Source organism: Esox lucius, chromosome 7, assembly GCF_011004845.1.
Source record: "Esox lucius isolate fEsoLuc1 chromosome 7, fEsoLuc1.pri, whole genome shotgun sequence".
NCBI lineage: Eukaryota > Metazoa > Chordata > Actinopteri > Esociformes > Esocidae > Esox > Esox lucius.
The window spans coordinates 48,611,443-48,683,531 of NC_047575.1; the positions used below are offsets into that span (position 1 = coordinate 48,611,443).

The following is a 72,089-nucleotide window of genomic DNA, read 5'->3' on the forward strand; positions in this document are numbered from 1 at the left end:
TCAGTTCATTTTTTTCTTTGTTGCCATGTTTTGTTTTGTGATTGTGCCACTCTGTACTGACCTACAGTTAAATATGAATCCCATAAGAAACATGTGATTACAAAAAGTACATATATTACCAAATCTCCAAGGGTATGCAAACTTTTGAGAACAACTGTATGTCCTTATGACATTGTAAGTGTAGGATTTCTAAAGTTGCTATCTGCAATGGTTTGCTCTTTATCTCTAAAGAAGGCAAAAAACTAACTGAATATTACGCCACCCATTTGGGCATATTTTGGCTTTCTGCCATACAAGAATATTGTAACGAAAAAATCTGAAACAAGAGAAAGTGAGTATGTTCTTTTTCCTCGCACAGAACATTGTTGGAAACAGTAACCTATTCCTTATCAGTTGACTTAATTAGGTTGTCTGCCATTTCTATTTCTATCTTTCTTTGTGAGTCACATTGCTATTCAGCTTGTGTTACCACTGGTCCAGGAGTGTTACCACTGGACCGGGAGTGTTACCACTGGACCGAGAGTGTTATCATTGGACCGGGAGTGTTAACACGGGACCGAGAGGGTTATCACTGGACCGGGAGTGTTACCACTGGACAAGGAGTGTTAGCACTGGACCGGGAATGTTAACACCGGACCGGTAGTGTTAAGACTGGAACGGGAATGTTACCACTGAAACTGGAGTGATATCACTGGACCGGGAGTGTTATCCACTGTCGTAATACTACTTAGGGACTCTCAATGAACAATGTAATACTTACTGTCTAGTGTTGTCTGAGCAATTGTTACATTGTTTGGAAAGCCAGCTGTAATCAGACGGAAGACAGTAAAATCAATCCAAAATATAAAGGACATTTTCTGAAATTCAGTATCTCACAAAAGTGAGTACACCCCTCACATTTATGTAAATATGTGAGTATATCTTTTCATCTGACAACACTAAAGAAATGACACATTGCTACAATGTAAATCAGTGAGTATACAGCTTGTATAACAGTGTAAATTTGCTGGCCCTTCAAAATAACACAACACACAGCCATAAATGTCTAAACCGCTGGCAACAAAAATTAGTACACCCCTAAGTGAAAATGTCCAAATTGGGCCCAAAGTGTCAATATTTTGTGTGGCCACCATCATTTTCCAACACTGCCTTAACTCTCTTGGGCATGGAGTTCACCAGAGCTGCACAGGTTTCCACTGAAGTCCTCTTCCACTCCTTCATGACAACATCATGGATCTGGTGGATGTTAGAGACCTTGCGCTCCTTTTGAGGATGACCCACAGATGCTCAATACAGTTCAGGTCTGGAGACATGCTTGGCCAGTCCATCACCTTTACCCTGAGCTTCTTTAGCAAGGCAGTGGTCGTCTTGGAGGTGTGTTTGGGGTCGTTATCATCTTGGAATACTGCCATGCGGCCCAGTCTCCAAAAGGGAGGGGATCATGCTCTGCTTCAGTATGTCACAGTACATGTTGGCATTCATGGTTCCCTCAATAAACTGTAGCCCCAGCGCCTGCAGCAGTCATGCAGCCCCAGACCAAGACACTCCCACCACCATGCTTGACTGTAGGCAAGACACACTTGTCTTTGTTCTCCTCACCTGGTTGCCGCCACACATGCTTGACACCATCTGAACCAAATAAGTGTATCTTGGTCTCATCAGACCACAGGACATTGTTCCAGTAATCCATGTCCTTAGTCTGCTAGCAATGCTGTCAGCACTCATACGTCTATTTCCCAAAGACAAACACTGAATATGATGCTGAGCATGTGTACTCAACTTTTTTGGTCGACCATGTCGATGCCTGTTCTGAGTGGAACCTGTCCTGTTAAACCAGTGTATGGTTTTGGCGACCTTGCTGCAGCTCAGTTTCAGGGCCTTGGCAATCTTCTTATAGCCTTGGCCATCTTTATGCAGAGCAACAATTCTTTTTTCAGATCCTCAGAGAGTTCTTTGCCATGAGGTGCCATGTTGAACTTTCAGTGACCAGTATGAGGGAGTGTGAGAGCGATGACACCAAATTTAACACACCTTCTCCCCATTCCTGAGACCTTCTAACACTAACGAGTCACATGACACCGGGGATGGAAAATGGCTAATTGGACCCAATTTGGACATTTTCAGTCAGGGGAGTACTCACTTTTGTTGCCAGCGGTTTAGACATTAATGGCTTTCTGTTGACAGCAAATGTACACTGTTATACAGGCTGTACACTCACTACTTGACACTATAGCAAAGTGTCATTTCTTTAGTGTTGTCACATGATCAGATTGAATCAAATGTTTGCAAAAATATCAGTGGTGTACTCACTTTTGTACATTTTTCTGCACTCTTCTATTTACACTTCTGGTTAGATGCTAACTGCATTTCGTTGTACTCTTCTGTTTAATATCAATAAAGTTGAATCCAATCTAATCTAAAACTATACTTCAAACAGACAGTATTAACTTAAAGGGTATAGCATAAAATAGACTCATACTATAGTAGATACATACACAGTATTAACTCACCACTGTAGCAGAAAAAGTTGTATGTGTTGTTGCAGTTGTTGATGTTGTATTGGTCAAAAAAGTAGACAAACGTTTGAGCTGTGACACAGGTCTGATTCAATCTATAAATATCTGCAGCTATATTGATATGTGTGGAGAAGCCATTGGAATTGCCCCCATCTGACCACAATCCATAGATGAACAGACCTATCCACACTCCCATGTCTGAGGAATCTTCACTCAGCGTTAGGTTCTGTATGGCCTGGTTCTCTGTCGGGTTCCTCACAGTGGCCAGGTCTGTGTAGAGATCTCTGCAGTAACTCTGAGCTTGAAATCACGTCATTAATTCTGTAACCAGCACGAAGGTCTGAGTGGCATTTTGTCTCCCTGAAAACAGTTAACATTGCTTCATTTTTTCTTGCTGATACTTGCCGTTCAGAATTTAAATATTTTCCCAATATTAATTCATTTCTAAATTGTCAAACTTTGACAAAAAGTCAAACTTTACAAATAAATTCTGAATAAATAGAACATGTCGCAGTCCCAGTCTCATGCAAATCTTTTCTAACCTTTTAATCATGTTTTTATTTTTCATTTAAATTGTACAGTATATCACTTCTTGAATTGATTTCATTTCAAATATAATCGCCCCCGACCCTGTTGTTATGTGTTATGATGTCATAAAAGTAAGTGTGCAATCTTTACTCACCATCATAACAAACAAAGTAGTTGAATGAGTCACAAGAACTTCCAAACCAAGATCCGACAGATGTGTCCAATTTCACACATTCCTGCTGTCCAGTACTGAACAGGCTGTCTCCAAACTGCAACAAAGGATATCCTCCAGGCCACCACATTATGATCTGATCTGTCTGACCTGTCTGGGTGTCTTCCAGAGACCATCTGAAGATATACTTCAGTCCTATCCAGGCCTCACCAGAAGAAAGACCTCTAGAGTTGAACAGACTAGTCAAACTGTCCTGGTCGTTTTGGTCAGATATGGTTGCCAGGTCAGTGTAGGTCTCTCTGCAGTAGTTCTGAGCTTCAGTCCAGGTCTTATTCGTGTTCACATAGTAATACTGATGAGAGAGACATGAGGAGAAGCTGCACAGTCCTGGAATAGACACATGGCACATTAACATAGTTAATTCTAAACACTACAAATAATATTGTATAAAATGAAGATATGTTAGTCTGGGTAACAGAATACCTTACAATGACACAATTACTTTACTGACCTGATAACAGAATCATCAGGAACACTGTTCTTTCCATGACTGCACTGTGTGTGTAGATAAAGGGAAATACACAAAATCAAATTCAACACTAATATAGACAACTATAATTAAATACCAAATAGCTGAATCATTAATGATCTTGATATATACTGTCAGGTCACATTCCACTTCAGTGTTGGTGAGGAAATCTTGTAATGATTTTTATCATGATTCCCTTATAAGGGCAAGTATTGTGGTGTAGCCAGGACCTTCAACTCCTAGGTTATAGGAAACCAGGTCAACCCTATACAATATGATTCTGGTACGCTCTTCACAACATTGTGGGCCCTTGAGGTGTGTAACAATTTATAATGTAATTACTACCGACTATGTAAAAACTGCAATATCTTTTGAATGTAATAAAAACAATAATGTAATAACCTGATAATAATATAATTACCGAAAACGGGACCCCCCTGACACTCTTTTGAAATTTGGTTTGAGTTTGAGTACCAAAGGATCACAGTTCTGAAAACACACAATAAATATTAGAATACAAAATATGTAATCTACACCTGTTTTCAAGATGCTCTGTTTAATTCAAAAGGAAGATCATCGTTCCCCCTCCAACCTGACAGAGCATGGCAGGATCAGCAGAGAAGAAAGGGAGAAACTCCCCAAATTACCGGTCTGTCAAGCCTGTAGTGTCACACCCAAAATTATGTAATATCCTTCAACATGCTGAGTAAAGAGCTCTGAATGCCCATGTACATAACACTGAAATTAGCTAAAAACAAAGTTATCAATTTCAGAAAAAGGCTGCAATACAACAAAAAGGTGGTAGAGGTGAAGGAGTTTGAATACATTCCCAACACACTGTAGACGATCAGAGTATGTATTACGTGCCCTTCGCGCAGGCATGCACATCATTCAAAAGTCTTCTAAACAAATACTCACATCTGCATCCGCTACAGGCCAGACCAACCAGTGTGCTGTGAACAAAGAAATCATAATCACACAAAGACTTGGGCCACAACACCCGGGGGATTTGTGACCCAAGACTGATAGTTAAAATGTTACCTGTAGGAGAGGAGCATTTAAAATGTCAGAAATGTGAGGGAAATAGACTTGTATGTGATGCTCTCTCTACTATAAATTCCCCAGACCGAGTCTCTACTGCACGGTGACTATGTCTCTGCCTACTTGGACCCCCCAAACATAATGAGTCCCTCTCAGGGGAACGGAGCCTTGGGGCACGATGGGGGAACCTGGTGCCTCTGATGATGGTAGACAACATGGCCAACTCCCAATGCTGGAATTCTGAGGAATTCACCTCATAGATCACACAAGGGAGAGCATGTAATGGCTGCATGAGCTCCCTCCCTGATAACCAGTTTATAGTTATAGTGGCGATATGGTCTATGTGAAGGATTTTCATTAAAAAAATCCTTGTAATATGAGAAAATGTCTATACTATACAGTATCTGTATCAAAATTGGAATTATAGCGTTTCACAACATTTATTCACTAGAAATGTTTGGTGCATACAAAAGCAAAGCCTGATATGTGGGAACTTGTATTGATCAACAGAAAACAGCAGAAGCTAATTGAGAAACAATATTCCCTCTTTTCCTCATTGCTATAAATCTACAGTTCGTCAGATAAGATGCTGTTCTTCTTTTCATGCTGCTCGCTCAACCAGGATGTCTAAACTGAATCCTAATCTCTGGACATCTACCTTGGTTAAAGGGTAAAATCACTTTAATAGGTACAAATAAAAGGTATACATGATAAAACATGTGTTTATCCATAGTCGACATCCGCGGAACCGCGGACAGTGCTCATTTGCATAAATATTTCGAAAAATGGATTCGCCATAATCGTCCGATTCCAATGGTATATTATTTGTAGCCACTTTCGTGAAGCGTTCCGTGTATAATTGGGGTTGTCCGTGTATAATATGGGTTGTATAGTTGTATAGTTTGGGTTGCTATGAGAACCTTTCACCAGGCAACGACATTGACCATGCATCTTAGAAAGGCTAATGTGTACACTAGAATAGATATTACAAGGGTGTACATCACTATATATGATGTTTTGAACCATAATACATCGTTTGTATTATATATAAGATATAAAAATAAATATTTAGTCAAAATAGTATGGGGATGTTCTTGAGTTTTTGGGAAGAAGTTGGTAATTTTTCTGAGTTTATAAAATATAGTCCAAAGTCCAAACGTAACTAGCGATCTAGTGCTGAAAGAACCATTGGATAGGGTTATGATCTTTCATTTTATAGTGTTTCATTTCTAGGTTGAAGAACCACATTTTTTAGGGGTGCCTATATTTTTTACCTTCTATTATATAATTATTTCATTATTTTCAACACAATTACAGTGTAATTTGTTAGTAAAGGCATGAAAGTATGAGGAAATACCATTGACACAAAATCTCATAATGCTTTAAAAAAAAAACTTGATGCTGAATGGCAGAAATGTTTTTTGCCTGGAAAACAATTTTTTTGCCTTTCAAACAGATGAGTTTTATAAATAGTGACCCAGAAGTCTGTTTTTATGTGTTTTTATTGTAGCCAGAGGGGTTGTTATTACCAGGATACATCATAATAGGTTGTATCTGTTACAGAAATGAATCTAGGACCCAAAATGTCCCAGTAGTGAAATCCGGCCGAAAGCCCCATAGGCTACCAAGGGTTAAAAACTCAGGGCTCCTAAGATGGAGGGAAGGGAAGAGAAAAGAACGAGACATGCTTGGTTAACTGCTAAATGCAAGTTTGAAGAGGTGGGTTTTGAGGTTCTGTTTGAAGAGGTGAGTTTTGAGGTTCTGTTTGAAGAGGTGGGTTTTGAGGTTCTGTTTGAAGAGGTGAGTTTTGAGGTTCTGTTTGAAGAGATGGGTTTTGAGGTTCTGTTTGAAGAGGTGGGTTTTGAGGTTCTGTTTGAAGAGGTGAGTTTTGAGGTTCTGTTTGAAGAGGTGGGTTTTGAGGTTCTGTTTGAAGAGGTGAGTTTTGAGGTTCTGTTTGAAGAGATGGGTTTTGAGGTTCTGTTTGAAGAGGTGGGTTTTGAGGTTCTGTTTGAAGAGGTGAGTTTTGAGGTTCTGTTTGAAGAGGTGGGTTTTGAGGTTCTGTTTGAAGAGGTGAGTTTTGAGGTTCTGTTTGAAGAGATGGGTTTTGAGGTTCTGTTTGAAGAGGTGGGTTTTGAGGTTCTGTTTGAAGAGGTGAGTTTTGAGGTTCTGTTTGAAGAGGTGGGTTTTGAGGTTCTGTTTGAAGTGAGTAGGATTTTAAAATGAATCCTATATTTAACTGGGAGCAAATGGAGGTTGTGGAGAACAGAGGTGATGTGATCTCGGTGCAGGCAACGTATTTCTGGCCATATTGACGTTCATTTAATTATATTGTTGGTTGAACCATAGAGGATGCTGTTGCAGTAATCATGTCTGGAAGTTATGGGGGCATGGATGAGTGTTTAGTCTGAAGGTTATGGGGGCATGGATGAGGGTTTTGTCTGGATGTTATGAAGGCATGGATGAGTGTTTAGTCTGGAATTTATGGGGGCATGGATGAATGTTTAGAGGTGATAGTTTTGAGTGTCATTAGGGTAGCTGTGAAACTGTAGGCCATGACGGCGGCGGATCTGTCCAAGAGGAATCAGGTAGAGGATTAAGAGGATGAAGAGGAGGGGACTGAGCACTGAGCCCTGGGGGACCCTGTGGGTAAATGGAAATGGTGGAGGATTTGCAGTTGTTTATGGAAATGTATTGATGTCTGTCAAAATGATAAGAGTTGAGCCAGGAGAGGGCAGTGCCAGTTATGCCATGGGAGTACTGATGGTATCAAAGGTGTGTGGAAGGTGGAGCGGTTGATGGTATCAAAGGTGTGTGGAAGGTGGAGCGGTTGATGGTATCAAAGGTGTGTGGAAGGTGGAGCGGTTGATGGTATCAAAGGTGTGTGGAAGGTGGAGCGGTTGATGGTGTCAAAGGTATGTGGAGGGTGGAGCGGTTGATGGTGTCAAAGGTGTGTGGGGAAGCCAGAGTCAGCAGAGTCAAAATGTCATTGGTCGATTTTCAGTAGTGCAGTTTCTGTGCTGTGTTTGAAGCCGAGGCCGGATTGGAAAGGTTTATAGAGGTTAAAGGTGGGATGTGAGATGAGCAGTGACAACTTGCTCCACTAACTATGTGATGTGATGAGCTGCCTAACTCAATGATGTGATGCACTGCCTAACTACGTTATGTGATGCACTGTCTAACTACATCATGTGATGCACTGCCTAACTGTGTGATGTGATGCACTGCCTAACTACGTTATGTGATGCACTGCCTAACTACGTGATGTGATGCACTGCCTAACTACATCATGTGATGCACTGCCTAACTACATCATGTGATGCACTGCCTAACTACATCATTTGATGCACTGCCCAACTACGTTATGTGATGCACTGCCTAACTACATTATGTGATGCACTGCACTGTTGTTATTGTGTCTTTTGTGTATACTGACTGTCTCCTGCTTTTAACATGTCAGCGCCCTTCCCCTCTCAAGTCATTTTACCAAGACCATGTCGTAAATCTGAGTTTGTTCATTGAATTTCATAGTTCAAACCAAAACACTTGTTAAATCATATTAAAAATGTGTCTTACCTTTTCACCGATATCTTAACCAGTATCTCTTCAGTTGTGTCACTCTTATATGATATTATTCACTTTTCTGAGCCTCCCCATCACTCCCTCTCTGCCTGTGTCTCTCTGTTCTTAAAGGACAGTCAGTTACCTCCTTAATAACAAAAATGCAGTTTGTTCACATACCATAACCTCCCATAATCTTTATGATGTTACTGGCCTCAGGCTTTGGGGTACCTGTCAGCGTTAGACGAAATGACTGAAGGTGTGAGACAAATCGATTTGTGTTGTCGTTCTGAAATTCCAGTTGATTCTGTTTCAATATTTTCTATTCCAATTAATTCAATAAACATGTAAACATTAAACACATATGTACAGCAGATTCTCCTTGACTACTTAGCTGTTTGATATACAAGCACAATACAACAGTTATCTGGTTTTAATTGTAATTATAATTGTAATTATTCTCTTGGTAAACTAACTGTGTGTTAACCTTGATAGAATACCATTTACACTTGAACAACACAACCACTCATCATGAATTGCTGTCCATACCTCACATTATCTGTTTCAGCACTGCCAACTGGGCTGGCACGACCCTATGGCCGACCCCAAACAAGTAGCCCTCTGACAGTCACTTGACCTGGCTTCATTCACTTTGGATAGACAGACTGACAACGTGTGACTGATAACATGTTAAGAGAGAGAGAAAAAAGAGAAAAGGAGAAGTGGAAAAGGGAAGGTAAAAAAAATAAGATTTGAAGCAAGATGTGACCAACTGTAATGTAATTTATCATTGAACTTTTTATTAGGGCTGTCAAAGTTAAAGCGTTAACGAATTTAAAATACTGAGACTAATGCCGGTAAAAAAAATATTGCAATATATTGCGTTAACGCCTCAGAGCCATTCATAGTTAATGCTTGACTTCACCATACTTTAGCAGGAGGTGTCAGGATTGCAGTAGGCTACTTCCTTGCATTTATTGTTTTTCCAGTAACTTTATTTGAGTTTGGCTTGTCCTCAGCGCTTCACAGTTATTTATTTTATCATTGGAGATTAGGCATTCATGTAATGAATCCTCAACTCTAGTGTTTGCCTGGCTCTAGTTTATGAATGCTGCCTAACAACATTTTAGTAAACTACACTTGCGTTGGTTCAGTTTGGCCAGCATTGGCAAACTTGTGGCAAGAGAAACAAATTTCTTTAAATTACATATCTAGTTGCACTTGAGTATTATCATTGAAGTGCCTTGAAATATTTTTATTGAGAATTGGAGTTACAGTTCTGGACATGATTGGCTGTAATTGACTGATTTTTTAGGTTATATATGACTTGTATATGAATGTTGAATGAGTAATAGGCCATTTAATATGACTGATATAAAATGTTGAATGAAAGTTGCACTTCTGATTATACTATTGGTTTAATTAAACGAAGAATTCACTTGTAACACACCGGTAACAAAATAAAGTATGTCAAAGTGGACTTACATTGTGGCCTTTATTTTGTCATTATTTGTGAGTGGTAGGCCTTGGTTTACATTTGGACTTGGTATGCGATCTTAGGCTTGAAAAAATGTAAAGCAAAGAAAACAAAACAACAACACATTGTTCTACAGTAAGTATTCCCAATCACACGCATGCAAATAACTGTCAAATGTATTACAAACAACACTATTATTAACAATAACAAATATTCTTAATGTGTAGAAACGCCACCTAATTAATCAATTACATAAACATATGTTGCCTGTGTTTAGAAAAGGTAAGACTCCCTCCCACATCTCTGGTGTTGAGAGATGTGTGAGGAACACTTTCATATGCATCTCTCAGGAGGATCATCATCACACAGGCCAACTTCCTGTACATACATATTTGAGACATTGGCCCTTTAGATGGTGAACAACATCTGTGCAGATTTCTTTGGTGACATTGAACCAGGGAAGATCTTCAGTTCCCCAATCCTTTCCAAACAAGAAAATGGTCACTTAAATCTTATCACAGTGTATTTAATGACACACACGACTACTTCTGATTTCTAGCAGGATGCATTTTAACTGTTACATATAGTGTTTAAATAATAGAGAACCCGTACAAATCAAGGGAGAAAATACATTCAGTATTTATTGAAATAATGCAGCAGAGTTGTCCTATTAAATGAAAAATCCAAAATGTTATAAAGAATCGCTGCTAGCAGTAATATAAATAAAAAATAAAACACAATAAAATAAAAAAGAATGATTTTATATCACTTCTTTTGTGGTGTAATGACGCTAGCACTAGATCGCTACTTAGGTTTGGACTTATATAATTTATAAACTCAGAAGAATTACCAACTTCTTCCCAAAAACTCAAGAACACCCCCATACTAATTTGACCATTTTTTTTTTATATATTATATTCATAATACAAATGATGTATTATGGTTCAAAACATCATATATAGTGATGTATACCCTTTTAATCCCTATTCTTGTCTACACATTAGCCTTTCTAAGATGGTCAATGTCGTTGCCTGGTGAAAAGTTCTCTTGTGGTTCCCATAGCAACTCAAACTCTACACAGACAACCCAAATTATACACGGAACGCTTTAAGAAAGTGGCTACACATAATATACCATTGGAATAATACGATTATGGCGATTCTATTTTCATAAATATTTATGCAAATGAGCACTGTCCGCGGATCCGCGGATGCCAACCTGGAAGCCTTTAAAGTATATTTTGCATTTCCTTTGGAAATCTAGGTCCCAGAGTCTGGAGGAAGAGAGGAGAGGCACAGAATCCACGTTGCTTGAAGTCCAGTGTAAAGTTTCCACAGTCAGTGATGGTTTGGGGTGCCATGTCATCTGCTGGTGTTGGTCCACTGTGTTTTCTGAGGTCCAAGGTCAACACAGCCGTCCACCAGGAGGTTTTACAGCACTTCATGCTTCCTGCTGCTGACTAACTTTATGGAGATGCAGATTTCATTTTCCAGTAGGACTTGACACCTGCACACAGTGCCAAAGCTAGCAGACCCTGGTTTAAGGACCATGGTATCCCTGTTCTTAATTGGCCAGCAAACTCGCCTGACCTTAACCCTATAGAAAATCTAAGGGGTATTGTGAAGAGGAAGATGCGATACACCAGACCCAACAATGCAGAAGAGCTGAAGGCCACTATCAGAGCAACCTGGGCTCTCATAACACCTGAGGAGTGCCACAGACCATGCATTGCTGCAGTAATTCAGGCAAAAGGAGCTCCAACTAAGTATTGAGTGCTGTACATGCTCAAACTTTTCATGTTCAAACTTTTCAGTTGGCCAACATTTCTAAAAATGCTTTTTTTGTATTGGTCTTAAGTAATATTCAAATTTTCTGAGATACTGAATTTGGGATTTTCATTAGTTGTTAGAATCATCAAAATTAAAAGAAATAAACACTTTAAATATATCAGACTGTGTGGAATGAATGTATACATTATACAAGTTTCACATTCTGAATGGAATTACTGAAATAAATAAACTTTTTGATAATATTCACATTTTATGACCAGCACCTGTATATTATGCAGCAAGAAGAACATTCTTTCCTCAAAGCAGGAAAAATGGGCAAGCGTAAGATTTGAGTGACTTTGACAAGGGCCAAAATGTGATGGCTAGATGACTGGGTAAGAGCATCTCCAAAACTGCAGCCCTTGTGGGGTGACCACAGTCTGCAGTGGTCAGTACCATTTAAAAGTGGTCCAAGGAAGGGAAAGTGGTGAACCAGCGACAGGGTCATGGGTGGCCAAGACTCATTGATGCACATGGGAAGCAAGGGCTGGCCTGTGTGGTCCAATCCAACAGATGAGCTACTGTAGCTCAAATTGCTGAAAACCTTAATGCTGGTATTGATAGAAAGCTTACCTGGAGAACACATGGCACCAGGATGCACTATGGGAAGAATTAAAGCCGGCGGAGGCAGTGTGATGCTTTGGGAAATGTTCTTGCCCAACCTTGGGTCCTTCAATTCAAGTAGACGTCACTTTGACACGTACCACCTACCTGAGGATTGTTGCAGACCATATGTTTTATGGCAACAATATTCCCAGGTGGCATTGGCCTCTTTCAGCAGTATAATGTGCCCTGCCACAAAGCAAATGTTTCAAGAATGGTTTGAGGAGCACAACAACGAATTCAAGGTGTAGTCGTGGTCTCCATATTCCCCAGATCTCAATCCAATTGAGCATCTGTGGGATGTGCTGGACAAACAGGTTCGATCCATGGAGGCCCCACCTCGCAATTTACATGACTTACAGACAGAGGCGTCCCCCCCCCCCACTCCAGGACAGAAAGTACAGGGTTTTGAATGTGCATGAGGAACATTTTTATGTACATGCTAACGGCCTACAAGTCTACATTGTCATAAGGCACAATCCGAATTATAGAGGACTAGATCAGGGGCTTTTTTGGGGGGGTCAGTTGGAGATCCGGGGCTCTTCATTAAAGAACCGGGGCTCTTCATTAAAGAACCAGGGCTATTCATTAAAGAACCGGGGCTATTCATTAAAGAACCGGGGCTATTCATTAAAGAACCGGGGCTATTCATTAAAGAACCGGGGCTATTCAATAAAGAACCGGGGCTATTCAATAAAAGAACCAGGGCTATTCAATAAAGAACCAGGGCTATTCATTAAAGAACCAGGGCTATTCATTAAAGAACCAGGGCTATTCATTAAAGAACCAGGGCTATTCAATAAAGAACCGGGGCTATTCAATAAAGAACCAGGGCTATTCATTAAAGAACCAGGGCTATTCATTAAAGAACCAGGGCTATTCAATAAAGAACCGGGGCTATTCATTAAAGAACCAGGGCTATAGCCCCACTAAATGTCTGTGTATCGCCAACCTTATACTGAATGAATATGTATGTTACCGGTTCACCTGTTGTAGTAGGGAGGCTTCCATTAAAAAAGGCACTGCATTTATGGGAGTGAGGCAGGCAGATGAGACATTCTAACGCCAAGGTTAAGAAATGGTCCACTTTAGGAGTGTCTGAAATCCTATTACAAGATTCTTCCAGGCATGAATGTGGTAAATATATCACAATATGTACGGTTAAGATAAGAAAGATTTATAAATGTAACCACACCACCTACCCCGACCTTGTTTTTGTCTCTTTTGGGGGGGCCCAAGTCTTAATTGGGCGTGGTCAAACCCCCCTCCAATCCCCCCTGTAATTCGGACCCTGTGTTTAAGCACGATTATGAAAACAGGGCTCAATATGTTAGAACACCACACACAATTCACTCAACCACATGTAGCAGAACACCTCAGATCTTTTGCGAAGTGAAACATTTCAAAACTACACAATTTATACAAACCCAATTTTGTCATTGTATGGCACACATGATTCATACGTTCTGATTTGGTTTGAACCAGTTACACATTGCTGTGCTCAAGCGGAAAAAACACATTTCTGGGTTTGATGTTTTCAGAGATCTTGTTAAAGTACATGAATATATTGACCAAACACAAGACTAGTACTGCACTACGGGAGGTGAAAAGTGACTTTAATAAGCTATATAAATGACCTAATGTGCATACCACCATGTATGCAACCGTGTATACACGTTCCTATACCCGTATACACGATGCGTCAGTATACACGTTCAGACGACTGTCATAGACGACCTACTCAGACGATTGAACGCAGGTGTATATGCGTGTAGATATTATTCTATACAGCAGAGGGTGCAGTAGCCTGGGGATCTCTAGTATGTACAACCAGGAAGTTGTTAAATACCTCAGACGAAGAGACGAAAAATGGGTTTGTCTTATTGATGATAAAAGATGATAAAGCACCCTTTATCAATGAAAGCGTGCAGTCGTCTGTAATAGTTGTCTATGAAGCCCTGAATTTTTGCAGGTGGTATATGTGCCCATTTGATGTGGCAAAATGCCTCCAGGTTCCGCAAATACTTTATTTATCTTGCACAAACCACATGTTTGAGATCTCCCCAGAGTGTCTCGATGATATTAAGGTCAGGAGACTGTGATGGCCACTCCAGAACCTTCATATTTTTCTGCTGTAACCACTGGAGGGTCAACTTGGCCTTGTGCTTAGGGTCATTGTTGTGCTGGAAAGTCCAAGAGCGTCCCATGCACAGCTTTCATGCAGAAGAATGCAAATTGTCTGCCAGTCTTCTCTGATAACATGCTGCATTCCTTTTGCCATTAATTTTCCCAAGATTCCCTGGGCCTTTAGAGCTCACACACCCTCAACCCTCAGTGAGCCACCAACATGTTTAACAGTCTAGAGTCTAGAGGACTGAGAAGCATGGTGGTGGCTCACTGGCTGTGACAAATATGAGGAAACATTTACTTTCCAACCTGTGGTGATCAGACTCTAGACCATTGTTATTCACAAATATGAAATGGCTACAAACCCCTCCCCTGCCCTGCTTTTGGAAAAGCTGACATACAGTGGGGAGAACAAGTATTTGATACACTGCCGATTTTGCAGGTTTTCCCACTTACAAAGCATGTAGAAGTCTGTAATTGTTATCATAGGTACACTTCAACTGTGAGAGACGGAATCTAAAACAAAAATCCAGAAAATCACTTGTATGATTTTTAAATAATTATTTTGCATTTTATTGCATTACATAGGTAATTGATCACCTACCAACCAGTAAGAATTCTGGCTCTCACTGACCTGTTCGTTTTTCTTTAAGAAGCCCTCCTGTTCTCCACTCATTACCTGTATTAACTGCACCTGTTATAAAAGACACCTGTCCACACACTAAATCAAACAGACTCCAACCTCTCCACAATGGCCAAGACCAGAGAGCTGTGTAAGGACATCAGGGATAAAATTGTAGACCTGCACAAGGCTGGGATGGGCTACAAGACAATAGGCAAGCAGCTTGGTGAGAAGGCAACAACTGTTGGAGCAATTGTTAGAAAATGGAAGTTCAAAATGACTGTCAATCTCTCTTGGTCTGGGGCTCCATGCAAGATCTCACCTCGTGGGGCATCAATGATCATGAGGAAGGTGAAGGATCAGCCCAGAACTACACGGCAGGACCTGGTCAATGATTTGAATAGAGCTGGGACCACAGTCTCAAAGAAACCCATTAGTAACACACTACGCCGTCATGGATTAAAATCCTGCAGCGCAAGCAAGGTCCCCCTGCTCAAGCCAGCGCATGTCCAGGCCCATCTGAAGTTTCCCAATAACCATCTGGATGATCCAGAGGAGGAATGGGAGAAGGTCATGTGGTCTGATGAGACAAAAATCAAGCTTTTTGGTCTAAACTCCATTCGCCGTGTTTAGAGGAAGAAGAAGGATGAGTACAACCCCAAGAACCCCAACCGTGAAGCATGGAGGTGGAAACATCATTCTTTGGGGATGCTTTTCTGCAAAGGGGACAGGACGACTGCACCCTATTGAGGGGAGGATGGATGGGGCCATGTATCGTAAGATACAACCTTCTTCCCTCAGTAAGAGCATTGAAAATGGGTCGTGGCTGGGTCTTCCAGCATGACAACGACCTGAAACACACAGCCAGGGCAACTAAGGAGTGGCTCCGTAAGAAGCATCTCAAGGTCCTGGAGTGGCCTTACCAGTCTCCAGACCTGAACCCAATAGAATATCTTTGGAGGGAGCTGAAAGTCTGTATTGACCAGCGACAGCCCCGAAACCTGAAGGATCTGGAGAAGGTCTGTATGGAGGAGTGGGCCAAAATCCCTGCTGCAGTGTGTGCAAACCTGGTCAAGAACTCTGTAATTGCAAACAATGGTTTCTGTACCAAATATTAAGTTCTGCTTTTCTGATGTATTATAAATACAAATTAGTTATTTAAAAATCATACAATGTGATTTTCTGGATTTTTGTTTTAGATTCCGTCACTCACAGTTGGAGAGTACCTATGATATAAATTACAGACCTCTACATGCTTTGTAAGTGGGAAAACCTGCAAAATCGGCAGTGTATCAAATATTTGTTCTCCCCACTGAAATGGTTCTCTGCAATTAGGCATTTTTCAACATCTCTAAAAACAGCTGCCATTAAGCCCCTATTAAAAAGAGAACACTAGATGCATCTATAATGAACAACTATCGACCTGTATCAAATCTCCCTTTCATAGCCAACATCTTTGCCACGGTTGTCTTCAATCAACTCAGCAATTTTGTGCCCTCAAGCGGTCTCTTAAACAAATTTCAGTCAAGCTTCAGTCCTCACAGTACTGAAACGGCCCTGATTAAAGTTTTAAATGATGTATCAAATACTTGTTCTCCCCACTGTATATCGATTTTGCTCTTTCCATCTTATAGACAATGCCTAAAACAGGAGAAACCGTTTTTTCAGGCAGTTTAACACTGGAATGAGGGATCCATTACAGGACTGCTTTGAAACAACAGACTGGCAGATGTTCTGTGATGCAGCCGATGGGAACATTGATTAATACAAAGACTCTGTCTCTGCATATATCTCCAAATGCATTGATGATGTTGTCTCGAGGGTCAATGTCAATTAAAAGCCCTGAGTTAATGGTAATTTCCATGCTAAGCTCCGAGCACAATCCTCTGCCTATAGTTCTGGGGACCTGGAGGCTCTGAGGAGGTCATTAGAGATGGAAAAAGAGACTTCAGGGATAAGTTTGGAGTCTAACTATCACTTCTTTCACCCAGACGTATGTGCGTTGTGACACATCACAAACTACAATGGGAGGAATGATGCTCGTCCCATCGCCTTGCTCTGTGACAAGCTCAACACCTTCTAAGCACGTTTTGTGGTGACCAACACAATTCCTTTAGTGAGGCTTGCTGAGAACCAGGACGACTCCACTCTAACCACAGCCGACATGAGAGAGCTCTTAAAAAAGTGAACCCTCGGATGTCACCAGGGCCAGATGGCATTCCAAGTCGTGCTCTCAAGAGGGGCACCAACCTACTCATTTATATCTACCATATTCAATACTTCTAGCCATGTAGTGCATTCTCCCAATCCTACTCCTAAATTGCTGCTAGTGTAATTTGATATGTATATAATATTATTGCCATTAATATCTATAATATTCAATACCACTGCCCATTTGCTGTTAATTTAGAGTGGGGATCTATGGGGAATGCATGGAAGTCAATGGGGAATGAAAATAGGTCAATAGGGAATGAATGGGAGTCAATGGGGAATGAATGGGAGTCAATGAGGAATGAATCGAGGTTGATGAGGAATTAATGGGAGTCAATGGTAATTTAATAAGGGTCTATGGGGAATGCATAGAAGTCAATGTGGAATGAATGGATATCAGTGGGGAATGAATGGAGGTCAATGATTGGGAATGATTGGGAGTCAATGGGGAATGAATGGGGGTCTATGGGGAATGTATGGAAGTCAATGGGGAATGAATGGGAGTCAATGGTGATTTAATGAATTAAATTCCTAGAAGGAAAGGACCCTGCCATTTCAGCTTGCGGATATATTACATATTTATATATTGCCATTTGTTTTGTTGCGGCCCCCGGGACTCACCTGAATGAGACTCAGGTCTCAATGTGTCCCCAATGTGTCCTCAATGTGTCCCCAATGTGTCCACAGTGTGTCCCCAATGTGTCCACAGTGTGTCCCCAATGTGTCCACAGTGTGTCCCCAATGTGTCCCCAATGTGTCCTCAATGTGTCCCCAATGTGTTCCCAATGTGCCCCCAGCTTAGGGCCAGTTGTAACACTCCCTTGTATTAGTCAGGTTTTAGAGTGGTTAGGTAGTGTAGCTATGAATAGGGCCACCAATCTGTCTAAGTTAGGGAAGCTTTCTTTTATTTAACACTAGAACCGCCAGGCCTTTCAGACCGCCAGTATCCTCCAGAGCGGAATGCCGTTTGGCGTCATTAGTATACGAATCGTCCCTATTAGCATGGACATTCTCCTCCACAGCATCACCATCCAGTCAGAGCATCAGTTCATCTTCTTTGTTGCTATCAAACTATATAGAATAGTCGAAAAAATTATGGATTACAGATTTTGTTTAAAATTGTTAATAAATTTGAAAATACAAGAATGTGTTTGTATTGAAGTTCTTCTCATCTCATCTCATCGTCATCCGCTTATCCGGTATCGGGTCGCGGGGGCAGCAGCTCCAGCAGGGGACCCCAAACTTCCCTTTCCCGAGCCACATTTGCCAGCTCTGACTGGGGGATCCCGAGGCGTTCCCAGGCCAGTGTCGAAATATAATCTCTCCACCTAGTCCTGGGCCTACCCCGAGGTTTCTTCCCAGCTGCCTGGAACACCTCCCTAGGGAGACGTCCTGGGGGCATCCTTGCCAGATGCCCGAACCACCTCAACTGGCTCCTTTCGACGCAAAGGAGCAGCGGCTCTACTCCGAGTTCCTCACGGATGGCTGAGCTTCTCACCCTATCCCTAAGGGAGAAGCCAGCCACCCTTCTGAGAAAACCCATTTCAGCCGCTTGTACTCGCGATCTTGTTCTTTCGGTCATTACCCAGCCTTCATGACCATATGTAAGGGTAGGAACGAAAATTGACCGGTATATCGAGAGCTTTGCCTTCCAGCTCAGCTCTCTTTTCGTCATAATGGTGCGGTAAAACGAATGCAATACCGCCCCCGCTGCTCCGATTCTCCAGCCACCCCCAGCTCCATTGTCCCCTCACTCGCGAACAAGACCCTGAGATACTTGAACTCCTTTACTTGGGGTAACGCCTCATTCCCTACCCGGAGGAGGCACTCTATCGGTTTCCTGCTGAGAACCATGGCCTCAGATTTAGAGGTGCTAATCCTCATCCCAACCGCTTCGCACTCGGCTGCCAGTCCAGTGAGTGCTGAAGGTCACATCCGCAAAAAGCAGCGATGAGATCCACAGCCCACCGAACTGCAACCCCTCCCCACCCCAACTACACCTCGATATCCTGTCCATAAAAGTTACAAACAGGATTGGTGACAAAGCGCAGACCTGGCGGAGGCCAACCCCCACCTGGAACGAGTCCGACTTACTACCGAGAACCCGAACACAGCTCTCATTTTGGACGTACAGGGATTGGATAGCCCTCAAAAGGGACCTCATCACCCCATACTCCTGCAGCACCTCCCACAGTATCTCCCGGGGGACCCGCTCATACGCCTTCTCCAGATCCACAAAACACATGTAGACTGGATTGGCATATTCCCAGGCCCCCTCCAGGATCCTTGCAAGAGTAAAGAGCTGGTCGGTTGTTCCGCGACCAGGACGGAATCCGCATTGTTCCTCTTCAATCTGAGGTTCGACTATCTGCCGAACCCTCCTTTCCAGTACCTTTGAGTGTGATACCCCTGTAATTGGCACACACCCTCTGGTCCCCCTTTTTGAACAGGGGAACCACCACCCTGGTCCACCACTCCTTAGGCACTTTCCCCGACTCCCACGCAACGTTGAAGAGGCGTGTCATCCAAGACATCCCCTCCACACCCAAAGCTTTCAACATTTCTGGACGGATCTCATCAATCCCCGGAGCTTTGCCACTGTGGAGTTGTCTGCCATGGAGATTGACGATGCTTCCCCATCAGCCTCCAGCTCTGCCTCCACTAAAGAGGGCGTGTTAGTGGGATTTAGGAGTTCCTCAAAGAGTTCCTTCCATCGCCCAATTACCTCCTCAGTTGAGGTCAACAGTGTTCCATCCTTACTGTACACAGCTTGGATAGTTCCCCGTTTTCCCCTCCTGAGGTGGCGGACGGTTTTCCAGAAACACCTTGGTGCCGACCGAAAGTCCTTCTCCATGGCTTCCCCAAACTCCTCCCACACCCGCTGTTTTGCTTCTTTCACAGCATCTGGTCGAGGGTATCCACACCCCCCTATTAAATAAAGAAAAGGCAAAGAAATAAGATTAAGATTACATAGAAAAATAACAAATTATAATGGCAATAATAAATTAATAGGATATAATTTGGTGTAAGGTAGATAAAGGCGCAAGCTAATTGGCAGACATTCCTTTGAGTGATTGTAGTGTCACAGTGTTTTCTTGGGTCGGCTGCTGATGGCTACGGTTGGATGCTTGGTGATGAGACGGTAAACACTTCTGTTCTTCTTACATCTGTACACTGTAAGCATAGCATTCAAATTCTCCATTACTGCTGTGGAGTAGAGCTGGGAGCTCAATGCTATAAATATGTTGAATAAAAATAGCACATTGTAAGCTAATAACAGAGAAAACTATCCTAATCTTATTGAAAAAGATTGCCTCGACACAAAAGTTCCATCAAAATAAGTGTATTTCATAGCTATGTGGAAGATAGGTTTGACTGTATGTGTGTAGTTAATACTATCTCTGTCACCATGTATTGAATGGGAAGCTTTGCTTCACTGTACAGAAGCAAAGGGAAATGTAACAAACATCAAAGATGGTCAATGTAGACCAGTTTAAACTGGTTCTGTTGCTTTAGGAAGACATACATTATTCTCAGAACTGACATTTCTAGGAAACCAGAAAGTATAGAATAAGTCTCCACCGGACTCACACTTTAACCTCAATGTTCATAAAGAAACTGGGTTCACAGAGAGATTCAATGCACAGCTACGTTCCACTATGAAGGTTAATGTTCTCTTTCACTCATGTGTAGCACAGACTTTAAGCAATGCATATGTTACGAAGTATACAGATTTCAAATATAAAACAGCATTAGAAAAACCCTTCACATGTATTAACACTGATCATGGTCAGATTAACAACATGGAATCTGTCTTTTGCTTTTAACAGAAGGGAGGCGGCCGGGTTAACCCTATTCAAACATCTCTGCGATGTAGAGTTATAGATCTTATCTGAATGTTTTGTTTCTGGGGAACTGCAGGCTGCCTACATTCTAGAAGGAATATTTGCCATTCCAGTCGCAGCCATGAAGGCAGCATAAAGCACCTGCATCCTACATATCAGACAGTCTAGACTCTGATTCTGCATCTGAGATCAAATCAGACCTGTTCTTTTTTGGCATACTGTATTCCTGCCCAGCATTTTGTTAAATAATGCTGCTTTGATTAGTTCTCCAGAGTTCCTGTTATTCTGTTTGCCTAATGTCTTCCACGGTCAATGTTTTCCTTCTCTGTATCCAGGCACATTGTAATGAAGTGTCAGCTGAGCAAGGCTCCTGGCCTCCATTTATGTGGGCCTAGCAGAAACCACTAGAAAAAGCCTCAGTAGCACTTTATTTAGCAGGAAGTAAATAAAAAGGGAATAACTGGATAATTAGCAGAAAACAACTGGGTAACAACACTAGACTGTGCGGAAATTAGTAGGTAACTGCTAGCAATGTTGTGGGGGGGAGAATATATATATATGTACTATATATGTAATATATAAATGTTAAATTCCAGTGTATTTACACTTCAAGAATGTGTAGTTCTGCTACAAAGCCATTTTTTTATTACTGTGAGATTCAGCATTAATCTCCATTTTCCAATGTTGCATTTCGAGCGTAACTAAAGGTTCCTTGGAGATTCATTGTTCTTTCCTCAAACATTCATATTGTTGCCGCTAGCAGTGGTCTGAATATTATGGTTATGCCTCTTTAACTATCCTCTTTACTTACCTGTTAACTCCATATTACGTTGTGTCACTGTAACTAGCCTCTTTACTTACCTGTTAACTCCATATTACGTTGTGTCACTGTAACTAGCCTCTTTACTTACCTGTTAACTCCATATTACGTTGTGTCACTGTAACTATCCTCTTTACTTACCTGTTAACTCCATATTACGTTGTGTCACTGTAACTATCCTCTTTACTTACCTGTTAACTCCATATTACGTTGTGTCACTGTAACTATCCTCTTTACTTACCTGTTAACTCCATATTACTTTGTGTCTCTGTAACTATCCTCTTTACTTACCTGTTAACTCCATATTACTTTGTGTCTCTTTAACTATCCTAGCTTTCTTCTTTCCACTTAGTTTCAAATTGAAATTCTGCATAATGGCAGTGTAACAGACAGCTATTGTCCCTGCTAACTAAAGCAAAAATCCTACCTCCTACTACCTTGCAGTTTACCAGCTGTTTCTTTATAATTTCCTCACGGTTCCATTTTACTAACGGCCAGGCATTGTCCAAACAAACTAAAGCAAAGATTTTGCCGACTTCCACCTGAGCAATTGCTTCTTCCCTCCTGACCATCCCTGAAGGTTAGTTTCTGCTCTCTCTTTCTGACAGTTGAGTCATGACATTCACTTTACATTCATTGTGACAAAAGAAGCCTTGATGTTACCCTGGGGTACTTGGAGACTTTTAAGAGCATCTTTTTGTCAGGTCTTGGGCTGAATTTGATATGTAATCTACATAGGCAATGTGGTGTCAGGGGACGATATGTCCTATGTAGATTACCTGTGGCCTGGAATTTCTTCTAGTTCTAAATGATCCATCAGACAGTAAAAAATGCCCTTTGAATGTATTGGAAAGTGCTTTAATCCCTCTCAGACTGATAAGCTAGCTACAGTGATACCGCAAAAATTGGGATCGATCCAATGCCAAGTAATACAGGGCCAGAATCGCCGATATCGATACCAATAACTATATTTTTTATAATTAAAAGTGGCTTATGTACTTTCATTCAAAGGAGAGCAGTGTTTCATGATTTATGAGGTGAATGCATCTTCAACAGGCTAAATCTGAATACATTTTTAGACCCATTTCATCAAAGAAGGATTAAGGTGTCATTTGTAATACAAATAAAACATATATATAATGTAATTCTACAAAATTGTAAGGTGGCCAATAATTGGGAATGGTGGCCGATAATAGGGGGTCGTATTTTTTTGGACAACACTGACCAACTACTGAAAATATGAATTTCCCATTAATGACATGCTAGCTGACATTTGTATGTCACTATAATCATCAGGAACACAGTAGCAAAACTGTGCTTGTTTCACAAATTCATGTTTGTTTGGGTTTGAAGTCAACGTATTGCAACGTATTCTGTTTGGAGGAAGGGAGGTCTAGTTGTTAAATGTTTCTTTTGTTAATTATTATCGTTTTTTAAATGACTTTATTCAGAGATTAATGGGCTAATGACTAAATCTGTTTTTGAAATGATTCAGAGAAATCTCGCTTAGAAACAGAATATACTGTAGGTAGATGTTCATTTACTATAAACTATGGTTGACAAAGGTATTTTGGATACATAGTACAGTGCTTCTTGTGACTTTTGTTGGTGTTGGATGGATGAAGACAGAGTGGACTTTAATTTCTATATTTAGATGGAATTTAAGTCATATTTTATCAGTGTCTAACACAAACTATGAGACTAGTATACTTGTAGCCAAACTTGACCAAAATTACTTTATTTTGATAGATTTTACCAGTAACCCTATGATTTCAAAGTTAAACTGATTGTATCTAAAAGCCTTTAGTCTTTATCTTGAGATGCTAGAGCATACCAGATGATAGAGCATACCAAGTTAGGGCTGGTTCTACAGTGTCTCTGAAAACCCTGTTCTCACAAACAGGTTCCGACTGCTATGTGAACAGACTTACAGTATCTCACAAAAGTGAGTACACCCCTCACATTTTTGTAATTATTTGATTATATCTTTTCATGTGACAACACTGAAGAAATGACACTTTGCTACAATGTAAAGTAGTGAGTGTACAGCTTGTATAACAGTGTACATTTGCTGTCCCCTCAAAATAACACAATACACAGCCATTAATGTCTAAACTGGCAACAAAAAGAATGTCCTAATTGGGCCCAAAGTGTCAATATTTTTTGTGGCCACCATTTTTTTCCAGCACTGCCTTAACCCTCTTGGGCATGGAGTTCACCAGAGCTTCATAGGTTGCCACTGGAGTCCTCTTCCACTCCTTCCTTTTGAGGATGCCCCACAGATGCTCAATAGGGTTTAGGTCTGGAGACATGCTTGGCCAGTCCATCACCTTTACCCTCAGCTTCTTTAGCAAGGCAGTGGTCGTCTTGGAGGTGTGTTTGGTGTCGTTATCATGTTGGAATACTGCCCTGCGACCCAGTTTTCAAAGGGAGGGGATCCTGCTCTGCTTCAGTATGTCACAGTACATGTTGGCATTCATGGTTCCCTCAATGAACTGTAGCTTCCCAGTGCCGGCAGCACTCATGCAGCCCCAGACCATGACACTCCCACCACCAAGGTTCTGAGTAAAACCTGTCCTGTTAAACCGCTGTATGGTCATGGCCACCGTGCTGCAGCTCAGTTTCAGGGTCTTGGCAATCTTCTTATAGCCTATGCCATCTTTATGTAGAGCAACAATTATTTTTTTCAGATCCAAATATTTGCAAAAATATTTGTCTAAGATCTTCTGAGATCTTCACGTCTAAGATCTTCTGGTAGTTTAATCCAGTTGTGTGCTGCATAACAGTCTTTTTGGGGAGTCCAGTTAAGAGGCCATTGCTGTAGTCAACCTTACTAGATATTAAAACATAGATGAGCTTCTCTTGGTCTTTTTGGGACACCAAGCCCTTAATTCTGGTTTTATTTTCAAAAAGATAGAATGCTGATTTGGGGACTGCTTTGATATGACTGTTAAATGTGAGGTCTGAGTCAATCACCTGTATAAAAGACACCTGTCCACAGAATCAATCAATCAATCAGAATCCAAACTCTCCACCATGGCCAAGTGAAAGTTACAAAGTTTAACACAATGCGTAATGGTGTCTAGCAACATATTACTGGCTAATAAGCTGTTAAAATGGTCAGTGGCAAAAGTCATGCAGTTCATAAATACTATTTGTGGAGGATATAAACTTAATTAGAAACATTACTCAGTTTAACACAATGGCTAATAGTGTCTAACGAAATATTAAAACTTGATGTTAATGCATTACAATATTATATAATGTGAATATGCTATACTGACTCCCGGCAGTACATTGGACGCCCGGCTCTGTGGTGTAGTGATTAAAGACACAGCCATTCACATGGGAGACCTGGGTTTGTTTCTCAAGAGGGCAGCCACAATCAAAACTTTCTATTGTGGGCTGAACTAGGCTTGCCCGGTTTCTTGTTCTAACAGTTGATGGCTCTTGTAAATGCAGTATTTGCCAGAGAAAACAGTGTGTGGGTGAATAAGACTGACATTTCTGAATTAAGTTTGGTTGGTCAGCAGTGTTCTTCTCTTTCTCCCTTCCTCCCTCAGGGATTGATGTCTTGTGTGGCCCACAGTCGTAATGCAAAGTTTTCTGGAAGGCCTAGTATGATCAGTTCCTCATAAAGCTGGAAACAGAATACATAGTGTTAGGAGTGATGATCAGGTAGAGCTGAGGAGAAACCTGTGGTAAACTGGGACCAGTCAAATGACACTTGCCTTCTGTAAGACCACGTTCCTGATGAAATCGTCCGTTAGTGTGATCAGAGAGGAGAGCCTCATACTCAGAACAATAACATATCCTGTTAATACACAATTAATATATAAGAAGTCATATAAACATGTGTCTAAACACCCCAAACATTAACAGGAATTGTTTACAACATCATACTAACTAGATCCTCTATTTGCAGAGGTTGTAGCAGGTTCTGTTGTTAAGGGCTGGGTTGTAGCAGGTTCTGTTGTTAAGGGCTGGGTTGTAGCAGGTTCTGTTGTTAAGGGCTGGGTTGTAGCAGGTTCTGTTGTTAAAGGCTGGGTTGTAGCAGGTTCTGTTGTTTGGGGCTGGGTAGTAGCAGGTTCTGTTGTTAAGGGCTGGGTTGTAGCAGGTTCTGTTGTTAAAGGCTGGGTAGTAGCAGGTTCTGTTGTTAAGGGCTGGGCTGTAGCAGGTTCTGTTGTTTGGGGCTGGGTAGTAACAGGTTCTGTTGTTAGGGGCTGGGTTGTAGCAGGTTCTGTTGTTTGCACTATTGTTGTGTTTTTATTTGCTGTTGGACACAAAAAACAATAATTACCTCGCTGGCTATATGACAGAAATAAATCTGCAGAATGTTGTTGAAAATGCCCACAGATATAAGCTGACAGTTTGTACTAAACCGTATAGTCAATGTTTCATGTAATATCCTTTGTGCTGGAGAGAAATTATCTGTGTTTGAAACACAGCATCAACTCACCTCCATAGCAGACAAAAGGTAAAGTATCGATGCAGTTATTTGTGTAGTACTGATAGTTCAAGTCATATAGAACAGCGACACAGGACTCATTGATTCTAAAAAGATTTAATGAGTCCTGTATAAATGGGTCAAAAGAATCTTCATAGCTGTGTGCATTGAAGAAGCTGGAGTTGCTCCCATCTGACCATGATCTGTCTCTGTACAGACCGATCCACACTGGGTTGTAGTTGTAGTAAGTCTGGGTTTGGTTCTGTATGGCCTGGTTCTCTGTCTGGTTTCTCACAATGGCCAGGTCTGTGTAGTGAACTCTGCAGTAACTCTGAGCTTGATACCATGTCATCCTTTCTTTAACCAGCACAAAGGTCTGAGTGGCATTTTGTCTCCCTGGAAAAAGTTAACCAAGTTTCAGGATACATTTTAAAAAGTTGTTTTACATTGACAAATGAAACTCCCAGAATAGCATCTGTGGGATTATGACAGACATCTAACTAGTTTGATCAAAGCCTGACAATGAGTTCCAAAATGGCAGAACAATGCATAAAATATATAGGCCAAATTAAACATAACGTGAAATCATATTGTATTTACTTGTCAAATGTTCATCCTATTGAACCAGGATTTCAAATGTAAAGGCCTTGAAATATTTGTGAAAAAGGATGAGTAGGTTTTATAGTTGTATGAAACAGGTTCATCAATGCACCACATCTATAATATTTAGAGTTTTCATTCTAATAATTCAGAAGACTATTCATATCTTCTTGAATATATTAATAATTAAATAATAAACAAAATTTAAAAATATATTTTATAGAATTGTTCTTCATATTGAATTTTGAACAAATTAAAACCATGTAAGAGATCCTAACCCAGCTGTGGTGTTTCCAGATGTTTTCATGTCAGTATGCATACTATACTCACCATCATAGCAAACAAAGTAGTTGTAAGTGTCACAGATATATTCTTGCCATTGTGCATTATATGTGTTCATCAGGACACAGACCTGCCAGATACTAAAAAATAATCCATTCTGGACCCAGGGAAATCCTCCCGGCCATCCATTGGTGATCCCCTCTGTCTCAGTATCTTCCAGAGACCACCTCCAGTTGAACTTGAGTCCTATCCAAACCTGGCCAGAATTACCAAGTGTAGAGTTAATCTGACAGACCAGACTGTTGTATTCCTCTGTGTCAGAAACAGTGGCCAGGTCAGTGTAGGACTCTCTGCAGTAACTCTGAGCTTCAGTCCAGGTCATCTGCATGTTCACCAGGTGATACTGATGAGAGATGTTTGGGGAGGAGATGCACTGATCTGAAAACAGGAAATAAAGCTGCAGCTTGTTAAAATACCTGACACAACATCATCAACAACCTACTGACCAATCACAGATGGGTTGCTTTTATGTATGTAATAAATTAATTAAACCATTCAACTGTGTGTATACATTTACATTATATTGCTTCATACAAAGACATATTTGAAACAGACAGACCATTAACTCACCGCTATAGCAGACAAAAGGTACAGTTGTGTTGCAGTTCATCACTATGCTCTGAAAAAGGTATTGAGATGTTTGAACAGTGACACAGGACTCATTCAATCCAATACTATCTGGATCTTCATAGCTGTTTGCATAGAGGTAGAGGCTGGAGTTGCTCCCATCTGACCATGATCCATCTCTGTACAGACCGATCCACACTGTGTAGTAGTTGTAGTAGTAGTAAGTCTGGGTTTGGTTCCCCACATTGATTGAGTAGGAGTAGTACACAATCCGTGTAAGGTTCTGTATGGCCTGGTTCTCTGTCTGGTTCCTCACAATGGCCAGGTCTGTGTAGTGAAGTCTGCAGTAACTCTGAGCTTGATACCATGTCGTGCTTTCCTTAACCAGCACGAAGGTCTGAGTGGCGTTTTGTGTCCCTGGAAAAAGTTAACATAGTTTTATTGTACTTCAGAATAGCTGTTACTCATTAGGTCAATTCAACTTTAAATTAGTAATTTCCACTTCCACAGTTCACTGATATTAACATCCAAATCTTCGTTTTTTTTTTTTTTGGTATTTATCTTCAGATCCAAACTCAGTATCCCAGCTAACAAAGTACAAGGGAAAGAATGTGCCATATTAGGAAATAAATGTACAAAAAGAAAAGGAAAAATAAATACCTCTTTATAATCATAAACTTTATCTTTCTGTACAAAAGATTACCAACAGTTTTTCATGTATGTAGTATATCACTGAAAATGCACTGATGCGTACAGAAGACCATGGTGTGTGCAATGGTTTTGATTATGGCGATAAATAACATCACCATAATTAATAACCAGCATGAAAGTCAACTGAACAATTTGCTTTCTGATAGACAATGTTATGCCTTATACTTATGCTTTATAATTCTATACAGAAAGATTTTCTAGACGTTTTTCTAAAGGAAGCATTTTCATCCATCCATATGCCTCGGTGTTTGTATGCAGGGTCATGTTGAATATGAGCATGACCGAGGGTAATCAATCAATTTATTTTATTTTGTAAATAAATAAAAACAACATAGCAAATAAAGACAAGAGAAGGGAAGATTAAATACCTGAATGTCAGCAGGCATACTGTACTCACCATTGTAGCAAACAAAGTAGTAGTGTGAGTAACAGTCATACCCATACCACAATCCATTGTGTGGTGACAATATCACACAGGACTTCAGCACATCACTGAATGTGTAGTATCCATTCTGGAACCAGGGATATCCTGCAGGCCACCCATTACTGATCCCCTCTGTCTCATTATTTTCCAGAGACCACCTCCAGTTGGAGAACTTCAGCCCTATCCAGACCTCACCAGAATAACCATCTGTATGGTACAGCAGATTTAACAGATTGTAATATTCCTTTGTGTCAGATATGGTGGCCAGGTCAGTGTAGGTCTCTCTGCAGTAACTCTGAGCTTCAGACCAGGTCATCTGCATGTTCACATAATGAAAGTGATGAAAGATACATGAAGTGAGGGTGGTCAGCCCTGAAATGAAGAGTGAAACATCTATGGTTAATATTTATCAAAGAACACATTCATTTACAATTTACATTGTACCAAAGTATTAATTAAAGCAGATAATGTATATAATCATGTATTTTTTTCACTGACCCGATAACAGAATGATCAGGAGCAATGTTTTATCCATGCCTGATCAATATGGAGAGTAAAATGGGAACACTGTTAGATTAACAAAATGCTAGACTTTAATACCCAAAAACAGCTAAATAAATATGGTTACTGATTGATACCTCAATGCATAAATACATTCACATCTTATTGAACCTTATTTAATTTTCAGCCCCTCATTTCATTTATTCAGCTTGTGTTTTAATTGCAGTGTTTTATGACATGTTACAATATGAATTTATTTTATTAGCAATTATTAGCATTATGGCATGTTAATAATTGTATTAGCATACAATTATGTATTGAATATTTATCATGCATGAGAATGTTTTGAAGAATAAAATACAGTATATACTTGTGTGGTGTTGGTGACCAACTGCTGGTACTGCTGCCTACTGGATTATGTAAGACAATATATAGGAAAAGAAAGTGAGGATGTGTTTTTATGCCACAGATCAGAATGTAGAAGCAATTCCATCATCAAGAGTGTCTGCATTCTCATTTTTAATGACACTTTTTGGACTCCAATACTAATTATAAATCATCAAACAATAGTAATTATAAATCATGAAATAAAATAGGAAAGGAAATAGATTAATTTTGCAGATCTTTTGACATCATTGTTAATAAGAATATGTTCTTAATTTAAATGTCTTGAATTTCAAAATATTTAAAAAGAATACTGACTCTTACCTTTTACTGAAATCTCCACCAGTGTTTATCAACCTTCTCCCTCTCACATTTAGTTTTCACTTTGTCTGAATCACTTTGACCTGTGTGTCTCTCTCTGTCTCTGACCAATCTCAGTCTCTTTCTGTCTCTGACCTGTGTCAGTCTCTCTCTGTCTCTGACCTGTGTCAGACTCTCTCTGTCTCTGACCTGTGTCAGTCTCTCTCTGTCTCTGACCTGTATCAGTCTCTCTCTGTCTCTGACCTGTGTCAGTCTCTCTCTGTCTCTGACCTGTGTCAGTCTCTCTATGTCTCTGACCTGTGTCAGTCTCTCTCTGTCTCTGACCTGTGTCAGACTCTCTCTGTCTCTGACCTGTGTCAGACTCTCTCTGTCTCTGACCTGTGTCAGTCTCTTTCTGTCTCTGACCTGTGTGTGTCTCTCTCTGTCTCTAACCGGTGTGCCTTTGTCTCTAACCTGTTTGTGTGGGTCTCTGTCTCTGAGCTCCTTTTGTATCTTAGGCACTGTCAGTTTTCACCCTAATAAGAACAATACCGTTTCAATTCCAGTTTGTTCACATACTGTACATGTCATTATCAACAGCCTGATGACAGGTGTGATATCAGTGGTATTCAGTGCAGTGCTTTCTTTCATATGTGTCTATGTGTTCATATGTTTCTGTCTTTCCATCAGGATTGTGAGTGATATTTTTCCCCACTCGAACACCAACTGTAAAATGTCATTATAAATTACTGATCAGCAACAATGAGAATTATTCAAATTGTTTCACTACTGGGTTCTGATCCTGTCAACACTGTAGTTACACCAGAGGACAAACAGCAGTCCTGTCCTGTAGTCTGGAGTCTGTGTGTGTGCTCCAGAAGATGATCAGGCCAACATGAGGTCAGACACACACACAGGAAAACCGTTCACCAGTCATATCAAAGCGATGACAAAAACAGCATTCTATCATCATAAAAATATAACCAGAATCAAGGTTGGCTTGGTGTCCCAAAAAGAGAAGCTCATCCATGCTTTTATCTCTAGTAGGGTTGACTACTGTAATGGCCTCTTAACTGGACTCCCCAAAAAGACTGTAAAACGTTTTGTCTTCAGCAAGTGAAATGCATGCTTGATCGGGTTGAGATCAGGTGATTGACTCGGCCATTGCAGAATATTCCACTTCTACGCCATAAAAAACTCCTGGGTTGTTTTCGCAGTATGTTTTGGGTCATTTTGGATTTTTTTGTTATTTTTTGTCAAAGTCTAATCTGGCATTTCTATTCTTGAGGCTTATGAATGGTTTGCACCTTGTGGTGAACCCTTTGTATTTGCTCTCATTAAGTCTTCTCTTTGTGGTAGACTTGGATAATGATATGCCTATGTCTTGCCTACGTCTTGGTCGGATGTTGTGAAGGGGTTTTTCTTTCCATGGAAAGGACCCTAAGATCATCCACCACTGTTGTCTTCCATGGACGTTTTGTGCTGTAGAATTCTCTTTTTCTCAGAATGTACCTAACTGTTGAGTTGGCCACTCCTAATGCACCTACTATCTCTCTGATGGATTTTTTTTGCAGCCAAAGGATGGCCTGTTTCACTTGCCTTGAGAGCTCCTTTGACCGCATGTTGTGGGTTCACGGCAACAGCTTCCAAATGGGAATGCCAAACCTGGAATTGATGAAGAAATAATGAAGGAACAGCCCACACCTGTCCATGTGTCATGGTGTGGTGAGCAGCAGCGCCACCGTGCCATATATTCTCAAGTTCCCATATCTCACGAACACATCCCGGACTGTCACATGTTTCCCATCCTTCACACCAGGTCCCAATTGTCATCATTTGTATGTGTATATATGTTTCCCCTCTGCTCCCCACATTGTGGATCATTGTTGCTGTCTGTTTGTATGCTGGTGAGTGTTGTCTGAATGTTGGTTGTTAAGTCTTGTTGTCTGAATGTTGGTTGTTAAGTCTTGTTGTCGTGCACTTTATTTTCATTCAGTAGATTAGTTATTGTTTTCTGTTCGTGTTTGGTTTATTTGTTGTTTATTAAAACCCACGAATGCGATATCTGCCTGTGCCTGGTTCCTTAACCAACACGACACCAACAGAAGTGTTACACCATGAAACAGCTTTTGAGTTAATTGTCTAATTACCTTTGGTCCCTTGAAAAAGAGGGAGCTACAATTTAAAGAGATGTAATTCCTAAACCCTTTCTCCAGTTTGGATGTGAATAAATTAAAGCTGAGAGACTGCACTTTAAGCCCATCTTCATTATTTAACTGTAATGTGAATATATTGTGGTAAATGGCCAAAATAACAAGACTTGTGTCAGTGTCCAATTATTTCTGGACCTAACTATGTTTTATTTGGTTTTTATTCTATTTCTATTTTCTAATTCTATGTTTAATTATTATGATTTTTGTTTGTTTTTATTCTAGTATTTGTTTTTATTCTATTGTATCTCAAAAGATTCAGTGTTTCAAGAAATTCAGTGAAAAATAGTCAGTCAACATCTGGGTAACCAAGGAGAAGCAATCGATCCCTGTATCAAATCATCCAACATCCAGCCAATCAAGTTACGCTCCAAATTGAATTTGTAGCACTGAATTGTTTTACATCAAATTTTTAACACTGAATTCTATTTTGCATCTAAATCAGACTTTGAATTTTAAAAGCCATCGAATTTCTAGCACTGAATTATTTTTTTGCCTAAGAATTTTTTCCCCCAATGTTTAAAAAATGTCAATGTAAAAAATTCAGCATCTCAAAAGATTCAGTGTCAAAAAGTGCTATTTCTCAAAAGATTCAGTGTAAAAAAATTCTGTGTCTCAAAAAATTCAGTGGTGTTTTTGGAGACTTATTCTTACTCTTTTCAATGAGCAGCGGGTGCCGCCGTGAATCGACAGAAGAAAGTTAATTTGTAGTTCTAAACATATTTAGGGTGTTTTTCCTCACTTTTTGTCTCTCCTATGACGTTATATGACATTTTGCTCAGGTGATTATTTCTTGTACATGGACAACATTTGTAAATACGCATGTACACTCACCTAAAGGATTATTAGGAACACCTGTTCAATTTCTCATTAATGCAATTATCTAATCAACCAATCACATGGCAGTTGCTTCAATGCATTTAGGGGTGTGGTCCTGGTCAAGACAATCTCCTGAACTCCAAACTGAATGTCAGAATGGGAAAGAAAGCTGATTTAAGCAATTTTGAGCGTGGCATGGTTGTTGGTGCCAGACGGGCTGGTCTGAGTGTTTCACAATCTGCTCAGTTACTGGGATTTTCACGCACAACCATTTCTAGGGTTTACAAAGAATGGTGTGAAAAGGGAAAAACAAAATGCCTTGTTGATGCTAAAGGTCAGAGGAGAATGGGCCGACTGATTCAACTTTGACTGAAATAACACACTGGTGGTGGTCGTGTAAAGGTGTGGGGGATGTTTTCTTGGCATACTTTAGGCCCCTTAGTTCCAACTGGGCATCGTTTAAATGCCACGGCCTACCTGAGCATTGTTTCTGACCATGTCCATCCCTTTATGACCACCATGTACCCATCCTCTGATGGCTACTTCCAGCAGGATAATGCACCATGTCACAAAGCTCGAATCATTTCAAATTGGTTTCTTGAACATGACAATGAGTTCACTGTACTGAAATGGCCCCCACAGTCACCAGATCTCAACCCAATAGAGCATCTTTGGGATGTGGTGGAACGGGAGCTTCGTGCCCTGGATATGCTTCCCACAAATCGCCATCAACTGCAAGATGCCATCCTATCAATATGGGCCAACATTTCTAAAGAATGCTTTCAGCACCTTGTTGAATCAATGCCACGTAGAATTAAGGCAGCTCTGAAGGCGAAAGGGGGTCAAACACAGTGTTAGTATGGTGTTCCTAATAATCCTTTAGGTGAGTGTATATTCTTTTCCCCAACGAGAGTATTGTATGTGAAAAAAGTTTTGTATGTTAAGGATCCCCCCAGGACGTCTCCCTAGGGAGGTGTTCCAGGCACGTCCAGCTGGGAGGAGACCTCGGGGTAGGCCCAGGACTAGGTGGAGAGATTATATTTCGACACTGGCCTGGGAACGCCTCGGGATCCCCCAGTCAGAGCTGGCAAATGTGGCTCGGGAAAGGGACGTTTGGGATCCCCTGCTGGAGCTGCTGCCCCCGCGACCCGATACTGGATAAGCAGATGAAGATGAGATGAATTTATGGTTTGTATCTATGTTCAGCAAAGACTGTGGTCCTGGAACCGAGTTGGTCCGTTGAGCAATACATCCTACGTGGACCATCCGGCTTGTGACACCAGTGGTGTCAACATGATGCATGGAGGCTCTGACATGGTTATACAATGTCGTAGATCCTCCCAATCCCACCAAGGACTGAATCCTTCCTTCTGAGAATTTCCCATAGACGGCAAAGGATGCATATGTGTATCCTTCGCGCTCCTATATTACCCACAATCCTATGCGCACGGCTTTGCCAGCTCGTAAAAAAAAAAAAGGCGGACCTAAGCGGAGTGACGGGGCAATATGCTTTAAAATGTAAGAATCTTTAGTTTAGTGTTTAACGTTACCGTACCTTTGTTAAAACGGTAGTACATAAAAATAAAGTTTAACGTTTAAATGCCAGTACAAATTGCAATTGATAATTAGCTAGATACCTCACGAGCTAACGGTAGGCTAGCTAGCTAGCTAACTGAACCGGATATTAGCTTACAGTTGTTAGCTTGGTTGCCGTCACCGGCATTTCTTTTATAAATCACTAGACGAAGACTGGACGAAGGTGGGCCTTTTCACTGACGTAATGACGCAATGACGTGCACTTGGTAGCCTGTTCCATTGTACGTGTTCTTCGAATGCTAAGGAGGAACCTGGCCTAGCCTCTGAAGAATCCTTCCTTGGAAGGACTAGTCCTACCAAGGAAGGATCCTTGACCTTGAGAAAAAGCTATAGACTTTTTTTGACACTGAATCTTTTGAGGTTGAATTTTGTTACACAGAATTTTTTTACACTGACATTTCTTAACATAAAAAAATTATTTCATAGGCAAAAAAACATCTGTTCTAAAAATTCGAATTCAAAATCCAAGGGCACAGATTTACTTCCATATTTTACTTCAATCTGCAGTCCTACTCATCCCTGACAGGAAATTCCACAAATGAACTTTTAAGAAGACACACCTGAAATGCATTCCAGTTTCTACATTATTCCATATGTTATTTTATAGCTATGATGTTTTCACTATTATTCTACAGTGTGGAAAATAGTAAAAATAAAGAAAAACCTGCAATGGCGGACGTAGCCAAAATAGTTCTGGTTTTATTCTTGCTAAAAGGACTTTTTACATGTTTACACATAAATGTACAGTTACTCCCCCACTATATTGAGTAACAGAGGCATCAGAATGTGCTATGGAGGTCACTGCTACATCCAACACTATGGAGGTCACTGCTACATCCAACACTATGGAGGTCACTGCTACATCCAACACTATGGAGGTCACTGCTACATCCAACACTATGGAGGTCACTGCTACATCCAACACTATGGAGGTCACTGCTACATCCCACACTATGGAGGTCACTGCTACATCCAACACTAAAACAAGGTACTTATCTGAAACATTGATTTCTGAAATTACATAAATTAATAATCTGTAGAGTTAATGATGTATTATGAAAGTAGCACTTTTATTGGAAACCGACAGACATTTCCTCTTAAAAAACTGAGTTACCATTCAAATAAGGACATTCACGATATGAAATACATTCCAAAACCCTAATCTATGCATTTCTTATGACGGGGTGCAGATATAAGTTGTAAAGAAACTGCACGTGTTGTGTTGTGTTTATATTTTTGTTCAGTATGTTAATTTGATTGATTTCTATAAATGTACTATAACTTAGTAACATCACTGAAAATGTTGTTTATATTTTTTTTCAGTATAGTTCTGGATGAAACAGCTTGGTATCTGTACTAAATAACACTTAGAGAAAACTGTTAAGACAGTTTAAGACAATAAGACAATAGTATGCAACTTTTAACACATTGATGATGACAAAGATGGGGGGCCCGGGGATATATTTAGTCACAGGTCCCAGGATTCCTGGCAAAGGCCTGAGTATGTACATTATCTCCATTATTTACTAATATCCCCACATTGTTTAAATACATAAAAAGCTTGATCTTAACCAATGAAGGTCTTTTTATTGACTTGTGATTTGAATGCCATGATTTCTATAATTAAACTATTCCAATGAGTTTAATATTTATATTTCAAAGATATAAAGGTGTTACATTGCCTATACATGGACATTTTAATTAATGCATGAAACTTGGTAGGGTTGGACTCACCAAGTTACCATAACACATAGTAGGTTACTGTCACCACCTAGTGATCATCTGCAGTATTACACTGTTGGCCCCATACTTGTGTGCGTTTCTAAATTTACTACATAACGGGGACCAAACAACTGTGGTTAAATCAGAAAATTATTGTCCCCATTTTGAGAAAGGCATTTTATGTCCTAAATGTTATGATTAGGGCATATGTTATAATTAGAATACCTTTTAGGTTTAGGCACATTTTAGATTAGGTGATTAAGATTGGATACAGATTTTGCTGGTGTGAAATGTACTGGGGTTATGTTAGGGCTAGAACCAAAGGAACATGGATTAGGGTTAAGGGTATTTAAAGTTATGGCAACTGTTAGCAGATAAATGTTGTTAATAATCTGTAAACAATTTGTAAAGCATTATTACTATTCAAATAACATGTTTTCCGTATAAATCAAGGGTCCACCAACCCAAGACACAATCCAAGGACCCCCATTATGTGGGCAAACCAGCTAAGCTACCCTAGTTGTATTGATTCCCATGGGGGGATCAAGAGTAAACTAAAAACAAACCCATTTTCTCTCTCTCCCTGTGGCCCTGAAGACATTATTATCTCAGAACAATTCTTCCTCCCTCATTAATTTGAAATTTAAGATCATATTCTACATTACGGAAACACAATCCCACCACACACACCATTCAGGAAGTCATTTGAGCACAAACCTCTACACAAATAATCACAAACACATTTTCTTTTTCTCATAGGCATACAAATTATAATGATAATGTTAAAAACAATAATACTAATTTAAATAAATCATTATGGGAGATATTCTCCAGCAACCCATGTGGTAGATTCGCAGACCCAAGTTTGAAGACAACTGTAAAACCAATAAATGACAAATGAACACATCTATAGTTAAATGACAAAATAAATACAGTGTAGCTAAGGAATAATAAACCTAATCTACAGCTTATTAATGTCTGACTGACGTCAGAGTGATGGATAGAAGGGGTTACAGTTAAGACACCATTTCATTGATATAGAAAGTAAATGTGTTGTTAAAGAGGATATCCCGAATTTGGCATAATGATTCACTACATTATTTGGGCACTTGTTTCATCACATGACCAGGAAATCTGTGGGGTTGCTGACTATGGATTCTGAATTATGATGTTGGAATGTGGGTTGGATTGATGTGTTTTCTTCTATTTTTTATTATTTAACCTTTGTTTTAGGAGAGGACAGACTCTCTGATCTCCTCAGTGGCTCTCAGACGTAGTGTGAAGTTTCCTGGAAGCCCTCGTCTGACGAGTTCCTCTTGGATCTGAAAACAGCATACACAATGTTTAATGTGAAATACTGTTCCTCACTTAGACCCTTACCACTGGAGCCCCCTATAACGACACCCATACTCAGTGTTAATATACAGACACCCATACTCAGTGTTAATATACAGACACCCATACTCAGTGTTAATATACAGACACCCATACTCAGTGTTAATATACAGACACCCATACTCAGTGTTAATATACAGACACCAATAATAATGTGTTAATATACAGACACCCATACTCAGTGTTAATATACAGACACCCATACTCAGTGTTAATATGCAGACACCCATACTCAGTGTTAATATACAGACACCCATACTCAGTTTTAATATACAGACACCAATAATAATGTGTTAATATACAGACACCCATACTCAGTGTTAATATACAGACACCCATACTCAGTGTAAATATACAAACACCCATACTCAGTGTTAATATACAGACACCCATACTCAGTTTTAATATACAGACACCAATAATAATGTGTTAATATACAGACACCCATACTCAGTGTTAATATACAGACACCCATACTCAGTGTAAATATACAAACACCCATACTCAGTGTTAATATACAGACACCCATACTCAGTTTTAATATACAGACACCAATAATAATGTGTTAATATACAGACACCCATACTCAGTGTTAATATACAGACACCCATACTCAGTGTAAATATACAAACACCCATACTCTGTGTAAATATACAGACACCCATTCTCAGTTTAAATATACAGACAACCATTCTCAGTTTAAATATACAGATATCCATATATCCATATCAAATACAATCTGATCATCATCACTCCAATAGAAGTAACAACAGATATACACAATGAAACATTATACCACCTATTGCTGATAGCTTTTGCCACAAATATATGTGTTTCTTTTTATCACAGGTATAAACAATCAGGCGTTAGGATTTGTTCAGACTAAACCTTTGCTGTCTACAAGCTTCACTAGCTGCATCACAAAAATTCTAAATGTTAATTATTTTTGTATATTTCGCGATGGACGAACTGCACCAACAATGATTTCGATTTACATAGTGTAGTGGTTAGCTACAGTAATCTTTGTATAAGAGTAAACTTTAGTTCCGTTAATAAGGCTTCTGTTGCCCACATTACTTTGGCAAAAAAAACAAAAAAAAAAAACGGTTGGGGTTAAAGTTGCATAATGAATCTATACAGAGCTGAACTGAGAAAGATCAAGCCCTGTGGTGTTGTGGGGAACATCCCTGATCTTGATGCACATTATTAATATTCTGACCCCAGTTCAATTCGCCTCTCAGATGTTCCAATTTCTGTCTCACAGAAATATTTATCCACTCGGTAATTTTACAGCCGTTGCACAAAAAGCTTTTTTCTGTTTTTATGCTTGTTAGTCGCAAAACGCAACTCTCCTGCTATCTGCCTTTTGCCTGCCTTTCTTTCTTTTCATTCTTTTCTTACTTTCACATTTTCTTTTAATCTTCTTTAAATCTTTTACCTCTGTTTAATTTTTGTTCTATAGTTGTTTTAATCATATTTTTACAATTTTAGGTAATTTTTAAAAGAGGACCTCAGCATAGTTATTTTGTATTTTTGAGGGATTTTTTATGATGGAGGAGCTGAGACAGCTGTTGGAGGAACGGATCAACCACTAAGAAGATTTTGTCACTCGAGCGCTCCTCTGGTCGGACTGTGGGTCCTGTCCAGTAGGTGAATCAACAAATACTAATGCTAAAATAGCACAACAGACTAACCTAAGGCTAGAGAGCTCTAAAGATTTCCCTATACTTGACAGAATGCAGTCAAAACTGGGCGAACGACTGAAGGAGACGATAACAGCTTGAAATATGTGAGAGTGAACAATTCATTGACTCTGTAGCAGCTACTCTAGGGGTTGAGCTACCAAACCCTAACGGACCGACACAGATTGGTATACAAGGGATTACATCAAATCTAGACCACTCTGTCACGGACCTGGCTGACACTCTCCCCTGGACATGCCACTGGATTAACCCCAGAGGCTTTCAAACCAGGCTTCCCCAATGACAAATCTTACTGGCACCCACTGACTCTGAACGAAATATGTGCAAATTAACCCAGGGAAGCTAATCACAACATTACTATTAGGGCTAAACAAAATCCTAGAAATAGCCCTAAAACCACTGATAGGACAAATGAAAGAAGAAACTTTGCTAACTCCACATTTGATAAACCAGATACTACCTTGATTAGGGATGACATAACCAAGCATATCAGAATGTCAAAGACTGAAAACCTAACCATGGCTGACACATCGGTCAGAGAGCTAACAGAAATATTGCAAGTTATTCTCTCTACACATCCAAGCAACATGCAGATTATTATCCACACTGGGTCTTTTGACATTCTACAAAGGAAAACTGGCTCTGAGATCTTGAAACAATAATAAACAACTTTCAACAACATGTTTTCATCTCAGGCCCCATTCCAACCTTGGGGAAAGGAATTGAATCTTTTAGCAGACTACTTGGGCTGAATACATGGCTGACATCAGCATGCCTCAACCACGGTTTATTGACAATTGTAATATATTTTGGAACTGTAAAGACTGCTTTAGATCTGATGGGGTTCATCCAAACATCATGGGATGCCGGGGTGGTGGTCCCTCTTTATAAGAAGGGGGACCGGAGGGTGTGTTCCAACTATAGGGGGATCACACTTCTCAGCCTCCCCGGGAAAGTCTATGCCAGGGTTCTGGAGAGGAGAATACGGCCGATAGTAGAACCTCGGATTCAGGAGGAACAGTGTGGTTTTCGTCCAGGCCGCGGAACACTGGACCAGCTCTATACCCTCTACAGGGTGATGGAGGGTTCATGGGAGTTTGCCCAACCAGTCCACATGTGTTTTGTGGATTTGGAGAAGGCATTCGACTGTGTCCCTCGTGGCATCCTGTGGAGAGTGCTTCGGGAATATGGGGTCCTGGGTCCTTTGCTAAGGGCTGTCAGGTCCCTGTACGACCGAAGCAGGAGCTTGGTCCGCATTGCCGGCAGTAAGTCAGACTTGTTCCCTGTGCATGTTGGACTCCGGCAGGGCTGCCCTTTGTCACCGGTTCTGTTCGTAATTTTTATGGACAGAATTTCTAGGCGCAGCCAGGGGCCAGAGGGTGTCAGGTTTGGGGACCACACGATTTCGTCTCTGCTCTTTGCGGATGATGTTGTCGTGTTGGCCCCTTCAAGCCAGGACCTTCGGCATGCACTTGGACGGTTTGCAGCCGAGTGTGAAGCGGTGGGGATGAAAATCAGTACCTCCAAATCCGAGGCCATGGTCATCAGTCGGAAAAGGGTGGCTTGCCCACTTCAGGTTGGTGGAGAGTGCCTGCCTCAAGTGGAGGAGTTTAAGTATCTAGGGGTCCTGTTCACGAGTGAGGGAAGGATGGAACGGGAGATTGACAGACGGATCGGTGCAGCTTCTGCAGTAATGCGGTCGATGTATCGGTCTGTTGTGGTGAAGAAAGAGCTGAGCCGTAAGGCGAAGCTCTCGATTTACCGGTCAATCTACATTCCTACTCTCACCTATGGTCATGAGCTTTGGGTCATGACCGAAAGGACAAGATCCCGGATACAGGCGGCCGAAATGAGCTTTCTCCGCAGGGTGGCTGGGCGATCCCTTAGAGATAGGGTGAGAAGCTCGGTCACCCGGGAGGAGCTCAGAGTAGAGCCGCTGCTCCTCCACATCGAGAGGGGTCAGCTGAGGTGGCTTGGGCATCTGTTTCGGATGCCTTTGGAACGCCTTCCTGGGAAGGTGTTCCGGTCCCGTCCCACCGGGAAGAGACCCCGGGGACCTAGGACACGCTGGAGGGACTATGTCTCCCGGCTGGCCTGGGAACGCCTCGGTGTCCCCCCGGAAGAGCTGGAGGAAGTGTCTGGGGAGAGGGAACTCTGGGCATCCCTGCTTAGACTGCTGCCCCCGCGACCCGGATTAAGCGGAAGATGATGCGATGCGATGCGTACATTTCCTGTAGTTCTTGACCAGGTTTGCAAACACTGCAGCAGGGATTTTGGCCACTCCTCCATACAAATCTCCAGATCTTTCAGGTTTTGTGGCTGTCGCTGGGCAATACAGACTTTCAGTTCCCTCCAAAGATTTTCTATTAGGTTCAGGTCTAGAGACTGGCTAGGCCACTCCAGGACCTTGAGATGCTTCTTACGGAGCCACTCCTTAGTTGCCCTGGCTGTGTGTTTCGGGTCGTTGTCATGCTGGAAGACCCAGACACGACCCATCTTTAATGTTCTTACTGAGGGAAGGAGGTTGTTGGCCAAGATCTTGCGATACATGGCCCCATCTATACTCCCCTCAATACGGTGCAGTCGTCCTGTCCCCTTTGCAGAAAAGCATCCCCATAGAATGATGTTTCCACCTCCATGCTTCACGGTTGGGATGTTGTTTTTGGGGTTGTACTCATCCTTCTTCTTCTTCTAAACACGGCGAGTTTAGACCAAAAAGCGCTTTTGTCTCATCAGACCACATGACCTTCTCCCATTCCTCCTCTGGATCATCCAGATGGTCATTGGCAAACTTCAGAAGGGCCTGGACATGCGCTGGCTTGAGCAGGGGGACCTTGCTTGCGCTGCAGGATTTTAATCCATGACGGCGTAGTGTGTTACTAATGGTTTTCTTTGAGACTGTGGTCCCGGCTTTCTTCAGGTCATTGACCAGTTCCTGCCCTGTAGTTCTGGGCTGATCCCTCACCTTCCTCATGATCATTGATGCCCCACAAGGTGAGATCTTGCATGGAGCCCCAGACCGAGGGAGATTGACCGTCATCTTGAGCTTCTTCCATTTTCTAATAATTGCGCCATCAGTTGTTGCCTTCTCACCAAGCTGCTTGTCTATTGTCCTGTAGCCCATCCCAGCCTTGTGCAGGTCTACAATTATCCCTGATGTCCTTACACTGCTCTCTGGTCTTGGCCATTGTGGAGAGGTTGGAGTCTGTTTGATTGAGTGTGTGGACAGGTGTCTTTTATACAGGTAACAAGTTCAAACAGGTGCATTTAATACAGGTAATGAGTGGAGAACAGGAGGTTTTCTTAAAGCAAAATTAAATTACAATTTTACTGCTTGGTAGGTGATCAAATACTTATGTCATGCAATAAAATGATAAAAAATTACAGACCTCTACATGCTTTGTAAGTAGGAAAACCAGCAAAATTGTCTGTGTATTAGATACTGGTTCTCCCCACTGTAATAGCTCTCTGCAATCAGGCATTTTCCCAACGTCTATAAAAACAGCTGCCATTAAATCCCAATTTTAAAAAGAGAACACTGGATGCATCTATAATGAACAACTATAGACCTGTATCAAGTATCCCTTTCCTAGCCAACATCATTGCCAAGGTTGTTTTCAATTAACTCAGCAATTTTGTGACCTCAAGCGGTCTCTTAGACAAATTTCAGTCAGGCTTCCGTCCTCACAGTACTGAAATGGCACTGATTAAAGTTTTAAATGATATTCGACTGAATACTGATTCTGATAAAATAATAGTTCTGGTTTTATTAGATCTCAGTGCAGCATTTGACACTGTAGATCATAGAACACTTATAGATAGGCTGGAAAATTGGGTAGGACTCTCCCGGACAGTCCTTGATTGGTTCAGATCTTATCTAGATGAGTTCCTTTGTCATCATTCGTAATCATGAATCTGATTGGGTGGCTATGACATGTGGAGTTCCACAGGGATCAGTTCTCGGACCGCTTCTGTTCAATCTCTATATGCTACCTCGGGGCCAAATCCTACAGAACAACAACATTAACTACCACAGCTATGCCGATGATACTCAAACATATATGGCTCTCGAACCATGTGACAACAGCTTAATAGACTCTCTGTGACACTGTATAGAGCACATAAATACCTGGATGAACCAAAATTGTGTACAATTAAACCAAGGCAAAACAGAGATTATTCTGTTTGGCAACAAAAATTCTGAATTCAGCTGCTTGAATGTTAACCAGGACCAAGAGAACAGAGCACATCACTCCGGTTCTTAAATCTTTGCATTGGCTTCCAGTCAGTTACAGAATAGATTTTAAAGTGGTGCTCTTAGTTTATAAATCTCTGAATGGTTTAGTACCCGAATATATTTCTGATATGTTTGAAGAATATAAACCGAGCAGGGCTTTTAGATCAATGAACACAGGTCAGCTTGTAGAGCCCAGTGTCCAAACTAAACATGGAGAAGCTGCGTTTAGCAGTTATGCTGTACACAACTAGAATAAACTACCATAAGACATCTTAGACATGCCCCAAATATATATACATTTTGAAAAACAGGTTTAAAACACTTCGTGTTTCTCGTCCCTATGACTGAGCACTTAAACTTTACCACTATGTGGAAGCCTTGTAGCTTCCTATGTTTTTATCCTTTTTATATTTCCTTGTTCTATTTTTTATTATTATGATGTTGTTCTGATGTTTTCTTTTGAGTATTTGTTTTTGTGTTATTGTATTTAATTAATTTCTTTGTAAAGCACATTGAATTGCTTCGATGCATTAATTGTGCTATATGAATAAATGTGCTTGCTTGCTAAGCTAGCTCAAAAGTACATTTAGGAGATTGCCTATCTATGTTGTAGCATAATCTTTCTTACATTGATCTTGGCTTCTGCATTTTACAGCTGTCTCAACCAAAATTTTCCCTCAAGAGCAATGGGCCAAAAAAGACAAAGAACTGTAAATAATGTTACAGGATTCTTTTTGAAGTTACAGCAAAGATCACACACTGTTTTAAAAAAACAACAATAATAATTGATTAAAGATATTTCTCCACACAATAAAGCAGATCTTTCATGTTCCAAAAATGACAATAACTCATTTTTGAACAAAACTGAAGTTACGGCCTTTTGCCTTTGCATGGCAGTAGACACTTATCACTTCCAACACTACCTGCTGTTTAAATGGCGAAATGGTAAAAACTGCCACATAGAAAACTGCAGATCGGAACCAGCCAGGGACAACAACATTCATCCCTTCTAATGGCGGGCCGGCTGAACTAGGATTTTCTGGTTTCTAAAAGTGACACTGACCTTTTGTAAGATAACATTTTGGATATAATCATTTGTTAGTGGTGTCAGAGAAGACAGTCTAATCTTCAGTCCCACAACATCTCCTGTGAAAACAATATATTTAAATTATTAAAACGATGTGCACTGGATACATTATGAGAAATATGTTACAAGATTATATTAAAAAGATCCAGTATTTGTTTGGGGAAGGCTAGTACCAGTTTCTCTTGTTTGGTTTTGTGTGATAACAGGTTCTGTTGGTTGGGGTTCGGTAGTACCAGGTTCTGTTGTTTCATGTTGTGTAGCCGCAGGTTCTATTGTTTGGGGTTGTGTAGCAGCAGGTTCTATTGTTTGGGGTTGGGTAGTTACAGGTTCTGTTGTTTGGCGGTGTGTAGCTGCAAGTTGTGTTGTTAGGGCTTGGGTAGTTGAAGGTTCTTTTTGTGTAGAAGCAGGACCTGTTGTTTGGGGTTGTGTAGTACCAAGTTCTGCAGTTTGGGTTTGGGTTGAAGCAGGTTCTGTTGTTTGGGGTGGGCTTATTCCAGATTCTGTTGTTAGTGCCAGGGTTGTAGCAGGTTCTGTTTTAAGTGACTGGGATGAGGCAGGTTCTGTTGTTTGGCGGTGTGTAGCTGCAGGTTGTGATGTTAGCGCTTGGGTAGTAGAAGGTTCTTTTTGTGTAGAAGCAGGACCTGTTGTTTGGGGTTGTGTAGTACCAAGTTCTGCAGTTTGGGTTTGGGTTGAAGCAGGTTCTGTTTTAAGTGACTGGGATGATGCAGGTTCGGTTTTTTGGGTTTGGGTAGTAGCAATTTCTGTTGTTTGGAGTTGGGTAGTAGCAGGTTCTGTTATTTGGGGTTGGGTTGATGAAGGTTCTGTTGTTATAGGATGGGTTGTAGTAGCTTCTCTTGTTATAGACTGGGTTGTAACAGGTTCTGTTGTTTCATGTTGTGTAGCCGCAGGTTCTATTGTTTGGGGTTGTGTAGCAGCAGGTTCTATTGTTTGGGGTTGGGTAGTTAAAGGTTCTGTTGTTTGGCGGTGTGTAGCTGCAAGTTGTGTTGTTAGGGCTTGGGTAGTTGAAGGTTCTTTTTGTGTAGAAGCAGGACCTGTTGTTTGGGGTTGTGTAGTACCAAGTTCTGCAGTTTGGGTTTGGGTTGAAGCAGGTTCTGTTGTTTGGGGTGGGCTAATTCCAGATTCTGTTGTTAGTGCCAGGGTTGTAGCAGGTTCTGTTTTAAGTGACTGGGATGAGGCAGGTTCTGTTGTTTGGCGGTGTGTAGCTGCAGGTTGTGTTGTTAGGGCTTGGGTAGTAGAAGGTTCTTTTTGTGTAGAAGCAGGACCTGTTGTTTGGGGTTGTGTAGTACCAAGTTCTACAGTTTGGGTTTGGGTTGAAGCAGGTTCTGTTTTAAGTGACTGGGATGAGGCAGGTTCGGTTATTTGGGTTTGGGTAGTAGCAATTTCTGTTGTTTGGAGTTGGGTAGTAGCAGGTTCTGTTATTTGGGGTTGGGTTGTTGAAGGTTCTGTTGTTATAGGATGGGTTGTAGTAGCTTCTCTTGTTATGGACTGGGTTGTAACAGGTTCTGTTGTTTCATGTTGTGTAGCCGCAGGCTCTATTGTTTGGGGTTGTGTAGCAGCAGGTTCTATTGTTTGGGGTTGGGTAGTTACAGGTTCTGTTGTTTGGCGGTGTGTAGCTGCAAGTTGTGTTGTTAGGGTTTGGGTAGTTGAAGGTTCTTTTTGTGTAGAAGCAGGACCTGTTGTTTGGGGTTGTGTAGTACCAAGTTCTGCAGTTTGGGTTTGGGTTGAAGCAGGTTCTGTTGTTTGGGGTGGGCTAATTCCAGATTCTGTTGTTAGTGCCAGGGTTGTAGCAGGTTCTGTTTTAAGTGACTGGGATGAGGCAGGTTCTGTTGTTTGGCGGTGTGTAGCTGCAGGTTGTGTTGTTAGGGCTTGGGTAGTAGAAGGTTCTTTTTGTGTAGAAGCAGGACCTGTTGTTTGGGGTTGTGTAGTACCAAGTTCTGCAGTTTGGGTTTGGGTTGAAGCAGGTTCTGTTTTAAGTGACTGGGATGAGGCAGGTTCGGTTTTTTGGGTTTGGGTAGTAGCAATTTCTGTTGTTTGGAGTTGGGTAGTAGCAGGTTCTGTTATTTGGGGTTGGGTTGTTGAAGGTTCTGTTGTTATAGGATGGGTTGTAGTAGCTTCTCTTGTTATGGACTGGGTTGTAACAGGTTCTGTTGTTTCATGTTGTGTAGCGGCAGGCTCTATTTTTTGGGGTTGTGTAGCAGCAGGTTCTATTGTTTGGGGTTGGGTAGTTACAGGTTCTGTTGTTTGGCGGTGTGTAGCTGCAGGTTGTGTTGTTAGGGCTTGGGTAGTAGAAGGTTCTTTTTGTGTAGAAGCAGGACCTGTTGTTTGGGGTTGTGTAGTACCAAGTTCTGCAGTTTGGGTTTGGGTTGAAGCAGGTTCTGTTGTTTGGGGTGGGCTAATTCCAGATTCTGTTGTTAGTTCCAGGGTCGTAGCAGGTTCTGTTTTAAGTGACTGGGATGAGGCAGGTTCGGTTTTTTGGGTTAGGGTAGTAGCAATTTCTGTTGTTTGGAGTTGGGTAGTAGCAGGATCTGTTATTTGGGGTTGGGTTGATGAAGGTTCTGTTGTTATAGGATGGGTTGTAGTAGCTTCTCTTGTTATGGACTGGGTTGTAACAGGTTCTGTTGTTTCATGTTGTGTAGCCGCAGGTTCTATTGTTTGGGGTTGTGTAGCAGCAGGTTCTATTGTTTGGGGTTGGGTAGTTACAGGTTCTGTTGTTTGGCGGTGTGTAGCTGCAGGTTGTGTTGTTAGGGTTTGGGTAGTAGAAGGTTCTTTTTGTGTAGAAGCAGGACCTGTTGTTTGGGGTTGTGTAGTACCAGGTTCTGCAGTTTGGGTTTGGGTTGAAACAGGTTCTGTTGTTTGGGGTGGGCTAATTCCAGATTCTGTTGTTAGTGCCAGGGTTGTAGCAGGTTCGGTTTTAAGTGACTGGGATGAGGCAGGTTCGGTTTTTTGGGTTTGGGTAGTAGTAATGTCTGTTGTTTGGAGTTGGGTAGTAGCAGGTTCTGTTATTTGGGGTTGGGTTGTTGGAGGTTCTGTTGTTATAGGATGGGTTGTAGTAGCTTCTCTTGTTATGGACTGGGTTGTAACAGGTTCTGTTGTTTCATGTTGTGTAGCCGCAGGTTCTATTGTTTGGGGTTGTGTAGCAGCAGGTTCTATTGTTTGGGGTTGGGTAGTTACAGGTTCTGTTGTTTGGCGGTGTGTAGCTGCAGGTTGTGTTGTTAGGGCTTGGGTAGTAGAAGGTTCTTTTTGTGTAGAAGCAGGACCTGTTGTTTGGGGTTGTGTAGTACCAAGTTCTGCAGTTTGGGTTTGGGTTGAAGCAGGTTCTGTTGTTTGGGGTGGGCTAATTCCAGATTCTGTTGTTAGTGCCAGGGTTGTAGGAGGTTCTGTTTTAAGTGACTGGGATGAGGCAGGTTCAGTTTTTTGGGTTTGGGTAGTAGCAATGTCTGTTGTTTGGAGTTGGGTAGTAGCAGGTTCTGTTATTTGGGGTTGGGTTGTTGAAGGTTCTGTTGTTATAGGATGGGTTGTAGTAGCTTCTCTTGTTATGGGCTGGGTTGTAACAGGTTCTGTTGTTTCATGTTGTGTAGCCGCAGGTTCTATTGTTTGGGGTTGTGTAGCAGCAGGTTCTATTGTTTGGGGTTGGGTAGTTACAGGTTCTGTTGTTTGGCGGTGTGTAGCTGCAGGTTGTGTTGTTAGGGCTTGGGTAGTAGAAGGTTCTTTTTGTGTAGAAGCAGGACCTGTTGTTTGGGGTTGTGTAGTACCAAGTTCTGCAGTTTGGGTTTGGGTTGAAGCAGGTTCTGTTGTTTGGGGTGGGCTAATTCCAGATTCTGTTGTTAGTGCCAGGGTTGTAGCAGGTTCTGTTTTAAGTGACTGGGATGAGGCAGGTTCGTTTTTTTGGGTTTGGGTAGTAGCAATGTCTGTTGTTTGGAGTTGGGTAGTAGCAGGTTCAGTTATTTGGGGTTGGGTTGTTGAAGGTTCGGTTGTTATAGGATGGGTTGTAGTAGCTTCTCTTGTTATGGACGGGGTTGTAACAGGTTCTGTTGTTTGGGGTTGGGTAGTAGCAGGTTCTGTTGTTTTGGGTTGGGTAGTAGCAGGTTCTGTTGTTTGGGATGAGTTAATAGAAGGCCTTGTTATTTTGAATATAGTAGTGGGACATAAAGAAAAACATTACTTCACTGAAAACCATCATAGACTCAACATAATTACCCTGGCTCCCATCACTTACACAGCGTTTTACAACTTGGTCGATAGTTTGTGTACCATATACAGCTCCGATGCAGTTGAAATGGAAAGTTTTGAGTGAGGAACAGCGATCAATTTGCAGTGGTCTCTTAATTTTAACCCTTCATTTCCTCACTCAAAACCTTGCTTTGAACTTTTTTGGAAAGGAAAGAAAAAGTGGTCTATTTTTTCTGGAGCTGTATGCTCTCTATGGGCCAGAGTAAACAGTAATCCATGGGTCATATTTCATGAATTAGACAAATGCATCATCAGTGTAACACCAGGTCCTTGTCACTCTTACAAGTACAACAACTTCTGCACCCAACATTTGGGGAACTATGTACAGAAAAAGCTATTATTTCCAAATGGTTTATCCGATAGGGTTGAAAACACTCTGACCACATATTCAGTGTATAATTCCAAAGTCCTGGAATATAGAACTAAAAATAAATATTTGTCAAATAGTGTAGAAATAACATTATATTTCCCTGTACATAGTATTCATATTGTAGAGCTTTGAATGTCCTAGTTGAGTTGTTCTTCAGTTTGCTGGCTGACCTGAGTTATTATTGAAAATCCAAACATTGCAATCCAATAGCAAATAACACAATCTTAAGATACTTTCATGCTAATGTTAATTAAAATGTTTTTTAAATATGTTTGGGCCTTCTGAAGGTTCTGTGGTAGTAGATGGTCCCTTACGTCCTACACAGGTGGCATTGTAGTCCAGACAGCAGTCTCCAGCCTGTTGACAAAACTGGTCACAGAAACAGCTAGCTCTTCGACAGCTGTCATTACGCCCCAAACAACACAGAAATGGAGGGTTTGAGCATCTGTCTGAAAAAGCATGGAATGAAGACACTTTACCTCAAGAAATGATGAGAAAGTATACATCTAATAACAAACCATATTATTAACGAATACATAATTCCTAATATTAAATGGTTGCATATTGTGCTTTGTTCTTTTAGGCCTATGCATTGATACCTGTCAACTGGAAATGTGCTTCTCTTGTCGGTTCGTTCAATTTGACAATTTATAGCTTTAAAAGTATTCTGAAGCTCAAAAAATACAGTAACTGTCATTAGGAATTTAAAATCAATTGTAGTGGCAAACATCTGTTGAATTATAAACTTTATAATTGTTTCATTATGTTTTCATAATGAAACAATTATGTAGGCTGTATGTAGGCTGAGGTTGTCTAATGTATAGAATAAAATCAATTAAAACAGCACTTGGACTGTTTCATCTACTCTGATTTCAGAGTTCCGCTTTGCAAAGAGATATAAATAGACAGATTTGACTCTTTAAGGGACACTTGGAGAGGGTCCATTATTCACATTGGGTGAATGGTTTTTAGTCATTTTTGTTGTGTTCATTTTAGAGTCTAGGTTAGCAAGCAGCAAGCAAGCAAGTTAATTTAACTAGCACAATTCAAACATAGAAGCAACCCGGTATCTCAATCCTCACACTCCAGTGCTTGGATAAACTCGTCAGTCCTTTTATGAGATAATACCCTGCATCGATGTCTAAACAGCAGCACAAGAATTTGCATTATCCATCATCAGCAGATTGTTACATTTACACAGAGGTCATTCCTCTGATAGCACCAGAACTCACATTACAGAAAAACCTAGAACTATTAAAATGCAATAACAACAAAATAAAAATATAGAATAAGAAAATAGGAAAAGAATAAAAACAAAATAAGAACATAGTAGCAATTCAATGTGCTTTACAAAGAGAGAAATATAAAATTACATCATGATAATAAAACATTGAATCAAAGAAAGAGAGAAATATAAAAATACTTCTTAATTATAAAACATTGAATAGGAAAATATAAATATCCCATGAGGAAGCTATAAAAGCTGGAAGGAGAAACAGTGTTGCTAAGTTTAAGTACTCAGTCATAGACATGTGAAAAGAGAAGTATTTCTACCTGGATTTAAAAATGATAGGTTAGACTTATAATTTGTATAGGTCCAGCCTATTTACAATACCAAAGGGATTTTATGAAACACTTTGAAAATATAAACAACATTGGAACATACAGTTGTGCTCATAAGTTTGCAGAAATTGTGAAATTCCGGCATTGATTTTGAAAATATGCATCATGCAAAAGAAAAGTATTTTATTTAAGGTGATGCCTGCAAAACGTTGTGTCCGCTACTTTAGGTTTGTTGGTGATTTCTCCCAGAAATGAAATTAATCAAAATAGACTATAAACTATAAATAAACTATTCAGGAAACCAATATAATCTACTCGAGAGAATTTATTACAAGCTTGTAGGTGATCAACAGTTGTTACACAAAGTGTTCAGAATTGTATGACATCAGTGTACAACCTGCAAGACAAACGTATATGACAACCAAATACAGTTTAGGAATACCTTTGTAATGAAACATGAACCAACTCCAAGTTACCTCCCCCTGACCTCTGCACTGACTATGGGTGTGTCTAGGCTTAGCACCTATCTGACCAGTCTAATTCAGCTCACCCATACCTGTCTAACCTCCACCCTGTGTGTCTGATCACATGCCACCACTGAGATGTCAATACTATACAGATGTTTCTGTAGAGTCCCCATATGTTCAAAGGTCATGCCTTAATCACCCTATCTTGAGCCAGGAGTAGATCACTTTGTCCTACAGTATGTTGTCAGGAAGTAAAGATTGGAATGTGTCCCTAGTTGATAAGAGTGGCAATTCAATACTAGTCTTGTGATTCTCAGGTTTGTCAATCCAACACCAACTATCCTGACTGATGAATCATCAAGATGTATCCTCTCACAGACTGTTCTTATAACAGAACTGTTATATAGCTGGTTTGTTCATGCCTAGATAAGTGTAATCAAAGATACAATTTCACTAATATATTATGAATTACAAAATTTAAGATTCCATATGATATGAATAATAACAAAAAGAGTAAATGTAACATTTATAAAATATTCTACAAAACATAGTGATCATATTAAGCTGTTCATTTTCAAGTAGTTATTTGGCTCCTTTTTAAATCATAATGATGACAGAAATCATCCAAATGGCCCTGATCAAAAGTTGACATACCCTTGAATGTTTAGCCTTGTTACAGACACACGAGGTGATACACACAGGTGAAAATGGCAATAAAGGTGAATTTCCCACACATGTGGCTTTATAAATTGCTATTAGTGTCTGTGTATAAATAGTCACGTTTGTTAGCTCTCACATGGATGCACTGAGTCTGTTAGATACTGAGCCATGGGGAGCAGAAAGGAACTGTCAAAAGACCAGCATAACAAGGTAATGGAACTTTAAAAAGATGGTTAAGGATATAAAAAGATATCCAAAGCCTTGCAAATGACAATCAGTACTGTTCAATCACTTATTAAGAAATGGAAAATTCAGGGATCTCTTGATACCAAGCAAAGGTCAGGTAGACCAAGAAAGATTTCAGCCAAAACTGACAGAAGAATTGTTGATGATACAAAGAAGACCCCCCGGGGACCCCAGGAAAAATACAGGCTGCTCTGGAAAAAGACGATGTGGTTGATTCAAGAAGCACAATACGATGATACTTGAACAATTATGAGCAGCATGGTGGAGTTGCCAGAAAGAAGCCTTTACTGCGCCGATGCCACAAAAAAGCCTGGTTACAATATGCCCGACAACACCTTGACACGCCTCACAGATTCTGGCACATTGTAATTTGGAGTGACGAGACCAAAATATAGTTTCACGGTCACAACTATAAGAGCTATGTTTGGAGAGGGGTCAACAAGGCTTATAGTAAAGATAATTCTATCCCCACTGTGAAGCATGGTGTTGGCTCACTGATGTTTTGGGGGTGTGTGAGCTCTAAAGGTATGGTGAATCTTGTGAAAATTGATGGCAAGATGAATGCAGCATGTTTTCAGAAAATACTGGCAGACAATTTGCATTTTTCTGCATGAAAGCTGCGCAAAGGACACTCTTCGACTTTCCACCATGACAATGACCCTAAGCACAAGGCCAAATTGATCCTCCAGTGGTTACAGCAAAAAAAGGTGAAGGTTCTGCAGTGGCCATCACAGTCTCCTGACCTTAATATCCTCGAGCCACTCTGGGGAGATCTCAAACGTGCGGTTCATGCAATGACCTGGATGCATTTTGCCAAGACGAATGGGCAGCTATACCACCTGCAAGAATTCAGGGCCTCATAGACAACTATTACAAAAGACTGCATGCTGTCATTGATGCTAAAGGAGCAATACACAGTATTAAGAACTAAGGGTATGCAGACTTTTGAACAGGGGTCAGTTAATTTTTTTCTTTGCTGCCATGTTTTTTTTAATGATTGTGTCACTCGGTGTTGACCTCCATTTGAATATGAATCCCTTAAGAAATAAAAGACGTGTTTTGTCTGCTCACTCATGTTTTCTTTACAAATGGTACATATATTCCTAATTCTCCAAGGGTATGCAAACTTTTGAGCGCAACTGTATGTCCTTATTACATTGTAAGTGTAGGATGTGTAAAGTTGCTATCTGCTATGGCTCAAAAAACTATGGGGATTTGGCTTTAGTGGCTAAACCAAATGTTACGCCACCCATTTGGGCATATTTTGGCTTTCTGCCATACGAGATTGGAGAACATTGTAACGCCAAAGATCTGATACCAGAGAAAGTGAGTATGTTGGTTTTCCTCGCACAGAACATTGTTGAGAGACAGTAACCTTATCAGTTGACTTAATTAGGGTGTCTGCTATTTCTATTTAATTAGTTCTAGTGCAAAAAAAAAATTCCGCTTAAAATGATGTACCCAAATCTAAATGCTTGTAACTCATGACTTGAATTTAGTAGACTTTTTTTTGGTACCATTTAAAAGGAGACACTGTAATTTGTAGGAATTATAAATGAATGCAGGAAAGTATAACACAATAGATTTGGCAGAAGATAAAAAAAATAAAACATGCGTTTTTTGTAAAATTCCTCATCATGTTTGAGTTGCAGTGGGGAAGGCCAAACATGGATTAGGAACCTGGAGGAACTTTCCACTTGATCTACTAGATGTCAGCAGGATCTGGGTAAAGTTTCATGGCCATTTGATATAAAATTCAGTGATCTACTTACTCATTTGTAAAGCAAGGCCAAAGTGTCCTTTCCAGATTGGCCACTTTGTGCCAAATTGGACACATTATGAATTTTCAAGTTCATACATACAAAGAACATACAACAGTGCAAAAGTTATTAATATAAAGGTTACACACTCCCAGGAATGTTACACAAGATGGAAAATTAGCTTTCCTTCATAAAGGTACTAACAGGAGGCGCCACAAGGAGATGGGTCCAATGATCTAACATGTGTGGTGTTTGCATCATATGTGGTGATCTAACATCATAATTGGTGTTTGCATATTATGTGGTGATCTACCATCATATGTGGTGTTTGTATCACATGGTATATCACCACATATGAAGTTAGATCATATCTGGTATCTATGCCTCCTTACACACACAGATAGTAAGCAAACAGTTGGCAGGAGTAGAAAGGAAAAGAGTAGAAGGGAATAGGAGAAAGAAGGGGGAGACTTCTGGGAAATCTCTGAAATGGCCAGTCAGATGATGGCGTCACAGTGGGGGTCAAGAGCCAGAGGGACCTCCTGAATCACTGTTGGTTATTCAGGGAGAAATATGGGGATGGATGGGCCATAGGAAACAGCCACAAAATGTCATAGCCAAATCACAGACAATTGGTTACATATAAGGACATTATGATCTGAAATCTACTATAATGACGTGACCCAATTGGCAGTAAATGCTCAGAAACAATATGACATAGCCTAACATAACATAGCCTAACATAGCCTAATATAGCCAAACATAGCCTAATATGCTAATGGTAATACACTGTATGTCTTGGGTAATCTATCTTATTTTACTCACCAAGTTGCTTGACTCACAGTACACGATTTGTTCAAAAAATCTAGTCCAAATTGACCTCCTATGTTGCTTTTCCACTTAGGAGTAGCCATTTAAACTTTAAATGCAGAGTTTCATGAGCGGCGATCGTCTTGCCCAATAGTCAATTTTGGTTGAAGATTTGTTGGGGCTGGTGCGCACTGTTGGTGTGTCCTGTGTGTGCGTCTGACGGTGATCGTTCAAAATTTGCCCGTAAACTGTGGCTCGTGTGCTCTCAACCTAGCGAATTTCAAATCCATTGGTCGTCATTTGAGGGAGCTACATGCTACCAAAGACATGTGCTCGTGCGTAACCGGTGCCAGACAGCATGTCTTTGCTTATGTGGTGCAAAGCATATAGGCAACGCAGAAGGATAAACTGTCTGGTTAAATGCTAGAGACTCTGTTCTTGTCAGAAATACCAATTATTGCTGTGTTAAAACCTAGTAAGGTTTGAATATTGTGAATAGTTGTGCTCCAAGTTGGATTTTGTTGTACAACTGTGGAGAACCTGAATCATTTAGGATTATAAAAACAGAATTTATCCAAAAAAAAGATGCTTGGCTATATCTCTGGGACCATCAAGATAATAAATCAGAAGAAGACGGCTCATTGTTAGTACACAATTTACCATCAGACACCAAACTAACAACCCTGGTGGATGTTGACTATGCTCAAACAATTGCATAGGAGTTAGTCGGCGTAATAGCTACTTTAAATTGTGTACTGCAGTTAGATGAAGGAGATTCTAAGCTTTCTGCACATATATAATATGCCTATAACAAAAAAAATATATTTAAAACACTTTGCACACTTAGAGGCATAAACGTTTGGTGTACCGGCGCCGGGACGGTTGCAGCATAGTGGTGGCAAGAGGTTAGTTTGTAAATCACATTGCTATGTAGCTTGTGTTACCACTGGACCGGGAGTGTTACCACTGGACCGGGAGTGTTACCACTGGACCGGGAGTGTTACCACTGGACCAGGAGTGTTACCACTGGACCGGGAGTGTTACCAGTGTGCCAGGGTTATTTCCACTGGACCGGGAGTGTTACCACTGGACCGGGAGTGTTACCACTGGACCGGGAGTGTTACCACTGGACCGGGAGTGTTAGCACTGTCATAATACTACTTAGGGACTCTCAGTGAACAATGTAATACTTACTGTTTGGTGTTGTCTGAGCAATTGTTACATTGTTTGAAAAGCCAGCTGTAATCAGAGGGAAGACAGTAAAATCAATCCAAAATAAAAAGGACATTTCCTGAAATACAGTATCTCACTCAAATATTTGAGTATATCTTTTCATCTGACAACACTGATGAAATGACACATAGCTACAATGTAAAGTAGTGAGTGTACAGCTTGTATAACAGTGCAAATTTGATGTCCCTTCAAAATAACACAACACACAGCCGTTAATGTCTAAACCGCAGGCAACAAAAGTTAGTACAAAGTAAAAATGTCCAAATTGGGCCCAAGGTGTCGATATTTTGTGTGGCCACCATCATTTTCCAGCACTGCCTTAAACCCTCTTGGGCATGGAGTTCACCAGAGCTTCACAGGTTGCCACTGGAGTCCTCTTCCACTCCTCCATGACAACATCACGGATCTGGTGGATGTTAGAGACCTTGCTCTCATTTTGAGGATGCCCCACAGATGCTCAATACAGTTTAGGTCTGGAGTCATGCTTGGCCAGTCCATCACCTTTACCCTGAGCTTCTTTAGCAAGGCAGTGGTCGTCTAGGAGGTGTGTTTGGGGTCGTTATCATGTTGGAATACTGCCATGCGGCCCAGTCTCCAAAAGGGAGGGGATCATGCTCTGCTTCAGTATGTCACAGTACATGTTGGCATTCATGGTTCCCTCAATAAACTGTAGCCCCAGCGCCTGCAGCACTCATGCAGACCCAGACCATGACACTCCTACCACCATGCTTGACTGTAGGCAAGACACACTTGTCTTTGTACTCCTCACCTGGTTGCCGCCACACATGCTTGACACCATCTGAACCAAATAAGTTTATCTTGGTCTCATCAGACCACAGGACATTGTTCCAGTAATCCATGTCCTTAGTCTGCTAGCAATGCTGGCAGCACTCATACGTCTATTTCCCAAAGACAAACACTGGATATAAGGCTGAGCATGTGCACTCAATGTCTTTGGTCGACCATGGCGAGGCCTGTTCTGAGTGGAACCTGTCCTATTAAACCACTGTATGGTTTTGGCGACCTTGCTGCAGCTCAGTTTCAGGGTCTTAACAATCTTCTTATAGCCTAGGCCATCTTTATGAAGAGCAACAATTCTTTTTTTCAGATCCTCAGAGAGTTTTTTGCCATGAGGGGCCATGTTGAACTTCCAGTTACCAGTATGAGGGTGTGTTAGAGCGATTACACCAAATTTAACACACCTGCTCCCCATTAACACCTGAGATGAGTCACATGACACCGGGGAGGGAAAATGGCTGATTGGGCCCAATTTTGACATTTTCACTTAGGGGTTTACTCACTTTTGTTGCCAGCTGTTTAGACATTAACGGCTGTGTGTTGTGTTGTTTTAAGAGGACAGTGAATTTACACTGTTATACAAGCTGTACACTCACTACTTTACATTGTAGCTATGTGTCATTTCTTCAGTGTTGTCAGATGAAAAGGTATACTCAAATATTTACAGAAATGTGAGGGGTGTACTCACTTTTGTGAGATACTGTGTGTGTGGGCATTGCTTGTCTTCAAGTTTTAGATTAGATTAAACTTTATTGTCTTTGAACAAGTACAGTACAATAAAATGCAGTTAGCATCTAACCAGAAGTGCAAATAGAAGAGGGCAGAAATGTATTTACCAGAATTAAGTATATGTGAATTACAAGTTGAATTTATGAATGTGCAATGAAGGCAAATGCAGTACAATTAAGTATAGTATATGTTCTGGCATAATAGTTGTGCGGGTACAAATGGACTGGACCGGGAGTGTTACCACTGGACCGGGAGTGTTACCACTGGACCGGGAGTGTTACCACTGGACCGGGAGTGTTACCACTGGACCGGGAGTGTTACCACTGTCATAATACTACTTAGGGACTCTCAATGAACAATGTAATACTTACTGTCTGGTGTTGTCTGAGCAATTGTTACATTGTTTGGAAAGCCAGCTGTAATCAGAGGGAAGACAGTAAAATCAATCCAATATATAAAGGACATTTCCTGAAATACAGTATCTCACAAAAGTGAGTACACCCCTCACTTTTTTGTAAATATTTGAGTATAACTTTTCATCTGAAAACACTGAAGAAATGACACATTGCTACAATGTAAGGTAGTGAGTGTACAGCTTGTATAACAGTGCAAATTTGCGGTCCCTTCAAAATAACACAACATACAGCCATTAATGTCTAAACCGCAGGCAACAAAAGTGAGTACACCCCTAAGTGAAAATGTCCAAATTGGGCCCAAGGTGTCGATATTTTGTGTTGCCACCATCATTTTCCAGCACTGCCTTAACCCTTTCGGGCATGGAGTTCACCAGAGCTTCACAGGTTGCCACTGGAGTCCTCTTCCACTCCTCCATGACAACATCACGGATCTGGTGGATGTTAGAGACCTTGTGCTCCTTTTGAGGATGCCCCACAGATGCTCAATACAGTTTAGGTCTGGAGACATGCTTGGCCAGTCCATCACCTTTACCCTGAGCTTCTTGAGCAAGACAGTGGTCGTCTAGGAGGTGTGTTTGGGGTATTTATCATGTTGGAATACTGCCATGCGGCCCAGTCTCCAAAAGGGAGGGGATCATGCTCTGCTTCAGTATGTCACAGTACATGTTGGCATTCATGGTTCCCTCAATAAACTGTAGCCCCAGCGCCTGCAGCACTCATGCAGCCCCAGACCAAGACACTCCCACCACCATGCTTGACTATAGGCAAAACACACTTGTCTTTGTACTTCTCACCTGGTTGCCGCCACACATGCTTGACACCATCTGAACCAAATAAGTTTATCTTGGTCTCATCAGACCACAGGACATTGTTCCAGTAATCCATGTCCTTAGTCTGCTAGCAATGCTGGCAGCACTCATACGTCTATTTCCCAAAGACAAACACTGGATATAAGGCTGAGTATGTGCACTCAATGTCTTTGGTCGACCATGGCGAGGCCTGTTCTGAGTACAACCTGTCCTATTAAACCACTGTATGGTTTTGGCGACCTTGCTGCAGCTCAGTTTCAGGGTCTTAACAATCTTCTTATAGCCTAGGCCATCTTTATGTAGAGCAACAATTCTTTTTTTCAGATCCTCAGAGAGTTTTTTGCCATGAGGGGCCATGTTGAACTTCCAGTTACCAGTATGAGGGTGTGTTAGAGCGATTACACCAAATTTAACACACCTGCTCCCCATTAACACCTGAGATGAGTCACATGACACCGGGGAGGGAAAATGGCTGATTGGGCCCAATTTTGACATTTTCACTTAGGGGTGTACTCACTTTTGTTGCCAGCTGTTTAGACATTAACGGCTGTGTGTTGTGTTGTTTTAAGAGGACAGTGAATTTACACTGTTATACAAGCTGTACACTCACTACTTTACATTGTAGCTATGTGTCATTTCTTCAGTGTTGTCAGATGAAAAGGTATACTCAAATATTTACAGAAATGTGAGGGGTGTACTCACTTTTGTGAGATACTGTGTGTGTGGGCATTGCTTGTCTTCAAGTTTTAGATTAGATTAAACTTTATTTTCTTTGAACAAGTACAGTACAATAAAATGCAGTTAGCATCTAACCAGAAGTGCAAATAGAAGAGGGCAGAAATGTATTTACCAGAATTAAGTATATGTGAATTACAAGTTGAATTTATGAATGTGCAATGAAGGCAAATGCAGTACAATTAAGTATAGTATATGTTCTGGCATAATAGTTGTGCGGGTACAAATGGACTGGACCGGGAGTGTTACCACTGGACTGGGAGTGTTACCACTGTCATAATACTACTTAGGGACTCTCAATGAACAATGTAATACTTACTGTCTGGTGTTGTCTGAGCAATTGTTACATTGTTTGATAAGCCAGCTGTAATCAGAGGGAAGACAGTAAAATCAATCCAATATATAAAGGACATTTCCTGAAATATAGTATCTCACAAAAGTGAGTACACCCCTCACATTTTTGTAAATATTTGAGTATAACTTTTCATCTGAAAACACTGAAGAAATGACACATTGCTACAATGTAAAGTAGTGAGTGTACAGCTTGTATAACAGTGCAAATTTGCGGTCCCTTCAAAATAACACAACACACAGCCATTAATGTCTAAACCGCAGGCAACAAAAGTGAGTACACCCCTAAGTGAAAATGTCCAAATTGGGCCCAAGGTGTCGATATTTTGTGTTGCCACCATCATTTTCCAGCACTGCCTTAACCCTCTTGGGCATGGAGTTCACCAGAGCTTCACAGGTTGCCACTGGAGTCCTCTTCCACTCCTCCATGACAACATCACGGATCTGGTGGATGTTAGAGACCTTGCTCTCATTTTGAGGATGCCCCACAGATGCTCAATACAGTTTAGGTCTGGAGACATGCTTGGCCAGTCCATCACCTTTACCCTGAGCTTCTTTAGCAAGGCAGTGGTCGTCTAGGAGGTGTGTTTGGGGTCGTTATCATGTTGGAATACTGCCATGCGGCCCAGTCTCCAAAGGGAGGGGATCATGCTCTGCTTCAGTATGTCACAGTACATGTTGGCATTCATGGTTCCCTCAATAAACTGTAGCCCCAGCGCCTGCAGCACTCATGCAGCCCCAGACCAAGACACTCCCACCACCATGCTTGACTATAGGCAAAACACACTTGTCTTTGTACTTCTCACCTGGTTGCCGCCACACATGCTTGACACCATCTGAACCAAATAAGTTTATCTTGGTCTCATCAGACCACAGGACATTGTTCCAGTAATCCATGTCCTTAGTCTGCTAGCAATGCTGGCAGCACTCATACGTCTATTTCCCAAAGACAAACACTGGATATAAGGCTGAGTATGTGCACTCAATGTCTTTGGTCGACCATGGCGAGGCCTGTTCTGAGTACAACCTGTCCTATTAAACCACTGTATGGTTTTGGCGACCTTGCTGCAGCTCAGTTTCAGGGTCTTAACAATCTTCTTATAGCCTAGGCCATCTTTATGTAGAGCAACAATTCTTTTTTTCAGATCCTCAGAGAGTTTTTTGCCATGAGGGGCCATGTTGAACTTCCAGTTACCAGTATGAGGGTGTGTTAGAGCGATTACACCAAATTTAACACACCTGCTCCCCATTAACACCTGAGATGAGTCACATGACACCGGGGAGGGAAAATGGCTGATTGGGCCCAATTTTGACATTTTCACTTAGGGGTGTACTCACTTTTGTTGCCAGCTGTTTAGACATTAACGGCTGTGTGTTGTGTTGTTTTAAGAGGACAGTGAATTTACACTGTTATACAAGCTGTACACTCACTACTTTACATTGTAGCTATGTGTCATTTCTTCAGTGTTGTCAGATGAAAAGGTATACTCAAATATTTACAGAAATGTGAGGGGTGTACTCACTTTTGTGAGATACTGTGTGTGTGGGCATTGCTTGTCTTCAAGTTTTAGATTAGATTAAACTTTATTTTCTTTGAACAAGTACAGTACAATAAAATGCAGTTAGCATCTAACCAGAAGTGCAAATAGAAGAGGGCAGAAATGTATTTACCAGAATTAAGTATATGTGAATTACAAGTTGAATTTATGAATGTGCAATGAAGGCAAATGCAGTACAATTAAGTATAGTATATGTTCTGGCATAATAGTTGTGCGGGTACAAATGGACTGGACCGGGAGTGTTACCACTGGACTGGGAGTGTTACCACTGTCATAATACTACTTAGGGACTCTCAATGAACAATGTAATACTTACTGTCTGGTGTTGTCTGAGCAATTGTTACATTGTTTGATAAGCCAGCTGTAATCAGAGGGAAGACAGTAAAATCAATCCAATATATAAAGGACATTTCCTGAAATATAGTATCTCACAAAAGTGAGTACACCCCTCACATTTTTGTAAATATTTGAGTATAACTTTTCATCTGAAAACACTGAAGAAATGACACATTGCTACAATGTAAAGTAGTGAGTGTACAGCTTGTATAACAGTGCAAATTTGCGGTCCCTTCAAAATAACACAACACACAGCCATTAATGTCTAAACCGCAGGCAACAAAAGTGAGTACACCCCTAAGTGAAAATGTCCAAATTGGGCCCAAGGTGTCGATATTTTGTGTTGCCACCATCATTTTCCAGCACTGCCTTAACCCTCTTGGGCATGGAGTTCACCAGAGCTTCACAGGTTGCCACTGGAGTCCTCTTCCACTCCTCCATGACAACATCACGGATCTGGTGGATGTTAGAGACCTTGCTCTCATTTTGAGGATGCCCCACAGATGCTCAATACAGTTTAGGTCTGGAGACATGCTTGGCCAGTCCATCACCTTTACCCTGAGCTTCTTTAACAAGGCAGTGGTCGTCTAGGAGGTGTGTTTGGGGTCGTTATCATGTTGGAATACTGCCATGCGGCCCAGTCTCCAAAGGGAGGGGATCATGCTCTGCTTCAGTATGTCACAGTACATGTTGGCATTCATGGTTCCCTCAATAAACTGTAGCCCCAGCGCCTGCAGCACTCATGCAGCCCCAGACCAAGACACTCCCACCACCATGCTTGACTATAGGCAAAACACACTTGTCTTTGTACTTCTCACCTGGTTGCCGCCACACATGCTTGACACCATCTGAACCAAATAAGTTTATCTTGGTCTCATCAGACCACAGGACATTGTTCCAGTAATCCATGTCCTTAGTCTGCTAGCAATGCTGGCAGCACTCATACGTCTATTTCCCAAAGACAAACACTGGATATAAGGCTGAGTATGTGCACTCAATGTCTTTGGTCGACCATGGCGAGGCCTGTTCTGAGTACAACCTGTCCTATTAAACCACTGTATGGTTTTGGCGACCTTGCTGCAGCTCAGTTTCAGGGTCTTAACAATCTTCTTATAGCCTAGGCCATCTTTATGTAGAGCAACAATTCTTTTTTTCAGATCCTCAGAGAGTTTTTTGCCATGAGGGGCCATGTTGAACTTCCAGTTACCAGTATGAGGGTGTGTTAGAGCGATTACACCAAATTTAACACACCTGCTCCCCATTAACACCTGAGATGAGTCACATGACACCGGGGAGGGAAAATGGCTGATTGGGCCCAATTTTGACATTTTCACTTAGGGGTGTACTCACTTTTGTTGCCAGCTGTTTAGACATTAACGGCTGTGTGTTGTGTTGTTTTAAGAGGACAGTGAATTTACACTGTTATACAAGCTGTACACTCACTACTTTACATTGTAGCTATGTGTCATTTCTTCAGTGTTGTCAGATGAAAAGGTATACTCAAATATTTACAGAAATGTGAGGGGTGTACTCACTTTTGTGAGATACTGTGTGTGTGGGCATTGCTTGTCTTCAAGTTTTAGATTAGATTAAACTTTATTTTCTTTGAACAAGTACAGTACAATAAAATGCAGTTAGCATCTAACCAGAAGTGCAAATAGAAGAGGGCAGAAATGTATTTACCAGAATTAAGTATATGTGAATTACAAGTTGAATTTATGAATGTGCAATGAAGGCAAATGCAGTACAATTAAGTATAGTATATGTTCTGGCATAATAGTTGTGCGGGTACAAATGGACTGGACCGGGAGTGTTACCACTGGACTGGGAGTGTTACCACTGTCATAATACTACTTAGGGACTCTCAATGAACAATGTAATACTTACTGTCTGGTGTTGTCTGAGCAATTGTTACATTGTTTGATAAGCCAGCTGTAATCAGAGGGAAGACAGTAAAATCAATCCAATATATAAAGGACATTTCCTGAAATATAGTATCTCACAAAAGTGAGTACACCCCTCACATTTTTGTAAATATTTGAGTATAACTTTTCATCTGAAAACACTGAAGAAATGACACATTGCTACAATGTAAAGTAGTGAGTGTACAGCTTGTATAACAGTGCAAATTTGCGGTCCCTTCAAAATAACACAACACACAGCCATTAATGTCTAAACCGCAGGCAACAAAAGTGAGTACACCCCTAAGTGAAAATGTCCAAATTGGGCCCAAGGTGTCGATATTTTGTGTTGCCACCATCATTTTCCAGCACTGCCTTAACCCTCTTGGGCATGGAGTTCACCAGAGCTTCACAGGTTGCCACTGGAGTCCTCTTCCACTCCTCCATGACAACATCACGGATCTGGTGGATGTTAGAGACCTTGCTCTCATTTTGAGGATGCCCCACAGATGCTCAATACAGTTTAGGTCTGGAGACATGCTTGGCCAGTCCATCACCTTTACCCTGAGCTTCTTTAGCAAGGCAGTGGTCGTCTAGGAGGTGTGTTTGGGGTCGTTATCATGTTGGAATACTGCCATGCGGCCCAGTCTCCAAAGGGAGGGGATCATGCTCTGCTTCAGTATGTCACAGTACATGTTGGCATTCATGGTTCCCTCAATAAACTGTAGCCCCAGCGCCTGCAGCACTCATGCAGCCCCAGACCAAGACACTCCCACCACCATGCTTGACTATAGGCAAAACACACTTGTCTTTGTACTTCTCACCTGGTTGCCGCCACACATGCTTGACACCATCTGAACCAAATAAGTTTATCTTGGTCTCATCAGACCACAGGACATTGTTCCAGTAATCCATGTCCTTAGTCTGCTAGCAATGCTGGCAGCACTCATACGTCTATTTCCCAAAGACAAACACTGGATATAAGGCTGAGTATGTGCACTCAATGTCTTTGGTCGACCATGGCGAGGCCTGTTCTGAGTACAACCTGTCCTATTAAACCACTGTATGGTTTTGGCGACCTTGCTGCAGCTCAGTTTCAGGGTCTTAACAATCTTCTTATAGCCTAGGCCATCTTTATGTAGAGCAACAATTCTTTTTTTCAGATCCTCAGAGAGTTTTTTGCCATGAGGGGCCATGTTGAACTTCCAGTTACCAGTATGAGGGTGTGTTAGAGCGATTACACCAAATTTAACACACCTGCTCCCCATTAACACCTGAGATGAGTCACATGACACCGGGGAGGGAAAATGGCTGATTGGGCCCAATTTTGACATTTTCACTTAGGGGTTTACTCACTTTTGTTGCCAGCTGTTTAGACATTAACGGCTGTGTGTTGTGTTGTTTTAAGAGGACAGCAAATTTACACTGTTATACAAGCTGTACACTCACTACTTTACATTGTAGCAAAGTGTCATTTCTTCAGTGTTGTCAGATGAAAAGGTATTCTCAAATATTTACAGAAATGTGAGGGGTGTACTCACTTTTGTGAGATACTGTATGTGTGGGCATTGCTTGTCTTCAAGTTTTAGATTAGATTAAACTTTATTGTCTTTGAACAAGTACAGTACAATAAAATGCAGTTAGCATCTAACCAGAAGTGCAAATAGAAGAGGGCAGAAATGTATTTACTAGAATTAAGTATATGTGAATTACAAGTTGAATTTATGAATGTGCAATGAAGGCAAATGCAGTACAATTAAGTATAGTATATGTTCTGGCATAATAGTTGTGCGGGTACAAATGGACTGGACCGGGAGTGTTACCACTGGACCGGGAGTGTTACCACTGGACCGGGAGTGTTACCACTGGACCGGGAGTGTTACCACTGGACCGGGAGTGTTACCACTGGACCGGGAGTGTTACCACTGTCATAATACTACTTAGGGACTCTCAATGAACAATGTAATACTTACTGTCTGGTGTTGTCTGAGCAATTGTTACATTGTTTGATAAGCCAGCTGTAATCAGACGGAAGACAGTAAAATCAATCCAATATATAAAGGACATTTCTTGAAATACAGTATCTCACAAAAGTGAGTACACCCCTCACTTTTTTGTAAATATTTGAGTATAACTTTTCATCTGAAAACACTGAAGAAATGACACATTGCTACAATGTAAGGTAGTGAGTGTACAGCTTGTATAACAGTGCAAATTTGCGGTCCCTTCAAAATAACACAACACACAGCCATTAATGTCTAAACCGCAAGCAACAAAAGTGAGTACACCCCTAGGTGAAAATGTCCAAATTGGGCCCAAGGTGTCGATATTTTGTGTTGCCACCATCATTTTCCAGCACTGCCTTAACCCTTTCGGGCATGGAGTTCACCAGAGCTTCACAGGTTGCCACTGGAGTCCTCTTCCACTCCTCCATGACAACATCACGGATCTGGTGGATGTTAGAGACCTTGTGCTCCTTTTGAGGATGCCCCACAGATGCTCAATACAGTTTAGGTCTGGAGACATGCTTGGCCAGTCCATCACCTTTACCCTGAGCTTCTTTAGCAAGGCAGTGGTCGTCTAGGAGGTGTGTTTGGGGTCGTTATCATGTTGGAATACTGCCCTGCGGCCCAGTCTCCAAAGGGAGGGGATCATGCTGTGCTTCAGTATGTCACAGTACATGTTGGCATTCATGGTTCCCTCAATAAACTGTAGCCCCAGCGCCTGCAGCACTCATGCAGCCCCAGACCAAGACACTCCCACCACCATGCTTGACTGTAGGCAAAACACACTTGTCTTTGTACTTCTCACCTGGTTGCCGCCACACATGCTTGACACCATCTGAACCAAATAAGTTTATCTTGGTCTCATCAGACCACAGGACATTGTTCCAGTAATCCATGTCCTTAGTCTGCTAGCAATGCTGGCAGCACTCATACGTCTATTTCCCAAAGACAAACACTGGATATAAGGCTGAGTATGTGCACTCAATGTCTTTGGTCGACCATGGCGAGGCCTGTTCTGAGTACAACCTGTCCTATTAAACCACTGTATGGTTTTGGCGACCTTGCTGCAGCTCAGTTTCAGGGTCTTAACAATCTTCTTATAGCCTAGGCCATCTTTATGTAGAGCAACAATTCTTTTTTTCAGATCCTCAGAGAGTTTTTTGCCATGAGGGGCCATGTTGAACTTCCAGTTACCAGTATGAGGGTGTGTTAGAGCGATTACACCAAATTTAACACACCTGCTCCCCATTAACACCTGAGATGAGTCACATGACACCGGGGAGGGAAAATGGCTGATTGGGCCCAATTTTGACATTTTCACTTAGGGGTTTACTCACTTTTGTTGCCAGCTGTTTAGACATTAACGGCTGTGTGTTGTGTTGTTTTAAGAGGACAGCAAATTTACACTGTTATACAAGCTGTACACTCACTACTTTACATTGTAGCAAAGTGTCATTTCTTCAGTGTTGTCAGATGAAAAGGTATACTCAAATATTTACAGAAATGTGAGGGGTGTACTCACTTTTGTGAGATACTGTATGTGTGGGCATTGCTTGTCTTCAAGTTTTAGATTAGATTAAACTTTATTGTCTTTGAACAAGTACAGTACAATAAAATGCAGTTAGCATCTAACCAGAAGTGCAAATAGAAGAGGGCAGAAATGTATTTACCAGAATTAAGTATATGTGAATTACAAGTTGAATTTATGAATGTGCAATGAAGGCAAATGCAGTACAATTAAGTATAGTATATGTTCTGGCATAATAGTTGTGCGGGTACAAATGGACTGGACCGGGAGTGTTACCACTGGACCGGGAGTGTTACCACTGGACCGGGAGTGTTACCACTGGACCGGGAGTGTTACCACTGGACCGGGAGTGTTACCACTGTCATAATACTACTTAGGGACTCTCAATGAACAATGTAATACTTACTGTCTGGTGTTGTCTGAGCAATTGTTACATTGTTTGATAAGCCAGCTGTAATCAGACGGAAGACAGTAAAATCAATCCAATATATAAAGGACATTTCTTGAAATACAGTATCTCACAAAAGTGAGTACACCCCTCACTTTTTTGTAAATATTTGAGTATAACTTTTCATCTGAAAACACTGAAGAAATGACACATTGCTACAATGTAAGGTAGTGAGTGTACAGCTTGTATAACAGTGCAAATTTGCGGTCCCTTCAAAATAACACAACACACAGCCATTAATGTCTAAACCGCAAGCAACAAAAGTGAGTACACCCCTAGGTGAAAATGTCCAAATTGGGCCCAAGGTGTCGATATTTTGTGTTGCCACCATCATTTTCCAGCACTGCCTTAACCCTTTCGGGCATGGAGTTCACCAGAGCTTCACAGGTTGCCACTGGAGTCCTCTTCCACTCCTCCATGACAACATCACGGATCTGGTGGATGTTAGAGACCTTGTGCTCCTTTTGAGGATGCCCCACAGATGCTCAATACAGTTTAGGTCTGGAGACATGCTTGGCCAGTCCATCACCTTTACCCTGAGCTTCTTTAGCAAGGCAGTGGTCGTCTAGGAGGTGTGTTTGGGGTCGTTATCATGTTGGAATACTGCCCTGCGGCCCAGTCTCCAAAGGGAGGGGATCATGCTCTGCTTCAGTATGTCACAGTACATGTTGGCATTCATGGTTCCCTCAATAAACTGTAGCCCCAGCGCCTGCAGCACTCATGCAGCCCCAGACCAAGACACTCCCACCACCATGCTTGACTGTAGGCAAAACACACTTGTCTTTGTACTTCTCACCTGGTTGCCGCCACACATGCTTGACACCATCTGAACCAAATAAGTTTATCTTGGTCTCATCAGACCACAGGACATTGTTCCAGTAATCCATGTCCTTAGTCTGCTAGCAATGCTGGCAGCACTCATACGTCTATTTCCCAAAGACAAACACTGGATATAAGGCTGAGCATGTGCACTCAATTTCTTTGGTCGACTATGGCGAGGCCTGTTCTGAGTACAACCTGTCCTGTTAAACCACTGTATGGTTTTGGCGACCTTGCTGCAGCTCAATTACAGGGTCTTGGCAATCTTCTTATAGCCTAGGCCATCTTCATGTAGAGCAACAATTCTTTTTTTCAGATCCTTAGAGAGTTCTTTGCCATGAGGGGCCATGTTGAACTTCCAGTTACCAGTAAGAGGGTGTGTTAGAGCGATTACACCAAATTTAACACACCTGCTCCCCATTCACACCTGAGACGAGTCACATGACACCGGGGAGGGAAAATGGCTGATTGGGCCCAATTTTGACATTTTCACTTAGGGGTGTACTCACTTTTGTTGCCAGCTGTTTAGACATTAACGGCTGTGTGTTGTGTTGTTTTGTCGGGACAGTAAATTTACACTGTTATACAAGCTGTACACTCACTACTTTACATTGTAGCAAAGTGTCATTTCTTCAGTGTTGTCAGATGAAAAGGTATACTCAAATATTTACAGAAATGTGAGGGGTGTACTCACTTTTGTGAGATACTGTATGTGTGGGCATTGCTTGTCTTCAAGTTTTAGATTAGATTAAACTTTATTGTCTTTGAACAAGTACAGTACAATAAAATGCAGTTAGCATCTAACCAGAAGTGCAAATAGAAGAGGGCAGAAATTTATTTACCAGAATTAAGTATATGTGAATTACAAGTTGAATTTATAAATGTGCAATGAAGGCAAATGCAATGCAATCTAAGTATAGTATATGTTCTGGCATAATAGTTGTGCGGGTACAAATGGACTGGACCGGGAGTGTTACCACTGGACCGGGAGTGTTACCACTGGACCGGGAGTGTTACAAGTGTGCCAGGGTTATTTCCACTGGACCGGGAGTATTACCACTGGACCGTGAGTGTTTCCACAGAACCGGGAGTGTTACCAGTGTGCCAGGGTTATTACCACTGGACAGGGAGTGTTATCACAGGACCGGGAGTGTTACTTCTTAGGGTAAGTACACATTTGACAGAAATGTTGATTTGTACAAATTTAAGTTTTAAATTAGAATTAAAATGTCAAAATAGATCTCTGGGTTTGGTTGAATACTGAGTTTCTTGTAAACAATATCCATCCATGAATAAATCATTGACTAAGGTCAGGTACGAAGCACATTAGAATTAGTAACGGTAAGGGAATTATTATTAGTAGTAGTATGTACATGTATCTGACTGGGATCATTGCACACTTATAATGCAAATAACAAAAACACAAATCCAGGCAAAAACAAATACAGGATAGTATCTTTCACCAAATGTTTACAAAGTTAGAAAATACAATAATGTAGAATAATTTAACTGACCTAATAACAGAATGATCAGGAACACTCTTTTCTCCATGGCTGATCACACTGGAGAGTAAGAAAAAAGAATAAAACTTTTTTTTTTTTTGTATTAGCTGCGTATATGCATAAATGTCTCCTAAAATATAATCTGATCTTAAGTCGTTTCAACCAATAAAATGTATGATTTAGAACACAGAAATATCTACTTTGACATGGCTTCAAGGAACACATTGATGTATTTACTTAACAGAACCCAAATGCCTAACAAACGGCATTACTGCTTCAAATAAATACTGATTTACAGGTACTGGAGGACCAAACGTCCTTATTTTAAATGTGTTGGTGTTGAGTTGTTTTGTGTATACACTTAAATCTAACAGAACATTGTGTTGGTGTTTAGTTGTTTTGTGTATACACTTAAATCTAACAGAACATTGTGTTGGTGTTTAGTTGTTTTGTGTATACACTTAAATCTAACAGAACATTGCACAGTTATGTCATCATTAATGCAGGAGAGCGATAATTCTATTCTTATAATTTTTCACTGTTTTTCAAACAGGGTTTGAGACCATGAGACAGGCATGGTATTAGCGCAAACCTCAAATATATATATATATAAATATATAAATATATATATATATATATATATATATATATATATATATATATATATTTGAACATCCAAATCACACCATTGAAATCTTGGGACACTCTTTTATGTCTCCCCTTTAGAATATGATCAATCCCAAGGTTGTGTGATGGATGGTTGATATTTGAGAGTGGATACCACTTTGACCAGTGTAAATGTATGCCAGTTAGCCTATACAAAAACCGAGAAGTTATTGGAAAAAGACAAGGTTTTTCTCCAAGTGAATAGGCAAAAAAATATTGCGTCTTTACAGCTCTCTCCTTATCCTTCCTGACTGATTTTTTCTGTAGTTTAGCATTTTGCTAGGGTCCTTGTCACTATTGGAAGCATGAGGCGGTACCTGCAGCCCATTCAGGTTGCACAGGTAGTCCAGCTCCTCCAGGATGGCACATCCATACGTGCCATCCCAAGATATGTTGCTATGTCTCCCAGTGGTCTCACAAGCATGGAGGAGATACCAGGAGACAGTCTGAACAGGGCTGTAGAAGGGCCTCAATCTAGCAGCAGAGCTGGGATTTGCTCCTTTGTGCAAGGAGGAACAGGAGGAGCACTAGACGGCAGCAGTGTGAACAGACCATAGCCTGGGTGGCTGTGATCTTTGATGAAGTTCTGTGCTATCCTCAGGCATTGTGTAAGGAGGGGGGATTGGAAGCCGATGATGTGCTCTGCAGAATTGACCACCCGCTGGAGGGACTTGCGGTCCACTTCTGAGCAGTTGCCATACCAGGCAGTGATGCAGCCTGTAAAGATGCTTTCAATGGTGCACCTGTAGAAGTTGGTGAGAGTTTTTAAAGACATGCGAAATTTATTGAGTTTCCTCAGGAAGTATAGTCGTTTTTGGGCAGTTTTCACTGTCGAGTTTGCTTGTCTGGACCAAGTGAGATCACCATTGATGAACACACAGAGGAACTTGATTTCGGAGAATCTCTCCACTTCAGGTCCATCAATGTGTATGGGGGCATGACCCCCCCGTCTTCTGCTTCCTGGAGTCCACAATCACCTCTTTTGTCTTCCAGACTTTGAGATAGAGGTTGTTGTTCTGGCAACATGTAGCCAGGTTCTTTACCTCCTCTCTGTAAGCGGTCTCATCATTGTTGGAGACCCAGATGGTAGTGTTGTCTGCAAATTTAAGGATGGTGTTGGAGCTGTATGTGGCAGTCATGCGTGAACAGGGAGCACAGGATGGGACTGAAAATGTAGCCCTGAGGGGCTCCAGTGTTCAGGAT

The 72,089-nt window shown here is 41.0% G+C and overlaps 3 protein-coding genes and 1 long non-coding RNA gene across 6 annotated transcripts in view; all 4 read right to left on the reverse strand.

Annotated features, from left to right (window-relative positions):
- Positions 1-485: 485 nt before the first annotated feature.
- LOC117594694 lies at positions 486-4,180 on the reverse strand. The gene is made up of 5 exons (XM_034293023.1): positions 4,167-4,180; positions 3,728-3,771; positions 3,367-3,603; positions 2,511-2,816; positions 486-511 (listed from the first exon to the last, which is right to left on the reverse strand). The coding sequence occupies exons 2-5, from the start codon at positions 3,762-3,764 to the stop codon at positions 486-488; spliced, it is 606 nt and encodes a 201-aa protein (XP_034148914.1). The 5' UTR covers positions 3,765-3,771; positions 4,167-4,180.
- A 20,888-nt stretch (positions 4,181-25,068) lies between these two features.
- Positions 25,069-30,321, reverse strand: LOC105011212 (secretory phospholipase A2 receptor-like). 3 transcript variants are annotated; one of them, XM_029120913.2, is made up of 9 exons: positions 30,179-30,321; positions 29,468-29,506; positions 28,943-29,341; positions 27,838-28,251; positions 27,256-27,645; positions 26,338-26,721; positions 25,786-26,151; positions 25,610-25,692; positions 25,069-25,518 (listed from the first exon to the last, which is right to left on the reverse strand). In XM_029120913.2, exons 2-9 carry the CDS (start codon positions 29,502-29,504, stop codon positions 25,438-25,440), a joined length of 2,154 nt encoding a protein of 717 aa, XP_028976746.2. In that variant the 5' UTR covers positions 29,505-29,506; positions 30,179-30,321; the 3' UTR covers positions 25,069-25,437. The 3 variants fall into 3 exon arrangements, with proteins under 3 accessions (XP_028976746.2, XP_034149388.1, XP_028976747.2); XM_034293497.1 differs by having other exon boundaries at positions 28,943-29,285; positions 30,179-30,199; XM_029120914.2 differs by lacking the exon at positions 30,179-30,321 and adding an exon at positions 29,841-29,856 and having other exon boundaries at positions 28,943-29,285.
- A 7,447-nt stretch (positions 30,322-37,768) lies between these two features.
- Positions 37,769-51,661, reverse strand: LOC114839500 (salivary glue protein Sgs-3). The gene is made up of 5 exons (XM_034293024.1): positions 51,658-51,661; positions 48,970-49,032; positions 45,976-46,905; positions 45,468-45,624; positions 37,769-37,823 (listed from the first exon to the last, which is right to left on the reverse strand). The coding sequence occupies exons 1-5, from the start codon at positions 51,659-51,661 to the stop codon at positions 37,769-37,771; spliced, it is 1,209 nt and encodes a 402-aa protein (XP_034148915.1).
- Positions 51,662-67,864: 16,203 nt separating this feature from the next.
- Positions 67,865-72,089, reverse strand: part of LOC117594704 — an 11,446-nt gene continuing 7,221 nt past the window's right edge. The window contains exons 2-3 of the long non-coding RNA XR_004575917.1: positions 70,233-70,280; positions 67,865-67,902 (exon numbers count right to left, since the gene is read on the reverse strand). This is a non-coding gene — a long non-coding RNA (uncharacterized LOC117594704). The remainder of the gene's footprint in view (positions 67,903-70,232; positions 70,281-72,089) is intronic.

What these genes read in the sequence shown, in the direction of transcription:
- LOC117594694 (XM_034293023.1), bottom strand. Translation starts at nt 3,764, where the DNA reads ATGGAAAGAACAGTGTTCCTGATGATTCTGTTATCAG. An exon ending in TCTGGAAGACACCCAGACAG is followed by an intron (nt 2,817 to 3,366) that starts GTCAGACAGATC and finishes CGTGATTTCAAG; the next exon opens with CTCAGAGTTACTGCAGAGAT. An exon ending in CAACTTTTTCTGCTACAGTG is followed by an intron (nt 512 to 2,510) that starts GTGAGTTAATAC and finishes CTCTCGGTCCAG; the next exon opens with TGGTAACACTCCCGGTCCAG.
- LOC114839500 (XM_034293024.1), bottom strand. An exon ending in TACACAACCCCAAACAACAG is followed by an intron (nt 45,625 to 45,975) that starts GTCCTGCTTCTA and finishes CACTTAAAACAG; the next exon opens with AACCTGCTTCAACCCAAACC. An exon ending in ACAGAACCTGCCTCATCCCA is followed by an intron (nt 37,824 to 45,467) that starts GTCACTTAAAAC and finishes TGCTGTTTTCAG; the next exon opens with ATCCAAGAGGAACTCGTCAG.
- LOC105011212 (XM_029120913.2), bottom strand. Translation starts at nt 29,504, where the DNA reads ATGGATAAAACATTGCTCCTGATCATTCTGTTATCGG. An exon ending in CTACTTTGTTTGCTATGATG is followed by an intron (nt 26,722 to 27,255) that starts GTGAGTATAGTA and finishes AACTTTTTCCAG; the next exon opens with GGAGACAAAATGCCACTCAG. An exon ending in ACCTTTTGTCTGCTATGGAG is followed by an intron (nt 26,152 to 26,337) that starts GTGAGTTGATGC and finishes TGTGTCCAACAG; the next exon opens with CAAATAAAAACACAACAATA.